This window comes from Panthera tigris, chromosome A3, assembly GCF_018350195.1.
Source record: "Panthera tigris isolate Pti1 chromosome A3, P.tigris_Pti1_mat1.1, whole genome shotgun sequence".
Lineage (NCBI taxonomy): Eukaryota > Metazoa > Chordata > Mammalia > Carnivora > Felidae > Panthera > Panthera tigris.
The window spans coordinates 101,767,172-101,839,260 of NC_056662.1; the positions used below are offsets into that span (position 1 = coordinate 101,767,172).

General features: G+C 45.3%; 1 protein-coding gene and 1 long non-coding RNA gene across 2 annotated transcripts; both read right to left on the reverse strand.

Moving 5' to 3' along the window:
* Window positions 1-9,082: 9,082 nt before the first annotated feature.
* Window positions 9,083-25,560, reverse strand: NT5DC4 (5'-nucleotidase domain containing 4). Its single transcript, XM_042981987.1, is given in 19 exon segments — window positions 9,083-9,300; window positions 9,732-9,825; window positions 10,787-10,939; window positions 16,780-16,857; window positions 19,394-19,454; window positions 19,810-19,861; window positions 20,816-20,986; window positions 21,113-21,179; window positions 21,406-21,531; window positions 22,263-22,295; window positions 22,887-22,970; window positions 23,209-23,262; window positions 23,561-23,654; window positions 23,989-24,046; window positions 24,156-24,262; window positions 24,484-24,583; window positions 24,668-24,781; window positions 24,866-24,939; window positions 25,466-25,560. Coding segments are annotated over 19 exon segments (1,704 nt in total). The 3' UTR covers window positions 9,083-9,211.
* Window positions 25,561-48,719: 23,159 nt separating this feature from the next.
* LOC122237051 lies at window positions 48,720-56,933 on the reverse strand. The gene is made up of 4 exons (XR_006215252.1): window positions 56,841-56,933; window positions 54,138-54,295; window positions 49,261-49,369; window positions 48,720-48,761 (listed from the first exon to the last, which is right to left on the reverse strand). It is a non-coding gene; the product is annotated as an uncharacterized LOC122237051 (long non-coding RNA).
* Window positions 56,934-72,089: the final 15,156 nt, after the last annotated feature.

The following is a 72,089-nucleotide window of genomic DNA, read 5'->3' on the forward strand; positions in this document are numbered from 1 at the left end:
TGGTAAGCAAAGGGTATGATCCTCAGGAGATGCCTTGAAGGAAAATTATATTAATAAAAAATAATTGGATAGACGTCTACACTAAGGTCCTTGCCTGAAGCAAACCCAATTCTGTGCTTTGGCTGGTGGTGTTGGACAGAAACATAAAAAGGAAACCTTCGGTTTAGGTCCACTCCAGGCAATTTTCTCACAAAATTCACTTAAACGTTAATTATTTCTCCTTTATGGAATTAAAGTTCCATTCTTTTGTTGTTGTTGTTGCTCTTTCTTGTATTTTCATTGTATTAAAGAAAATGCATGAATACATTCTTATTATTAAAAACATTACGGGACGCCTGGGTGGCTCAGTCAGTTAAACGCCTGACTTTGGCTCAGGTCATGATCTCATGGTTTGTGAGTTCAAGCCCCGCATCTGGCTCTGTGCTGACAGCTCGGAGCCTGGAGCCTGCTATGAATTTTGTGTCTCCCTCTCTCTCTGTTCCTCCCCCTCTCACACTCTGTGTGTGTCTCTCTCTCAAAAATAATTAAACATGTCTTAAAAAATTAAATTAAATTAAAAAATAAAAACCTTTCAAACACTGTAGAAAATGACCAGTGTTCCCCACTGACCATGCCCGCACACACACGCACAGGGACACACACACAGTTAGGCATCCCAGGCTTCTCCCAAAAGATGCCCACTATTGCCAGTTATCCATCCAGACAGCTTTTATGTATGTACATACCATGTAGATACATAGAGAAATGAAGTATATAGTTTTGTGAGTTGCAATTATTTTATTCCAGATTTTTATGTATGTTCTTTGGTTGTCTTTTCTTGTGTTTCCCTAATATTAGTATCATGTTGGCTTTGCCAAATAGTTGGGTATTTTCCTTTTTTCCTGTACTCTAAAAATAGTTTATACAACATGAGAGTTACTTTTTTCTTTGAAGGTGTGGTAAGGACTTGCCCATAAGGTTATCTGGACTATGGGATAATTTTAGGTATATCTTTTCCATTTTTTCTGTAATCATTGATCTATTTAGGTTTTGTATTTCTCAAGCTAATTCTAGTAATTTAATGCCTTTTATTTAAAGATTTCTTTATTAATCTTTTTAAAAGGCCGTCTTGGGGTTTTATTGATTTTTTTTTTCTCTTGCATCAATGTCTGCATCTATTTTTATGTGTACTGGTTTTTATTAGCCTTTTTAGTTGAAAGCTGAAATCATTTATGTCAGTCTTTCTTATTTTCTTAAAAATACATTTAATGCTATAAATTTGGGTCACCTGGGTGGCTCAGTCAGTTAAGCATCAGACTTTGCCTCAGGTCATGATCTCGTAGTCCATGAATTCGAGCCCCAAATTGGGCTCTGTGCTGACAGCTCAGAGCCTGGAGCCTACTTCAGATTCTGTGTCTCCATCTGACCCTCTCTCTGCCCCTCCCCACTCACATTCTATTTCTCTCTCTCAAAAATAAACATATAAAAAAAAAATTTTTTTTTAAGCTATAAATTTGCCTCTGAATTTAGCTTTGGTCATATCCTTTATGTTTGACTAGGTCATGTTCTGTATTAGAGTCAAGTCAGAAAAACAGAAACTGCACCAGGTATCTTAATAGAAAGAATGTAATGTAAAGGTTGGTTTCACAGTGTCTTATGTGAGTTCCCTCAAAGCAAATCTAAGAGGAGAATTTGTGTGAAAGTAATTTATTAGGAAGAGGATCCCAGGGAAAACTGGGAGGGGAGTGAGGATGTGGGGCCAGGAAGGGCAGGAGGCCAATTAGGATGTGGTATCAAGCAAAATCCAATGACTGTAACTGGCAAAATGCCACAGGGGAGCTCTGGAGACTATGGACCAGACCTCTCAGAGTCATCCTGATCAGGGGCAAAGAAGCTATAGTAGTAATACCTCCATGGTCATTGACTAATGGGGGGAGCAGGCGGGGAAGGGGTGGACAAAAATTCCCAGGCACTTTGACTCTCTGGACACATACAAAGAGGAGCAGATGCTGGCTGTTGGACTTGAAAGCACTTTCTGAGCCTGTGTGCACAAAAATGGTAAAGGGACCATCAGGAGAGGTATGGGTACTACACACAGGGCTGACTGCAAAAGAGAACCTGAGCTAACAGTGGCAATAACTTCAGGAAGCAACTAGCACCCACTGGGTCTAGGGGAACAAAGAGAGGTCGAGGGTGTCCAAACCTAGAAGTTAGGAGAGACAAACTCCAACTCTCAAGGAGGGCATACTACCCAGCAGATGTTGGGACCACAGGAACTGGAGGAGGCGCCCAGCAGGGCTGGATCTCAGACCTTGAGGAAAGGATGCTACCCAATTGGTGCTCTTGCCTCTGAAAGAGGGCAGTGAGGCAGGATCTGTAAATGCCAGAAAAAAATGGTTGAGGCTAGAACCAACTATTGCTGCCAGAGTGAAGGACCATTGCTGGAGTGACGAAAGCAAATGGGAAAGAGGAAGTCCCTCTCTTCTGCATCCCCACCATCTCCCTCTAGCCCCACATACTGGCAGAGCCCAGCATAGAGCTGCTGTGAAAACAGTGATTTACAGAATTCCAGCCCCAGTGTCACAGCAGAGGATACAAGGTGGGTTTGGAGCTAGGAGACCATAGCTTAATAATTGACATAAGTTCTCATTGTTGTTCATTTCTAAATAGTTTGAGGTTTCCATTTTGAGTTGTTTAACCCAAAAGTTATCTTAGAAGAACATCTTTTAACTTCCAGATAGAGTTTTGTTTTGTTTTGTTTTGTTTTGTTTTGTTTTTTCCTGTCTTTCTTCCAGCTTTTAATTATACTGCATTGTGAATGTAGCCTGTATGTGTTCTGCTTGATAGAATATGTTGAAATTAATGTCTAATCAGTCTTGGTGAACGTTCTATCTCTTAGATGGATATTGGAATTCCTGAGTAATAGATGTATCCTCCAGAACTCTTTTAAATTTTCTTTCGTACTCTTCATTTCTTTGTTCTGTCTTAATTGATTCTGGGAGAATTCCACAGCCAAATTTTCAGCTGATTGATTTCCTCGTCAACTCCTTTGAGGTTTATGCCTCTTTCGTGTAGTGTTGGTTTTCTCAAACACTGATGATTCTTGATTGTGAGGTTACCTTTGGGTCTCCCCCATCGCAGGAGGAGTTGGAGGTTCTGCTTGGCTGAGTGTGCCAAGACATGGTAGCTCCCCATATTCCTTCTGCTCTGGGTACAGGCCAGAAGGACACCAAATCAGTGAGGCAATTTTAAATTTACTTTTTGTGAGGGGCACCTGGGTGGCTCAGTCAGTTAAGCGTTCAACTTCAGCTCAGGTCATGATCTTGCACTCCGTGAGTTCGAGCCCCATGTTGGGCTCTGTGCTGACAGCTCAGAGCCTAGAGCCTGCTTCAGATTCTGTGTCTCCCTCTCTCTCTCTCTCTCTCTGCCTCTCTCCCACTTGTGCTCTGTCTCTCTCTCTCAAAAATAAATAAACATTAAAATATTTTTTTAAATATAAATAAATAGGGGCACCTGGGTGGCTCAGTCGGTTGAGCGTCCAACTTCGGCTCAGGTCATAGTCTCGCGGTTTGTAAGTTCGAGTCCCGCGTTGGGCTCTGTGCTGACAGCTCAGAGCCTGGAGCCTGCTTCAGATTCTGTGTCCCCCTCTGTCTCCACCCCACCCCTGCTTGTGCTGTCTCTCTCTGCTTTCCAAAATGATTAAACATTTTAAAAAATTTTTAATATAAATAAATAAATAAAGTTACTTTTTGTGAGATTTAGCCCTTTGTATATACACCTGCATGGGTCCTCAACACACACACATATACACACCCCTATGACCCTTGCTTACCTGTGCCATTCTTCATAGTTCCATTAGAGATATATGGAAATTATTATGCATATATGAGAAGTATATGAATGTTGATTACTCTAGGGTTTGGTTTGGTTTTGGGTTTGGTTTTGCATAAAAAGGTAAAGATATTCCTTACCTTCAGCTATGATAAACATTTTCCTATTTGGTCTCATGTAACTCTTAAAATTTAATGACTAGTGTCAAAATGCATTGAAATATACTGTTTAAATGGATGCCTCTTATTATATGTAAATTGTACCTCAGTAAAATTGAAATTTTTTTAAAATTAAGAAAAAATGATCAGACTGATTCCTGCCAAACTTCTCTGATAAATATTAGATGTGAGAATAACAGCAAGATGGTAATAATTACCTCTGGCTTTTTTTTTTTACAGGGTATACTTTCTAATGAAGTATTTACCATATTGTCCAGTATTCCTGAGGCCAAAAAATTTGCTAAATTCTGGATCTGCAAAGCAAAGTTATTGGCCAGTAAAGGTACCTTTGATGTCATTGGGCTGTATGAAGAGGCCATTCGAAATGGGGCAACAGTGAGTATCTGTCTCGGGTGGGTGATTTCCTGAAAATTCTCTCGTGTGAGTTCTCTGTTGCTTGCAATATGGCAGTTATACAACGCCATGTAAAACTTCTAATTCACATCATAAAGCTATGCACAGAATATGAAACACAGCATGTCCTTTATGTACATTTAATTAAAATTTTATTTGGTAGAAAATAGTGTTACATGTAAACCAACAGAATCACTGTTCTTGTCAAGTGATTGTGTCTCACTTTACACTCACTGTAGAAATATGCACTTATGGAAAGTTATAACATCGATATGCAGTACTTACAAAGTCACACCTCACCATGAAGAACCAAAAAATACCTTAAGCCCACTACATCAATATTCACATGGCAACAATTCAGAGCCAGTGCCTGAAAAATAAATTTAATTCTAAAACCTAGTAAAACCATCATTTCTCTATAACTTTTTTTTTTAATTTTTTTAACGTTTATTTATTTTTGAGACAGAGAGAGACAGAGCATGAACAGGGGAGGGGCAGAGAGAGAGGGAGACACAGAATCTGAAACGGGCTCCAGGCTCTGAGCTGTCAGCACAGAGCCCGATGTGGGGCTCAAACCCACGGACCGTGAGATCATGACCTGAGCCGAAGTCGGACGCTTAACCGACTGAGCCACCCAGGCGCCCCTCTATAACTTTTTTTTAACAAAGACTGCATCCAGCAGTTTTATAACTCTTTTCACTTAAATGTCACTTACCAGCGTCATTTTATATTTCTCCGTACCTCTTCCCATGAGAGTTCAAAGTCAGAGTTGTACATGCACATAAATAGTCAAAAGAGTTCAATAAGGTTCTTTCCCTGAGGACTCTGTGCCCCTCCTCTCCCATTTCCCACCTCCTGGAGCAAACTGGTTATTTTCATATTTACCTTGAATAGTTTCACATAGTGTGCTTGTTTTTCTGTTTCTTGATTTTTCAGTTTTAGACATGACTTGTAGACTTCCAGCTGTGCAGGATGAGGATTTCACCCCCTTTCTCACACACGCCTGCATGGATCCCCAAGAGACACATGCCTGCAGACTTTTGCCATCCTCCATATTTCCATTAGAGTCCTATGGAAATCCTGGTTACTAGTGTTATGAATAATCCTGTGTTTACACTGTTATGAATATATAAGAAATACATGACTGCTCTGAGCCATGTGGTGTATACTATGATTATTTTGCCTTTCATGCACAACTTTCTACTTTTCCTGAAGTTAATTATTTTTTTTAATGTTTATTTTTGAGAGAGAGAGAGAGACAGAGTATGAGTGGGAGAGGGGCAGGGAGAGAGAGAGGGAGACACAGAATCTGAAACAGGCTCCAGACTCTGAGCTGTCAGCACAGAGCCCGACACGGGGCTTGAACTCACAAACTGCAAATTCATGACCTGAGCCGAAGACAGACACTCAACCAACTAAGCCACCCAGGCGCTCATGGCCGTGAGATCGAGCCCTGAGTTAGGCTCTGCACTGAGCGTGGAGCTTGCTTAAGATTCTCTCTGTCCCTCTCTCTTTCTCTCTCTCTCTCTCTCTGTCCCTCCCCTGCTCACGCTTTTTTTTCCCCTCTCTCTCAAATAAATAAATAAACATTTTTTAAAAAGTTCTGAAAACATGGATGAGCTTTTACCATAGGGTGATCTGGCTGAGCAGATTGGTTGAAGAACCCTCAATATGAGTATCTTCAGGTCTTTCCTCTAAAATTGGTCATATTCTTGGGCACCTGGGTGGCTCAGTCAGTTAAGCATCTGACTCTTGATTTCAGCTCAAGTCATGATCTCAGGGTCATGAAATCGAGCCCCTCATCAGGCTCCACACTGGGCGTGGAGCCTACTTAAGATTCTCTCTCTTTCCCTTTCTCTCTTAAAAAATAGATGGATGGATAGATGATAGATAGATAGATAGATAGATAAAACTGATCATATTCTCTAAAGAAGGATCTTCCAATCTCTTCCTGGGAGCTGGAAACCAGGCTACCGGTGTTGTGAGGGAGAAGAGATCTGGGAGTCTCAACCTTCAGCATGGAAACTTTCATTTATCCCTTTTTTTCAGTCTCAGACATGCATGATATTCCCCAGAGACTTGGAAAATATATCCCCAGTTTTCTGTTAGGATAAAGAGTTGGAGGTCTGACTGCTGGACAGATGCTCAAGAGTCCTCTTGATTTGGACCTGACCATTCATTCCTGAGCCTTTAAAGGCCCTGGGGTTGAATCATGTTGTTTCTCAGCTACATTGCCAGTTTAGGATCTGGCTCTTCCAAGTTGGTTAAGTTGGTCATCTCTTCCTTCTACTTTCTAGCTTCCAAATCTTGTTGCCATTTCTATTCTTTGCCGTCATTGCCTCCTTTAATCCCATTACCATTCAGGGATTAGAAATATATATATATTCAGGGACACCTGGGTGACTGAGTCCCTTAAGTGTCGACTTTGGCTCAGGTCATGATCTCACAGTTTGTGAGTTGGAACCACTCGTCAGGCTCTCTGCTGTCAGCACAGAGCCTGCTTTGGATGCTCTGTCCCCCTCTGCCCCTCCCCGCCTCTCTCTCTCACATGCAGACTCTCTCTCTCTCAAAAATAAATAAACATTTAAGAAATAAATGTACATTCAGTCTATCATTTTTAACTAGAAGCCTGTAAAAATGTAAAATACGATTGATAAATTTTTTATATAATTCAGACGTTTTGCAATATGTTCTGTACATTTATTCCCATTCCCTTAAGCTTAAAGCACATTAGACTTTATGAAAATTGTATAAATAGCTTTGCTTTTATGCTCTATTGTTAGTTGATATCTATTATTTATTTGATACAGAATCCCAGATCAGAAAGACCAACGTCCAAATAGAATATTCCTATGAGAAACTACAGTTCATTTATGATGTTATGGCTCATGGCATGGTTTACATACTTTGAAAAAGGAAGGCTATCTCAGATAATGTTACCAGAAAATTACTTTTCTGTAATGGTTTTTCCTAATGTTGTGGGTTTTTTTCCTAATGTTATGTTTTTTATGCTATGTTTAATATTATGTTTTATATGTTATATTTAATGTTATGGTTTTTATGTTATGTTACTAAATAAGAGAAGAAAGAAAGGAAATGCTGGAGAAAATTTCCCAAAATGCTAACTAACGGCTATATTTGGGTGATGGGATTATGGGTGATTTCTCTTTTTAAGTTTGACTATTGTTCAATTTTTCTGTAATGAGGTATATGCCTTTTATGATTAAAAACAAAAATTCAGTTAAGAGAACACTAAAAACGCATGCTGCATTTTCTGTATAGCTAACTTTACATCTTTGGGCCAGAATCTTTATGTGGGAACACATCTTTAGTGGGATTATATGAGACAATAAGAAAATTAATTAATTTAGAGAAATGTCATTATAGACAACTTTCCATAAGCACATCTCTTCTTTAAAGTCAAGCATGCTAGCATTTAACCAACATTTTCTTTGTTCCTTCATTTTTCACCTAAAGTTATAAATCTGAAATTTTTTAAATATTATTTATTGTTCGACAAGAGATTAAAAAAGGAAACATTTTTATTATAAAAATAAGTTCATTTGATGTTAAGCAAAGTTGCTTGGATCATTTTCCCCATGCAAGTTTTTAATACTGTTTATGTATTTTCTTCCTTTCAGCCAATACAAGAGTTGCGTGAAGTTGTTCTTAATATTTTGCAAGACACAAACAGAACCACAGAAGGTATTGGCATTTTTTGCATTTAAATGCACTCCCTCCAGCCACTCACGTAAAAGTCATTGAGGAACACGTAGAGAAAAAAGAAATGAATTAAAAGTCCCCTGAAATGCCTCTCACTTCTTGGTTTCCATGGCCTAGTTTTTTCTGCCATCATCATCGGCTGATCTATTTCTATTATTACAAGTAAATGTACTGCTCAACACCAAACAAAGGTTGTTTTCACAAGAGCAGCCTAGAGGAGGGTGTCTTGCTTCCCTGGATTTCTAGGTGGGAGGAGACGAGCGGCTCTTTCTCAGATAAGACCGAGGCAAAAGGGAGAGATGCCTCGGAGTGAGTTCCATGTTCCGTCATAACAACCCCCCAGCACTTACACACCCAAATTCACATTATCACCTTTAACAATGGCCAGAGCAGGCATCTTTTCACTTAGTTAACCATTGGTCAGAACATTTAGAGAACTCTTCTATGAAAAACACTGTGCCAAATACAGTGAGTGGCCCACTATAATTGCTTACGTTTGTTATATGAGTAGCAAGAAAAAACAAGCTACCTTGAGAAAATAAAATAGATTATTTTTATGATCTTGGAAGGTGACCAAATATTTTCCTTTAAGACAGATTGAACTTTGAGAAACAATCAAGTCATGTGGAATGATAGCTAACTAACCCATTACTTTGGGGATTAAGGTCTGAGTAATAGTATCTCATCCCAGGGTAGGAGGGGATGTTAATCCTAGTGAGTCAAGAAAATTGACCCAAGATATGGTATAAGGGTAAAAGGCCAATGATTATCCCTAAGGAACTTCTCTCAAGAGAGAATAAGAGACGGGGGCGGGGGGAGGGCGGCGGTATGTGTTCAGAATGTTGAAAAGGTATCAAGGATCCATCTCAAGTGGCAAGAAGGGCCAAAGACTGCCTGGAGGGCAGGTTAGAAAGATGGCCTGATGTAGCAGGGCATTGCTAGAGGGCTGAGCAAGAAAAAATAGTTCTATGTCCCATTTCAAATCAGTTCCTCTTTATTTTAATTGAGAAATCATTGTATATATTGATTTGTCATTTTATTGACTTTTAGTTTCAGCATTAACTTGCTAAACCTCACTTTCCTTCTTGACCTTGCATACACAGGAGTTACCTCTGACTCTTCAGTTGCCGAGACGAATATAACGTCAATAGAAGAGCTGGCCAATAAAACGGAATCTGAAAAGTCTTGTCTTTCTCTAAAAGAGAGAGAACAGGTTACAGGAACACCCCAAATAACCAAGGCAGAGCAGGATAACCATCCTGGTATCAAATTACAGGTGGCCCCGATCCCTAGGTAAGCTGACTCTACAGCGGGCTTTGTGTCCACGGGCCTAGTTCAAGCCCTGTTCTCAGTTTGACTTGCACAGACCCAGAGTACCAGCCGTCTTTGGAGACCCTCTGCCTCATGTGAGGACCAGGCAGTCTAAGCCATCTTTGGCATTAAGGGAAGGAGCTGAGGAGGGGAGGGACCACTGACAGGAAGATCTGTGTGCTTTCTGTGCACACACACCATCCCCCTCACACACTCCCAGGGAGACCTGACCTGCCCTGAGGAAGGTGCTGCAGGAGTCTGGAGACTGTTGGAATGGATTCCCCCTCCCTCCTGGATCCCATCCTACCTCTTCACCTTCATCTGTCCTGCGCTTACAGATCCGATGTCCCTTTCCTCCCAGCCCCAGGGGGAGGGGACGCCGAGTGCCAAGCAGGGGCAACCTCCCTAGCTGTGGGAGAGAAGGGACAGCAAATCCCCTTGTAAGAACAGGGAGCGCAGTCGAGGATGTACTAGACAGAAGTTGCTCATTTTATTGAGAGTGTGTAAGTTTAAGTTTAAGGTAGAATCCATAGGAACTGTGTCAGGGTATGAATGTCATTTTCTAAAACATTAATATAACATCAGTCTCTGTTCATGATCTTAAAAGCGAATCCCAAACAAAAGTACCAGGACCACACAGTTCTGTGTTGTCGGTCCCTGGGAAGCACAGCCGGCCTCTCTGGGCCCCGGCATTACACTTGGCTCATGGACAGATGGAGGCAAGCAGTTGATCTGAAAACCACCTTTTGCTGAATCTGGAATTTATTAGGAGAGTTTTTAGCAGACTGATAGGCTAGTTTTGCTTAGCCTATCATCATCAGTGGGTCTGTGAGGTGTAGACCAGATTCACTGCACGGAAAGCTCTCTGCAACCTAGCCTCTGGGCTCCTTTTTATGGGAATACATTAAAGCTTACGAGGTAGGTGCCCAATTTGTTCCAGTTTCAAATTGTGGTTTCGTCCACCATCTTAAACGGCGTTTTTTGAATAATTTTCTGTCAGAGCTAGAAAGAATCTTAGAATTCATTAGTCCAACCCCATTTGGTATAAGGCCCAATTTCCTCAAAACCTGTCAACTCTGTGAAAGTTTATGGGATAAACAAACACCAACTGCCACGTATTTGACTTCAAGTAAAAACCACACTTAACAGTTCGTTCAGGAAATCCTTATGCTTCTACTATCCGGGAGCAGATGGACACCGCCCCGTTCATTCTGACAATCAGGGAAAAGCCATCTTGGTAGGAGAGCTGCGCTACACATCCTCTTACATCAGCTTTCATTGAAATGTCTACCGTGCCTTATCAGGGAATGAGAAAAAAATTAAGAATAATAAGTAGAACTTCAAAAGGCATAATAAGACTTGGAATGCACCTCTTTCTGTCTCACAGGATAAGTGGAATAGCAGAAGTGCACGACATGAAGCTGATCACTCCCGTGCGGCGGTCGGCGAGGATTGAGCGAGCGGTGTCCCGCTACCCGGAAATGCTGCAGGAACACGATTTGGTGGTGGCTTCTCTTAACGAGCTGTTAGAAGTGGAAGAAACAGAGTGTTTTATATTCCGTAAAAATGAGGCTTTGCCTGTCACATTAGGGTTTAAAATCCTTGAGTCATAATTTCTTAATGCCTTAAAAAAAAAAAAAAAAAAAAAAGATGTTTCAGATCCTCCATGAAAGAAGAAATAACCCTTGTCTGGGTGACCTGGAAAAAACTGTATAACATACAGGCAGATTATGGGCTCTCAGAATTTAATAACTCGCCGGGCTTACTCTCCAATTTAATATCCCCATGGGACTGTTTGGTTTACTGCTTTAAGACTATAGTTTGCCACAGTTTTCTAGCATAAACTTTAAACTATTTAATATTAATTTACCCCCCCCAAGTATGGTAAAATTTTTCACTTTTTTGAGCTACTTTACTCCCAACTTAGTTCTTTTGTATGTCAGAAGGTTGGTGCCACGGTATGATAGATTTTCCTTCCTGCAGCCGCCTTAGCAGAGAGGGAGAGACCTCCCAGGCCTGGTGAGCTGAGCTGAGATGCTCACCTTCCGACCGGAGGCCCTCATTCTGGAGCTGGTGCTTAGCTGTGCCTTTGCTCAGAGATCTTAAATGACTTTCATGTGCGACTTTGATTTTGGTCACATGGTCCCTGTAGATGAAGGGCAGTGCCTGAGCTTGCCAGGGCTCCTCCGGTGAAACACAACTCTGAACTGGTGGCGTTACCTAGCTGTTTGTATTCTAATCTCATTTTGCATTTGTTATTCAGAAATGCTTCAAATAAAGACAAGGAGGGGGGAGGGGGAGGGACACTTGTTTCTTCAATTCTTTGTTCTGCTAAGGGACACCTGGCCTGAGCAGACTGTACGAGCCCCAAGAGACTAGCCTAGGCTGCCTTTCCTTCCTCCTGGGCAACTGTTCTTGGGAAGGAAAAATCAGAATCATTATTTAAATATAATGTATAGAAAAACCTAGCCAACATATTTTGAATTTTTTAATTTTAGCTTTCTCAATATTTAAGTATTATCTAAAACAAAAAAAATAAATTTTGTTCATTCCTGCTTATTCATTTATTTTCTTTATTATAAAGAACAGCAATGATGGCTTGGCCTAGAGAATTAGGGCTTTGTCCAGGGAAACACTGATAGACTATCTCAAGAGGCTTCATAGGGAACATTCATTACCATGGAGAACTCACCTTGATCAAGAGTCTGACTGGGGCGCCTGGGTGGCTCAGTAGGTTGAGCGTCCGACTTCGGCTCAGGTCACGATCTCGCGGTCCGTGAGTTCGAGCCCCGCGTCGGGCTCTGGGCTGATGGCTCAGAGCCTGGAGCCTGCTTCCGATTCTGTGTCTCCCTCTCTCTCTGCCCCTCCCCCATTCATGCTTTGTCTCTCTCTGTCTCAAAAATAAATAAACGTTAAAAAAAAATTAAAAAAAAAAAAAAAGAGTCTGACCATCAGCCTCACCCAAGAACTAGATTTTATCACAATGAGGGAAGCACCATCTCTCTAGATCAGGTTTATAATAACAGGGTTTATAAAACCATAATGTTAATACACTAAGTTTCAATACGAATAGATGGTCACCACCACCACAATGCAGGAATCCAAACAGCCAGCCCTTTCCTTCCCTTTGGATGGACTCACTTTACCTGCAAAGCCCAATAATGCCCAGGATGCTGCTTAGAGATCACAAAATGTGAAAGCCAGCTTCAATTAGGTTTCTGTTGGTTGCTAGGGAAAAAGTCCTACACACAAACAATAGTGTAGGACTCTGATTTGGTGCTTCCTCTGGCCATGTTCTGTGCATCTTATCTCACTACATCTTCATAATGGCCTTATGACATAGGTATGGGGACAGTAGTCAGTCAGTGACGGGGCTGAAGTTTCAAACTCAAGGTTGTCTGGCACCAAGTCCAGAGCTTTTGATCCCTGCCTCTACTTGAAGTACGGAAATGAGGACTCGGATGGTGATGAGGAAAGAGCACTTCTTGAACTGTTCCCATTTACTAAACAGGAATCACTGTGACAGCCAAAGTACTGTCATTTGTTCTACAAATGTGACTCCGTCACATTTTCTACCACCAGGCCACTGACCCGGGGATGATGCTTCCAGCCCTTTCATTTCTGACTGCTCAGGGCTGGGTGTCGGAATTAGGGGATGGATTCAGAGTCTGTAACTAGTCCCAGAGGGAAACTTCTCTCTGACGTCGGCAGTCCAAGTGAAGCTGTCCAGTGTTTGGTGCCAGGCCCAGGCCACATCTGCCTCATGGCTCTGCCAGCCCCGGCCTGCAGCCTCATCCATATGGCCCAGGATAGCTCCCAGTGAATTTCACATTCCAGCCAGAGGGAATGGGGAAGAGAGGAGCTGGAAGACACGCCCCTCTCCTTTTAAGGTTACAACCTGGAAGCTGGACACGTTATTTCTACTTAGGATCGCAGAGCCATTGGGCACATGCACTTGTCTTCAAAGAAGGCTGGGAAATTTATTTTGGATGGCCACATGCCCAGCTAAAAATTCTTCCAGAAATGGGGTATGACTATCACTATCTATGATATTCTTAGGAATAATGGAGTACATCCCCAACTACAATGTAGGTAAATGATATAGAGGTAACATCAGACTTAACAGAACTTCAGGCGCCTGGGTGGCTCAGTCGGTTGAGCATCTGACTCTTGATTTCAGCTCAGGTCATGATCTCACAGTTCACGGGATCGAGTCCAACATCAGACTCTGCACTGACAGCACTGAATCTGCTTGGGATTCTCTCTCTCCCTTCCTCTTTGCCCCTCCCCTACTCACATTCTCTCTCCCTCTCTCTCTCTCTCTCCCTTTCTCTCTCTCAAATAAATAAACTTTAAAAAAAAAAAAAAAAACTTCATTAAATGAACAGCTCCCAGATAGAAGTACCCTACCATGCCCCAGCTGGGTTCCTAAGAGTTTAGAAGGGTTCTAATCCACAGTTTTCTAGCCTTTTCCCATGTCCTCTTATCTTACAATCCATCTTTTGCCCTGCCCTTTCCCCTGCAATGTAATAATAAAGCAGGTGATGTCATTCACTTGGTAAAACTACAGGACACTGTAGATGCCAGAGAAGCAGCAACGAGCCAAATGAGCTGACCATGGAGCCAAGAGTCCAGGAGGGACACAAGTGTGAAAAGGTCTGATCCAGTCAGAGAGGTGGGGAGACCCTTGGAGAGCTGACGGAAAGAGCAGGTTTAAGGAGAAGAGTCAGGGGATGCTTCAGGCAGAAGGAAAAGCATGGGAAAGGCCCTCTGGCCACCTCTTTCCCCTCCCCCTCCCTCACTCTCTTCCTCAGACCTTTCTCGTTCTTCTGCGGGCTGTTCATCCCCCAGCCCTCTCTGCGTTCTCGCTAACCTAGAAGGGAATTCCAAGGGCCAATTTTTGTAGTATTGGTTACCATGCCATATTTCAGCATCTTTCCAGAAAAGTATGGGCCTAGGGTCTGAGCAATTTTCCTGAAAAATGCTACCCTCTAGCCCTTGAATAAGAATCTAGTGAAGACACAAGGCCAAGGACACCTGGTCTTTGCCTGGAGAAGCTGCCTTGCAGACTCAGGCCCACAAGTCAGCCCAGGAAGAAAAACAAAGGCCATAGCAATGTCAGACCCGGAAGCTTCTGAAACTCTCTGAGCTCATGGCCTGTTGTCCCTTATTTATCCTCAGATATTCCAAATGTTTGCCTTGTTTCTCCACAGAAAGTGAAGCTAGTGAACTGTTTCACAGACCTGTTCCTTCAAGAGTTTATTTTGTCATTTCAGTTATGTAGATGTATATTCATTCTAAGCCTCTATATAATGCCAGATGATACCACTAACAGACAAAACACGAGCTGTAGGAGTGACATCAGAACAATGTAGGACCCAGGCTCAGTACCACAGGGCAGCTCTTACCAAAATAAAGTCCCAAGTTCTTAAATCATAAGTATGATTTCTTACATGTTTCAATACATGTACACATCAAGCTCAAAGATGTTGGTGCTATCACATTTACTCATCAATCTTTCATAGTGATCTGGAAAGAAAGAACAGTTAATGAAATCACCTATGGCCTATCAGGTATTGTTATTACTCGTAACAGAATCAAAAGTGCATGGAAATATTATTTTTCTTAAAAGAAATGTGTAGAAACAACATTGGATGTGAAGCATGATGCGGCTCAGGGGGACTGGGACTGGGTACAGCAATTCCACTTGTTCCATCCATTTCCAAATGGCCCAAAGGCCATAGGGAATGTCTTCTAGGATGACAATACTCCCTCCTCCCTAAAAGATGTGTTCTTGGGCTCCAAATCTGTTACATTTGGGAGATTTCAATATGGATTGCTTTTTCTCTCTTCCACACTTTTCCATTTATCTGAAAAATATCTCAAGTAGAAGATGACCATGAAGCCAGCACATGTCCAGGATTCATTCGGCCTCCATGCAGCCCTCTTGGTCCTCAACTCTCTCCTTGCCCTCAGCCTTATAAGAAACAAAGAAATCTGGTTACAGAACCCGTCCTCCCAAGCTCACACAAGAGCGCCCAACCATGGGTAGACCATGTGTCCGAATACCTTAGTCTGGTCTGGGATGGAGATGAGGGGTAGAGAAGCCAAACCACACACATCCCCAGAGAACCCACGATTCCTGATGGGAATGCGTCCAGCCCTCTGACGGGCTGGGATGGAAAAATAGTTGCAAGACCACTGATAAAAGATCGTCGGTGTACTTGAATTCTGAGCTGCTCCCAGGCAGGAATTAGGTAGCTTACGACTCCATTTCTAAATTATTGGGTGTGCAGGAGGCACCAGGTAAACACTGGTTGAAAAAATGCACCCTGAGCCTGGAACCACCCAGCAAAAGGAAATCTATGGTATGGACATTTTAAAAATCAAGCTCCAGGAAAGCCAGGGTAGAAACGGGAATCCTCATGCAGGGTTCAGGGATGAAAACTAGGGTGGGAGCCACGTTTGCCACTCATGAAAGCTGGAGTCTCAGCTCAGAGGGGGACCAGGCAGCACAAAGTGACAAAGGAGCTGAGGTGGAGTCCCTACTCACGGTGCTTATAAAGGCTGTCTGGAGAGGAATCCTACCCTGGAAGAGCACGTGCTCTGCAACCTTCCCCAGAGTGGGAATGGATTTGTCAGATGAATCAGCCAGAAGTGGTCTGGAGAGGTGCAAGGCACCAGTAAAGTCAGCGAGCCTCTGCTCAACAAAACCTGTGAAACTGGGCTTAGAGCCAGCGCTTCCCAGCCCTACGGGACCTGATGCCCATTTTAAAAACAAACATTGGGGCGCCTGGGTGGCTCAGTCAGTTGAGCTTCCGACTTCGGCTCAGGTCATGATCTCATGGTCTGTGAGTTTGAGCCCCGCATCGGGCTCTGTGCTGACAGCTCAGAGCCTGGAGCCTGTTTCAGATTCTGTGTCTCCCTCTCTCTCTGACCCTCCCCCGTTCATGCTCTGTCTCAAAAATAAATAAACATTAAAATAAATAAATAAATAAATAAATACACTTTAATTTCCCCTTTTCTATCCTGAATTGAAATTCATACATAGTATAATTATTGTCTCTACAATTTTCAAAATCAATGTACTACTGTAACATAGGAGAAAGAAAAAGGAAAGCAATTTGTGATAAAATAATATGTCTTTCTACACAAATACTCAGGAGTGATTACACTTGAAGACAAAAAAAGCTTCCACAAATCTTCAAAATGCCTCATTGGGTTGATACCATCCCATTGGGCCCTCCTGGTCTAGCCCATGGTAGCCCCAGGTTGCTAAGCCCCAGCCCCCCACCTTCCCCATCCTCCCCTACCTACCCCCCCCCCCCCACAGCCAGCAACCTGCCACCTCCTAGCAGCTCACCCTCAGGCTGTAGAAGACAGGGCAGGAGAGGGGATGCTGGTTAACCCGTTCCTGCTCCACAGCAGACTCATGCGGCATCTATAAGGGCAAAGGCAGGTGGAGATGTAGTAGTTCCTCCAGTGGTAAGGCTTCCCAGAAGCCCCCAGGTTTTACAGACAACAACCCCACACACACACACTCCACTCTGCCCACAGCTGCCAGCTCCCTGCCCAATGATGTCATAGAAGAGGAAGCCCAGGAGGGTGAGCCAGAGAAGGAAGGTTCTGGTAGATAGATATCATTTTGTCAAAAATTCCCGGCCAGCACGGTTGGGTAAAGGTCAAGAACTACTTTGGGGGTGCCTGGGTGGCTCAGTTGATTAAGCGTCCGACTTCGGCTCAGGTCATGATCTCGCGGTTCGTGCGTTGAGTTCGAGCTCCACAACAGGTTCTGTGCTGACAGCTCAGAGCCTGGAGCCTGCTTCGGATTCTGTGTCTCCCTCTCTCTCTTCTCCTCCTCTGCTCATGCTCTGTCTCTCTCACTCTCAAAAAATGAATGTTAAAAAAAAATTTTAAAGAACAACTTTGGTAGGTTATACTGAGCATTAAGCAGAATCAGTTAAAAAAAAAAAAAAGGTCACACAGCCCAATACAGGAAACACAGGAGACACTCCAAAGATGGTTTTCCCTCTCAAACATCTAGAAGGCAGCTAGCTGATCGTGGCAAGGAAAGCAGGAGGCAGGGAGCCCTGGAGAACTACTTTCAAGTCCCGATCCTTGACATGAGACTACATGTTATAAGATGGAAATAATGACATCCCGCTGGGAGAACCGACACGCGTGCTCAGGGAAGCACTGCGCTGGTCGGTCTCACGGCTCCACTAACCCCGGGGGGCGTCACGACCACTGCCACTTCCCTGCTCTTGACCCAGAAGCATGTCCAGGTGTTCCAGAGGAAAACCAGCTGGAGCATTTACCGCATCATCTGCGGCTTCGTCCATTCCTTCTGCAGTCACTGCGTGTTAACTGAGAGCAGAGGGACTATAGCTTTCCTCCTAGCAACTGGCATCCTTTCTATTAAGGAAATACTGAGTTAATGTGGCCTCCACTGAAAGCAGGTGTGAAGGTTGGGCATGAGGGAAGCTTCCCCAGCAGAGGCAACTTATATCTGTAACTGCTCCCATGCATGTTTTGTGTTGCCCACAGTTACCTGCAAGGCTTTGACCCACTTGTGTCTGGAGGTGGGAGATTGGGCCTGGTGACCTCAGAAGCTCTTGGCAGGGCTGGGGACCAGCGGCTCCTCCTGGGGCAGAGGGTCAGGGATAGCCAGAGAGGTTCTGCAGGGACCCACCAGCTCCGGGACCGCCGGATACAGCAAGCTGAGCGGGTGGTTCAGGAAGTTGAGGCAGGCAGCGGTGTAGAGGTCTGCATAGCGCCATCAGCTGGTTGGAGAAAAGCGTCTGGCAGAAACCTCAGTGGAATAGGCTGCCCATCGCGCTATAGCACAGGTCCAGCTCCCGGGTGACTCTCTGGCAGAGAAGAGATCCCCCCCATCGGGACCTGCATCACCCACAGACGAATCCCCTCCTGCTGGGGCCAGCTCTGCCCTCCCTGGGTCTGTCACCTGGAGACACCAGGGTGTCTGCCCCCAGTTGGGAAGGAGCTGTGTTCTTTAACCCCGGAGGTGGCACATGGAGCTTAGGGAGGTGGGGCAGCTCTCCACTTTGCCACAGACCCCCCTTCCTGCTTTCCTCAGTTACCTGCCTGACCACCCGGACTAAACCCTCAGCTTAACGTAGCTTCTGATGCCCCGACAGAGGGCTTTGCAGAGGCCCACACACCTGGCCTCACCCACTCCTGCCCACCTAGCAGGTCTCCACCTCCTCACCAGGCCTTGCTTTTAGCGTCTAGAGAACTGATCTGGACATTTACTCCAAAAGTGACCAAAAGCATGCAATTTCCTCTCTCCGAACCTGTTTCCCATCTGTCAGACAAAGGTAGCTGTCCCTGCCCAGCCCACCTCTCAGGGCTATGGAAGGATCAAATAGCAGGCAAGGGCTTTATACCCTCCAAAAGGCTCAGCAGGGATCCTTCATCATTGGTCCCAACTGGCTCTGTGAATGCCAATTGGCCTGAATCTGTTGACATGGGCTATGGGACTCTCCCAGCTTTGGTGGCTGGTCGGTAGTGCCACAGGGTGTGTTTTCCTTCCTTCTTTTCCCAGGACCCGTCAGCTCACTGGCCCTAACCCCCATCTTCTGGGACCACTCATCTAGCTGCCCCCAGACGCTGATCACAGCTGGCTAGTCCGGCACGTTGGGGACCCGACCCAACAGGCAGGCACGTCTCAAGGAGGGTTCATGGAGATTAGGTTAACGGAGATTGAGGGTCTAGCCACGCTCCACAAATCACCCTGAACTCAGTCCTCCTGCAGCCGCACTCTGCTGTCATTCGGAGCATAGGCCAGCAGAGGGCGCTGGCAGACAAGGACAAGTGGAGCTCTGCAGGGGTTGTGGAAAATCCTGTAACTGGGCTCAGGAACCTGGGACAGAGCAGATCAGGGCAGGCAGCCTGGAGGCACACCTCTGGACCCCCAACCCTCACTAGGGGTCTCCTCACTCAGCTCCCACTCTTACCTGAATCTCCCTCTTGGTGAAGTTGATAACTTGCAGCCCATAACTGCTCCCATCCATGTGCCTGGTGCAAAAACAGCCACATGATCCAGGAGAAAAGGAACGGTGCCTCCAAGCTCCAGGCACAACCTCCCTAGACCCCATGGAGGTCAGAGGACACTCCACAGGCACCCGGTGGAGTTGCCGGGCTGGGTGTGCACACCTGTGTGAGAGGGCAGGCATCCTGAGTTCGTGCTGAGCGGGTAAGGAGGAAGGATCTAGAGGTCACAATGCAACCCAAGGGAGTCAGAGGGATCCCCAAATCCAGTTTCCTAGGGAAGCCCAGCCTGGAACAGATCTTGATTTCCTGACTACCCTGGCCAGGACCCTCCACCCCTCTCCCCTCTGCTAGCAGGGAGCATAGGCCAGGGCTCTCTCACTGGTACAGGTCTGCCAAGTGCATGTTCAGCCTCTTCAGCTCCTCCATCCACTCTGAAAAGTAGACAGAGGACAGCAGGGGTGAGGGACAGCCCTGCCTACCTTTGTCTGACCCAGGCCCAGTTCCACTGGTGAGGGTGGACAGGTCACCAGGGGTCTACACACCCCCAGCTGTGTACATAACATCCCTCGCCCCTTCCTTACATCGATTGAGACTCAGCTCAGAGCAAAGCAGAGACAGCAAAGGTCCTGCGGGACAGGTGACGAAGCTAGTCAGGCAGTCAGGTGACTCACCCACGGTCACATGGTAATGAGTCAAACCCAGCTTTTAGAACAAACCCAAATTGTTTAGGCTCACAGCTACTCCTGACCCAGAGGATACTTCGAGTCATTCCCAGGTGTGGAACTGTACCTTCCACTCTCGGAGAGTCCTCAGGTGAGTGGGGAGGGTACAGTCAGGTGAGGAAGGAACTCTCAGACTACAGAACCACAACAACACCCTGGAGTCAGGACACAGGTATTTGAGTCAGTTTGCCCTTTTCTGCCTGTGTGAATTTGGGCAAGTTTCCTTTTTTTTTTTTTTTTTTTTTTTTTTTTTTTTTAGTGTTTTTTAATTTATTTTTGAGACAGAGACAGAGCAGGGGAGGGGCAGAAAGAGAGGGAGATACAGATCTGAAACAGACTCCAGGCTCTGAGCTGTCAGCACAGAGCCCAACGCAGGGCTCGAACTCACAGACTGTGAGATCATGACCCGCGCCAAAGTCAGACACTTCACCAACTGAGCCACCCAGGCGCCCCGAATTTGGGCAAGTTTCTTAACCTCTCTGCATCTCTGTTTCCTCTGGGTAAAGTAGATCCACTCTCATAAACCACAGAGTGGACAATATTATCACAGTTACTACTAACCCCCAACAGGGAAGAGGACAAGATGATGAAGGGGCAGGCCTCTGCATGGTGGCCGGTGCCCCCCCCCCACCTGGTCCTGAAGCCCCCACACACACAGCTCACCCTTCTCTTGGTCCCAGATCCCAAGCTCCCGGAACAGCTCAGGAACCACCAGGCAAGTTCGCCAGTCCTGCCACTTCTTGGACTTGAGGATGTCTCCAAAGATGTGACCCCCAATGTACAGGATATCCTTCCCCCGTACCCCGAGCAGCTGACACACCGTGTCCAAAGAGCCTGCCCCACGATGGGAGGACAGGCTTGCTCAGAGCCCCTCCTGTCCTGGTGGGCAGGTTGGGGACATGGGTTCCTAGTCTAGGGAGGGTGTCTGTGGAGGCACGGGGACAAGGCGGGAGCTGGTACCTCCAGAGTAAACTACACAGTGCTGGTGGGGCCCCATGTAGGTGCCCACGCAGAGCTTGCCTGAATCCTAGAAGAGGAGAAGGGCACCCTGGTCAGAGAGAGCAAAGCACTGGGAGTGGCCAGGATTACTATGGGGGCATGAGAGGAAGGAGGTAACAGAGAGTCCCAAAGGAGTCCCCTGGTTCCCGGCCTCCAGGGACAGAGTAGCAGAGAGGCAACTCCCAAGGGCAGGTCAAGCGTGAGGAGCAGGGTCCCTCCCCACCTTGTGGCCCATGGGTCAAGGTAGATGCGGCCTCAGCCCCTGCCATTACCCTGTTGACCTGTCTCAGCACCGTCCCCTCAGCAAAGAAGCAGGGCTTCTGTGTGTCCACCACAATCAGGTTGAAGTAGGACCTCCAGGGCCTGGCTGAGCCTTCAGCCTGTGGGGTTGTGAAGGGATGGGAGCGTGTGCAGACACACACATACACACACAGTCTGGAACATTGGACCCTGACACACCTCACAGCTCTTCCCTGGCCACCCACCAAGCTCTGGACTGGTGAAAGCTTGCCAGCCCTCAAGTCACATGCCCATCCGTGCATCCTGGTCCTGACTCCTAGCCCTGTACACCCCTGGATTCGAGAACCACATGGTCTGCCTCCCCAGCATCCTTGACCATGACCACTCTGGCACAAGGAAGTGCTCAAAAGGTATTTATGGAAGCTGGTGTTGGACACTGTGCAGGCTCTCCTGTCAGCGTCAGGATATGAGCACAGTTGCTGAGTTAGAGCCCTGCTCACCCGTTTGCCTGCCAGTGACACCTGGTCACACATGGTGCCACAGGGTATGTCACACACACCCCTCCCCTGGGCCTGCCACAACCTGATCTCACCCCCTTGCACCTCATTAGGCCCTTCCCCAAACAACCGACTGCCTCTTCATGGCTGTCTCCAAGGCCATCAGTGGCTTCCCTGACCCCTTGGCCTGGCTGAGGTCACTGCCTCCCACCCACTGCAGAGGCTCCAGCAAAGCCCATGCATGTGAAATGCCCCCTCCCACGCTTGGTTCTTCCTCAGGGGGAGGGCCAGACATGGGAGAGGCCCTCAGCACCGTGGCCTGGCCTGGTCCTCCTCCTGGTACAGCCCACCCCAGCCCGGCACGTGGCACTCACCTCACTAATGCCAAACAGGTAGGTCATGATGGCCTGGCAGAGACAGGGCAAGGGGCAGAGCACCCAGGTGGGCTGGGCCAGGGGCTGCTGCCTGCCTGTGCCCTCACCCCACAGGATACACCGGGGACCACAGGAGCAAGATGGGGAGAAATTTCTTAATCCACTGAGACCTTAAAAAAGGCCAAGAAATAGAGCCCCTGGGTGGCTCAGTCCATTGAGCATCCGACTTCAGCTCAGGTCATGATCTCACAGCTCGTGAGTTTGAGCCCCGTGTCAGGCTCTGTGCTGACAGCTCAGAGCCTGGAGCCTGCCTTGGATTCTGTGTCCTCCTCTCTCTGCCCCTCCTTTGCTTGTCCTCTGTCTCTGTCTCTGTCTCTCTCTGTCTGTCTGTCTGTCTGTCTCTCTCTCTCAAAAATAAATAAATATTAAAAAAAATTTGTTTCAAGGCGAAGAAACGGAACCCAAAACGCCAACCAGACCATGGGGGTACCACGGCCTTTGCTCTTTCCTACTCCTCACTATTCCTACAGGGCCTCAGTTTCCTTCAGGGGCCAAGAAAGGCAGATTCCAATGTCCTCTGGGCTCTAATGGCTGAGAGTCCCACCCCTCCATCCACACACTCACATCTGTGTAGTTGTAGCTGCTGTTTGTAGCCAGAAATACTTTCCCAACTTCCTTCATCTTACCCAGCAGGATGGGGATTCGCACCTGGAGCAGAGGCAGAGGTCAGTCACTTCCAGGGATGGGGTCTCCCCCAGCTGCCCTGGGATCCCTTTCTCAGCTCTCAGCCTCCCAGGCACGGGGCTCCAGGCCAAGCAGGAAAGTTTGTGAGCAAGATGAGGCCACAGAGCTCTGCCCACATCTTGAGCGGGGGAGACAGGGACACAGTTCCACAGCCCTGGGGAGGAGGGGGACAAAGGGACAGGCCTGGTCATGACCCATTCACATCCTTCTCCATGTATTTGTCCAAGTCTTCCAGGGTCTTCTCCTTCAGACAGCCCTGCAGGGGGGGAGCAGAGCTCTGTGTGTGTGTGTGTGTGTGTGTGTGTGTGTGTGTGTGTGCAGGTGTGCATGTGCATGCATGTGTGCGTGTGTACGGGTGTGCACACATGCATGTGCATGCAGGTGTGCGTGTGCATGCATGCCCACCTGCATGCATGCGTCCAAGGTGCAGGAGCCCAGACCATAGTCCCCAGAGGGAAGGAAAGAGGAAATTCTGTGGAGGCTGGAGCCATTGGGCCACACCCAGCAGAGCCAAAGGCAGACAGGTCAAGGGTCCTGGGGTCCTGGGCACTCACCGACTGGTGGACATTATCCATGGCATCACTCACATCCTGGAAGAGGCTTCGGAAGGACATGAAGAGGTTCCCATGCTGATAGCCAGTGTCACAGCTGGGGCAGGCCGAGAGAACAGGACAGGCTGATAAGGGGGCCTGAGGTGACCACTCAGCCCAGATCCTATACCAGAGTCACCCCTCAAACCACACTGAACTTATGTCCCAACCATGCTGGAAGGGGTATCACCCTGTGCTGAGCGTCATCCCTTGGGAGGGCACCAGTTACAAGGTGTGGGGGGAAGCCTGCAGTGAAAGCCTTCCCACTGAGTTCCTAGAGCCCCTCAGGAAGGGTCTCTGCTCCTTGGCAGGGACCCCACTTCAGCGCTTGGGCCCTGGGCAGTGGCAGCATCCTGTTGGTGACCCAGGGCTGGACAGTGCACAGGACTCACTTGGTGTAGCGGGAGCAGCCAGAGAAGAAGTCCACTAGGCAGGCACACAGGTAGATTTCTGGGGTGGAGAGGCCAGCCAGTCACTGGCCCAGGGATCCAGAGCAACCCACCCAGGCCAGAGCTGGGTCCCCGAGGACCACCTCCCACACCCGCTATCCAGCCCTCACCAGACAGGTTGAAGAGCGTGTTGAGGATGTGGAACCTCTGCAGGTTGTCCCTCTGAACAAACTTGCTGGGGTAGAAGCTCCAGATCTCTGCCCTGGGGAGGGAGCAGGCTGGGTGAGGTCAATGCCCCCTCCCTAGTTCCTCCTAGCTGTGCACTCAAGCCCTGCACTCAAGCTGGTGCCTACCCCCTGCTCCTTCCCACCTCCGCCCACCCCTGCTGTCCCTCTGTTATCCAGCTGGCATTACTGAGCCTCTGCTGTGTCCTGAGTCTCTCCTCCCCCACCTTCTTCTTTCCTCCATCATCCTTTCCCCCTTCCCCGGGTCCCTTACTCCGAGAGGAAGGTGAAGCCATGGGTGCCCAGCCGCACGTTCCCATGGGTGTCCACCTTCAGCAGGTTCCCATAGAGCACATCAAACACCAGCCCCCGAGGGAGAGAGCGCAGAGGCTGTGGATGGGGGTTCCAGAGCTGACTACCGGCCACAGCCTCCCACCCCAGCAAGCTCCCGCACCTGGTGGGGAAGGCGGGGTCATAGGTGTAGCGCAGGATATCTCGCGGGTACCCAATGCACACCGGACGCTCCAGTAGTAACTCAAAGACCAGTGCCTCATAGGCTGGGGACTTGTAGGCTGTGGGAACCAAGCAGAACCAGGCCAGCTGGTGCCTACCCCCTGCTCCCCGAGCCCCAAATACCCTGCTCCCTCCCTCCCTACCAGCCAGGGTGTAGTCCATGTCAAAGCCAAAGCAGCGAATCTTCCCCAGCACCAACCTGCAATTGACAAAAATCCTGGGGAGGGGAAGAAGAATGTTGGAATCAGCCCCTCAGCTCCCCAAGCTCCGTTGGGTCTGAGTGGGTCTGAGCGTGTCTGAGCACACGCGTGTGAGCATGTGTAAGTGTGGACAGGGAGCTTCTGAAGAGGAGCAGCTCACCATGCGGGAGTGTGCTGTGGGCATCCCTGTGGGTGTGCAATTATCATCTGGGGTGTCACTTTTTTGAGTGGGGTCACTGTGTCCAAGTTCAGAGATGTGTTTGTCACAAATGGGCAGCCCTGGTCACCATACGGGAGGGAAGTGGAGGGCACGCCTTCCCTGCCTGAGTGTATATTGTTGCTGTTTCCAGGTAACAGGTCACTGCCCACTTAGAGAGAAGGGGGTCCCCATGCAAGCACAGGTGCTTGTCAGCGTTTTGAGTGTCACCATATCTGTGTATATAAAGGAGTCACCCGTGCTGTGTAATGAGGAGTATGTCAGGAAATGGGGTGTTTACAGGCTGAGATGCCCCCGAGCCCCACCCCAAGTGCCCATCTAGACACCGCTGGTGCCAGTCCTACTTCAGGACTTGAGAGGAGACCAGGCGTTGTGGCTCCCCTTGGGGCTCTCTTTGCTCTCCCCCATCCACGCTGGCCATCACCATGAAGAGTGAGCAGGAGGCAATGGTTCCTTCCCCAGCCATCTGCTCACTATCAGTGGGAGCCAGCAGCTTCCTTATCCCTCAAACACTTCGGACACCACTGACCCAGCTGGCCCCACCCTGGGCCCCCATCTCCTCTTTTGGGGGAGGAGTAATCCATGTTAGCCTCTGGTATCCCCTCCTTTCTTCAAAAAGGAAAGCAGTTATGATCAAGGAAGAACAATCCATCAATATTATACCACCTCCATTTCTAGGGCTTATGCCTCCAAGGACTTCAACCACCTAGAGCCCTTCAACCCAGGATGAACCAAACATAGGGGTTACAAAGGCAGGAGACTCATGTACTTCAAAAAATAAAAGAGTCTTGGGGCACCTGGGTGGCTCAGTCGGTTAATCGCTGACTCTTGGTTTGGGCTCCGGATGTGATCTTATGGTTTGCAAGCTCAAGCTTGACTCAAGCTCTTCATTGACAGTGTGGAGCCTGCTTGGGATTCTCTCTCTCTCCCCCTCTCTCTCTGCCACTTCCCTGTTCATTCTCTCTCTCTCTCTCTCTCTCTCTCTCTCTCTCTCTCTCAAAATAAATGAATAAACTTTCAAAATAATAATAAAAGAGACTTTAATAAATACATAAAGAACTCAGGACTCTTGCTCTATGCACAACTCTCACACACTTGGCAATCAATTTCCCAGCCAAGGCCACTTGAAGGAATAATTGCTTAAAAGCATGCCACGAGCTATAGGAAGTGGCAGATGACAAGAATCTCAGAAAAGGGGCGCCTGGGTGGCGCAGTCGGTTAAGCGTCCGACCTCAGCCAGGTCACGATCTCGCGGTCCGTGAGTTCGAGCCCCGCGTCAGGCTCTGGGCTGATGGCTCGGAGCCTGGAGCCTGTTTCCGATTCTGTGTCTCCCTCTCTCTCTGCCCCTCCCCTGTTCATGCTCTGTCTCACTCTGTCCCAAAAATAAATAAAAAACGTTGAAAAAAAAAATTAAAAAAAAAAAAAAAGAAAAAATTACAAAAGTGAGAGCAGAGCAATTGAGACCATTTAGTGTGGAGTTGTAAACAGCTCTGAGGGCCCACAATGGTGATTTTACAAGAAAGCACTGAGGCCTCCATTTAGAACTTTCGTCTGGATTATCTAAAAAGACATATGATGTAGCATGTCCTCTTTTATTTATTTTTTTTAGTTTTACAGGTTTATTTTTTTTTAATATATGAAATTTATTGTCAAATTGGTTTCCATACAACACCCAGTGCTCATCCCAAAAGGTGCCCTCCTCAATACCCATCTCCCACCCCCCATCAACCCTCAGTTTGTTCTCAGTTTTTAACAGTCTCTTATGCTTTGGCTCTCTCCCACTCTAACCTCTTTTTTTTTTTTTTCCTTCCCCTCCCCCATGGGTTTCTGTTAAGTTTCTCAGGATCCACATAAGAGTGAAACCATATGGTATCTGTCTTTCTCTGTATGGCTTATTTCACTTAGCATCACACTCTCCAGTTCCATCCACGTTGCTACAAAGGCCATATTTCATTCTTTCTCATTGCCACGTAGTACTCCATTGTGTATATAAACCACAATTTCTTTATCCATTCATCAGTTGATGGACATTTAGGCTCTTTCCATAATTTGGCTATTGTTGAGAGTGCTGCTATAAACATTGGGGTACAAATGTCCCTATGCATCAGTACTCCTGTATCCCTTGGATAAATTCCTAGCAGTGCTATTGCTGGGTCATAGGGTAGGTCTATTTTTAATTTTCTGAGGAACCTCCACAAAGCTGTAATCATCAAGACAGCATGGTATTGGCACAAAAACAGACACATAGACCAATGGAATAGAATAGAAACCCCAGAACTAGACCCACAAACGTATGGCCAACTCATCTTTGACAAAGCAGGAAAGAACATCCAATGGAAAAAAGACAGTCTCTTTCACAAATAGTGCTGGGAGAACTGGACAGCAACATGCAGAAGGTTGAAACTAGACCACTTTCTCACACCATTCACAAAAATAAACTCAAAATGGATAAAGGACCTGAATGTGAGACAGGAAACCATCAAAACCTTAGAGGAGAAAGCAGGAAAAGACCTCTCTGACCTCAGCCGTAGCAATCTCTTACTCGACACATCCCCAAAGGCAAGGGAATTAAAAGCAAAAGTGAATTACTGGGACCTTATGAAGACAAAAAGCTTCTGCACAGCAAAGGAAACAACCAACAAAACTAAAAGGCAACCAACGGAATGGGAAAAGATATTTGCAAATGACATATCGGACAAAGGGCTAGTATCCAAAATCTATAAAGAGCTCACCAAACTCCACACCCGAAAAACAAATAACCCAGTGAAGAAATGGGCAGAAACCATGAATAGACATTTCTCTAAAGAAGACATCCGGATGGCCAACAGGCACATGAAAAGATGTTCAACGTCGCTCCTTATCAGGGAAATACAAATCAAAACCGCATGTCCTCTTTTAAAAAAGAAGACAAGAGGTGCCTGTGTGGCTCAGTTGGTTAGGCATCCAACTTTGACTCAGGTCATGATCTCACAGTTCATGGGTTTGAGCCCCACATCAGGCTCTGTGCTAATAGCTCAGAGCCTGGAGCCTGCTTCAGATTCTGTGTCTCCCTCTCTCTCTGCCCCTTCCCCGCTTGCGCTCTCTCTCTCTCTCTCTCTCTCTCTCTCTCTCTCTCAAACATAAATAAACATTTACAATTTTAAAAATATATAAAAATAAAAAGGAAGACAAGGGACACCTGGGTGGCTTAGTCAGTTGAACATCTGTCTGACTCTTGATTTCAGCTCAGGTCATGATCTCATGGTTTGTGAGATCAAGCCTTGAGTTGGACTCCAGACTGAGCATGGAGCCCACTTGGGATTCTCTCTCTCTCCCCTCTCTTTCTGCCCCTCCTTCGCTCACTCTCTCTCTCTCTCTCTCTCTCTCAAAATAAATAAACTTTTAAAAATAAAAATAAATAAAAAGGAAGGGAAGTTTATGATGCACTTAAAATTCTCTCTAAAATGACTACACTTGGGGGGGCTGGGTGGTTCAATCGATTAAGCATCTGACTATTGATTTCAGCTCAGGTCATGATCTCACCATTCATGAGTTTAAGCCTGTTTGGGATTCTCTCTCTCTCTCTCTCTCTCTCACTCTCTCTCTCTCTCTCTCCCTCTACCCCCCTTATGTACTCTCTCTCTCAAAATAAATAAATAAATTTTTAAAAATAAATAAATAAAATGACTAAACGAAATAAGACACTCTTAAAGGGATAAAAATTATCTGGAAAAAACATGTTTCAAAGGAGTACTTCTTTCCTTTACAATGCCAGATGAACAACTATTAGAATGATAAAGCAAAAATATGGAGGTACAGGAGTTACATTCCTTCACTGGATGGATGGATGGGGTGGATGGATGGATGGGGTGGATGGATGGATGGATGGATGGATGATGGATGGAAGGAGCGAGGGAGGGAGGGAGGGAGGGAGGGATGGACAATTAGATGAGCAGACAGATGGACAGAAAGTGGGCCATAAATGGCAGGCTTTATTGAGAGTGTCGGAGGAAAATCAAGCTTTAGAAATCAGGAGGACTTCCAGAGTCCCCTTCACTCATAACCTTGTGCTTTCTGCTCGTCTTAGGGGAACCTTTTAAAAAGTGCCCTGTCCCATATTGCATGGTTCCTGTCTAGTCAGAAACAAAGGGAGGGCTACCCGGTTATAGGAAATCACCGGGAAGTTCCTAGCCCTCCCACTGGGAGTTAAGTTAACATGGCAAAACTCTTTTTTTTCCTATAGCTGAACTTAGGGTTCCATCCCAAGCTTCCCTTTTACCTGAGGATAGGAAGGTCATCCAGTGATGTTTAGGTACACTCTGTCACCTCAGCACTTTCTTGGGCCACTTCTCCAAGTGCACTCTCAGCCATCTCCTAGGGCCGACTGAACATTGTGGGGTTTACGCCTGGCCGTGCTGCTAGTTGGTAGCTGGTGCTGTCCATCACTTCTCGGTGGGGCCTGGTGGCACCTGCAGTGGCACAGGTGGGGGCCTGCACCTCCTTGTGTTGCTCTCTGCTGAGGTGGTGAGTCTCTGCTCCCATCCCAGGACATGCAGAGCCCCTCGGCTAACTGTAGGTCCAGCTGGGGAGGGACGTTGGGGCTGTCACAGAGCCCTCTTGGCCATGATCCCTGTGCCACTGTCACACTTGTGACGTCTGCCGCATTTCAGAGCCCCTTCAGGAAGAGATTTGTCAGAATAACCGTAAAGAATCCCTGTGAGCCAGGCCTCATAATGACCCCATAAAACGGGCCTACTGCTATTCTGAATTTACAAGTGACCAAACCAAGGCACCAAGGAGTTTAGCATCTTGCCCAGGGTCACAAAACTAACAAGCAGCAGAGCAAGGACTGAACCCAGAGGCGAGGCACCAACATCTGTGCTCTGGTCCCCACAAATGTTCTTCCGACAGTGTGCTAGTCAGTGCTTCTCAAGCTGTGATGTGCATGGGAACCATCTGGGGTCTGGTTAAATGCAGCTTCTGATTCAGCAGGTCTGGGGTGGTACCTGAGATTTTGCGTTTCCAACAAGTGCTCAGATCATCACCAGCATGATGCTGGCCTGCACCACATTTGAGTGGCAAGAGTGGAGTATTAGCCTGCACGTGCAAATCCCCTGGGGAGCTATAAACTTTCTCATGAGTGAGAATCAGCCAGGCAAATGCAGGTAGAGGGGCATTCGAGTCCAGGGTCACCACGGCTAGTGCTGAGTGACAGTGTGGCAGGTGGACCCCCTCCCTCTCTGAGATTTACATATAACTGGTCCAGAGATGGACCTAAGCACTGGGCATACTTTACCCCCTGGGTGAGTCTAATGTACAACAAAGTTTCAGGATCTTGCTTTAAAAAGACATTTAACAGGGGCACCTGGGTGGCTCAGTCGGCTAAGCGTCCGACTTCAGCTCAGGTCATGCTCTCACACTCTGAGTTCGAGCCCTGCATCAAGCTCTGTGCTTACAGCTCGGAGCCTGGAGCCTGTTTCAGATTCTGTGTCTCCCTCTCTCTCTGACCCTCCGCCATTCATGCTCTGTCTCTCTCTGTCTCAAAAATAAATAAAAACATTAAAAAATGTTTAAAAAAAAGACATTTAACAAATCAAGCCAACACTAGATATATGGGTACACATAGAGGCTGAAGCCACCTTATCCTTGGGCCTTGGGAATCTTGTTCTTCATGGAAACACCCAGTATTTATTGAAAACTCTGTCTTTACACATGAAACGATGCTCAACATCACTCGTCATCAGGGAAATCCAAATCAAAGCCTCACTGGGATACCAACTCACACCGGTCAGAGTGGCTAAAATGACAGATCCCGGAAACTATAGATGCGGGCAAGGATGTGGAGAAATGGGAACCCTCTTGCACTGCTGGTGGGAATGCAAACTGGTGCAGCCGCTCTGGAAACAGTGTGGAGGTTCCTCAAAAAATTAAAAATAGAACTACCCTCTGACCCAGCAATAGCGCTGCTAGGAATTTACCCAAGGGATACAGGAGTGCTGATGCATAGGGACACTTGTACCCCTATGTTTATAGCAGCACTTTCAACAATAGCCAAATTATGGAAAGAGCCTAAATGTCCATCAACTGATGAGTGGATAAAGAAGATGTGGTTTATATATACAATGGAATACTACTTGGCAATGAGAAAGAATGAAATCCTGCCATTTGCAGCAACGTGGATGGAACTGGAGGGTATTATGCTGAGTGAAATAAGTCAGTCAGAGGAAGACAGATACCGTATGTTTTCACTCATCTGTGGATCCTGAGAAACTTAATAGAAGACCATGGGGGAAGGGAAGGAGGAAAAAGTAGTTACAAACAGAGAGGGAGGGAGGCAAACCATAAGAGACTCTTAAATACAGAGAACAAACTGAGAGTTTGAGGGGGTGGGGGAGAGGGGAAAGTGGGTGCTGGGCATTGAAGAAGGCAATGTTGGGATGGGCACTGGGTGTTGTACGGAAGCCAATTTGACAATAAATTATATTTAAAAAATAAAAATAAAAGCCTGACATTAAAAAAAGAAGAAGAAAGAAAGAAAACTGTGTCTTTAGTTCCTTTTCTCATTTGATTCTCACCTCAGCGCTGTGCTGTGGATATTATTATGATTACCATCCTCTTCCCTTTCTAGAGATGGAAACTGGCCACACCAGGTTAGGGACGTGCTCTAGAAACCTCTGTCATTCCCTGAGCCTTCACTTTTCCCTTCACTGATCCTCCTCTTAAAGCCCTGCTGCCACCACAGACAATACTACCACCATCTTTGTGGAAGTTTCCAGGGGAAACATCCCCTTCCTGCCACTTTCCCTGCACTCTGCCCTTGAGTCTCAGTCACCACCCCATCCCAGTTGGTGGGGACTATGGAGGGAGACAGCCACTTCCCTTCTGGGGTCATTGGTCCCTCTTCCACTTGGCCTAGTGGTGTGCAGGGGTGAGAATAGAAATCCCTACAGTTGCACTGGGCCAGGAGCAGCTCCAGGTAGAAAGCAGTGGAGGGCAGGAAGGGAGGGGTCAGCAGCCAGATGTTTTTGTTGGGCTCTTAAATCCTCTGCAAGCCTGGCCGTTATCTCCTGTTGCATCAGGTAGGACATGTATACAGCATGGGACCTGGGCTTGTCCCATGGTCCCATGGGACATTCCTAGAATGACAACCCCCTCTCCACACAGTGTTTGCAGTAAGCAATCACTGCCCCAAGGGACACCGGGCTTCATGCAGATCCAGTCACGAAAATGTCCATTTCCTTTGAATCCTCCAGTTCTGAGAAGCCATCCTTTACAAAGTCATATAGAAAAGAGAAAAGCCTAAATGTGAAAAGATGACTCATGAAGAGGCACAGGCCACTTCAGTGTGCAGCTCAAGAGCAAATCTGTTATTTTTAAATTGTTGAAGAAACTTTACTAACTGTGGTTAAGAAGATGAACTCAAAAACTGCTGAAGACATAGCACCATCCGAGGAGAGAAAAAACAGAACACAAAACTGCATTTGCACTGGTGTGCCCACCATTTACACAATGCACGCACAAAAGCACTGGAGAAAATAACCCAAAACAAACAACGGCTTAATGTGCATATGAATCATCTAGGGCCTGGTTAAAATGTAGGATTATATTTATTTTTCTTAATGTTTATTTATTATTTTTGAGAGAGAGAGAAAGACAGACAGAGCGTGAGCAGGGAGGGGCAGAGAGAGGGGGAGACACAGAAACCAAAGCAGGCTCCAGGCTCGGAACTGTCAGCACAGAGCCTGACACGGGGCTCAAACTCACAAACCACGAGATCATGACCCGAGCCGAAGTTGGATGCTCAACCAACTGAGCCACCAAGACACCCCAAAATGCAGGATTATATTTAATTTCTTGTCTTTAGTATCTAAATTTTCTGATATGTGACTCGATAATACAAAATAAACTGCATAAAATGACATGGAAACTCAAGAAATACTTAACGCCAAATGAAACCAGAATACAAATGTTATGTAATTACTATTTAATACTTTAAGTAATTTTTTTTTTTAATTTTTTTTTTCAACGTTTTTTATTTTATTTTTGGGACAGAGAGAGACAGAGCATGAACTGGGGAGGGGCAGAGAGAGAGGGAGACACAGAATCGGAAACAGGCTCCAGGCTCTGAGCCATCAGCCCAGAGCCTGACGCGGGGCTCGAACTCACGGACCGCGAGATCGTGACCTGGCTGAAGTCGGACGCTTAACCGACTGCGCCACCCAGGCGCCCCAATACTTTAAGTAATTTTTGTTTTTGTTTTTGTTTTTTGTTTTTTGTTTTTGCATTCCATGAGCACCTGTCCTGAGCCAGGCACTGAGCACTGAGGGATAAGCAACCAAACAGTACTGCCCACCGTATAAGCCAATATCTAGCACCCATATCCTGAGCACAACATGATGCTGCCCATGAGGTCCAGAGGCAGCCAGCCAGAGGGACAGGGGAACACCTCTGTTAGCAGGGAGGGCAGTTCCAAGAGAAGGTGACCCCCACCTCTTGAAAAGAACAAGAGCTCCCCAGGCAGACCATGTGAAGAATTCCCAGCAGAGCAACTACAGGAATGAAAGGAAGAAGGGGTGCAATGAGCCCACAACTGTTTCTGGGGGACCCAAAGACGTAGGACAGGGGAACAAGGCCAGATCAGGAAAGGTCCTATGTCCTACTAAAGAACTTGACCTTGACCCTGTAGGTGGTGGGAAACCCTGGCAGCATTTTGAGCAGAATGAGGATATGATCCCCCATAGTTTAAAGCTGCCTCTGGTGGCAGTGCCAGCTAGGACAAGGGACAGCTACTGGCAAGTTACTGCAGTAGCCCAGGCAGGAGCTGTGGCATGCCTGAATTAATTGAGAGGGGAAGGCTGGCCAGAGAGTCACTGGGTTAGTCAGGGCCTGGGGACCGATTAACTGAGGGTGATCCTAAGGAAGGAAGAAGCTAGGATACTCAAGAGGCATCACAGTAGGGGCCACCAACCCAGAGACAGCAGCAGGAAATGAAGGGGCTTGTTGGGAGAGCATGAGGCAGGGAGAGAGCTCTGGGTCTACAAACCCTCACCTGAAGCCCATGGGGCCAGATACATTTCAGAATTCAGTATTTCCTGAGTTTAAGAAGGTAACACATGATTTACCGTATATATGCATGATCACACCCTTGATGGGTCTGAGACAACAGCCCACAATCAAACGCATTGACATTCCTGCAGCCAACATATAAATATTCATTCACATGAAGTGGGCATAAAAAGACAACAAACAAGTTCGTGGCAGGGCCCAATCAAGGCTTACCACCGAATGAGTTTGGGAAACCCTTTCATGTTGGGGTCTAGGGATTGAAGAGGAAGGATGCTGCATCCGTATCTGTGGTCGCTAATGATCCAGGAGGGCCCTTCAGGAGAGACGAGAGCTGAGGACGGAGCCCCAGTAACAACCACACTGAGATGGAGACGAGAGAGGAGACAGCAAAGGAGGCTGAGAGGGAGCAGCCAGGTTTGTAGGACGGAAGTAGGAAGGGCTGTCCCAGAAACCACAAGAGGAAAGAGGGAGCCGGGAGCAGGGACAGTGACACAGAAAGGCCAAGTCAGAGAAGCCCCAAATGTCCCCGTACATAAGGCAAAGGTAGGTCATAGGAGACCTGGACCAGTGAGCCATGAGTGGCAAGATGACAGCAGCTAAGCGGGAGCAGAGGGCAGGGAAGCAGGAGCAGCGCGGGAGAGGCTCCCCTTTGCAGGAGTCTTTGCCACAGAAGAAATGAGCTTGGGCGCAGTGGCCAAACTGCCAAAGCCAGAAAACATGGCGGGGGTGCCAGACTGGGGTGTCAATGAGCAAAAAGAGGGCGAACGAAGGAAAGCGGGTTACGGAGACGATGTGTGTCCACCAACGGACGTGGATGAGAATGTTCATGGCATCTTTATCCATAATAATCCCAATCTGGAAACAACCCAAACGCCCGTCAGCACCAGAACGGACACGTCCACCTGTTGGAACTAGCAGTGAAGAGTAAACTGTGCCATCCACACTAACAGGGCTGAATCTTACAGACACACGAAGCAGAAGAATTCACGTACTTTACTCTATGTACGCTGTACCTCAATTAAAAAAATTAGGGTTGATGGAATTTAAGGTTTCAGGGGTGGAGCAGTCTGGGAGATGAGAAGGCCAAGTGTTGTCTTGCAGGCTGGAGCCAAAGTAGGTCCAAGGAAGCCTGACAGAGTTTGGGAGGGGAGGGAGCTCTGTGCTCCGAGGACACAGAAATCACTCGCTAGTTTACACAGATGATTGTAAAACAGGTCGGAGAACTATTCTTGCAAGTGGATTGGGCAGCAGTGGTTAACTCAAGGGCTCCGCTCTGCTGAGGCTGCCCGGCGTCCCTACCCGGACTGTGCACAGGCCTGACTCCCCACCTCCACCGCAGCGTTCGCTGGGCAGTACTGTGGACACCGCAGCCACCACCACTTGCTCACTGCCCCCCACCCGCATACCCTCTCAAGGGCCAAACCTGGATACAGATGTGTTCGGGACACCATATGAGGGGAGCGGCCCTTGCCGACCCTGTTTACAGTCAGGCTGGTTGCAGGCTCCTTTTACCCTTGGCTTGAGCTCCCAAGGAGATTTCTGAGAATTCTCCCTCTTCCATCCACCCACCAGCCAGCCGCTCCAGGGCCTGCATGCGGATGACACAGGACTCACCGAGAAGGCCTCAGGGAGCCACGAACCATAGGTGCCCAGCATAGCAGCCATTTTCATTCCAAATAACTATCAACCAAAAATGCTTCCAGTGTTTCCTTCCTGAGTCTTACTTTTCTCTTCCACAAAATAGCGAGGTCTACGTTACTTTTTAGAGGGACACGTTGGAGAGACATGAGGGTGGTCGCTCCGTCAGGGCAGGGTGACAGTTCACAAATTTGTCACATCCAGACTAAGCGAGGCTCAGCAGCGCCCCACGAGGCCCAGGGCGGCAGCCCAGGTGCGTCTCTGGGGTTCTGGGCAGCACAAGCTAAGCTCTGTGCAAAGATTCTAGGTCGGCAGGAGACCGACCTAATTAAACACACGGGCTTATTCTTAGACAAGGAGCCCCAGTTAAGGCCCCAGGGCAGCCACAGCGCGCAGGCACAGCCCTAGAGGTGACCGGAATAATTATTTTTTTTAAAGAGCTGTTACTTACTTCTGACATTAAAAGTCATACATATTCATCATAGGACATGTGGAAAATACAGAAAGTGCAGAAAAGAAAACGCTATCCAGAGAAAACCACTATTTTCGCTCATTTCCTCACAGTCTTGTCCTATACACATTTACATGCTTGACACTTGGCGGAAATGCTTACTCATGTAATGTAAGTGAAAAAATATGCCAAATTATCAAGAGCATGATCTCATATTTGTTACATAAATCAGGAATGTCACATGGATATAGTCTGTATCCTGTTGATTTCACTCCGTATCAAAATGCAGACATCTCCCCCATTCATTCAACATTCAGCTACTTGAGTTTTATGGCTGCAGAGTATCCATCATATAGAATAAAGTATAAACTATCGCCCTGTGATGGGGCACTTAGGTGGTTTCCAACTTTTCAAATAACTCTATTATGAACCTCCCTGCACATCTCCGATTATTTTCTTGACCTAGATTTCCAGAAGACAAAGTATTTTAGGACTCTCATTATACCTTGCCAAACAGCTTTCTCAACATTTGAAGGAACCGGTACGGCCACTAGCACAGTGGGGGATATCGTACTGCTCTTGGCATATCTTGACTCCTGTAGTAACACCAGAACTTCTTTATCACTTGGTGGGAAATCCAGATCAAACACAGGGGGCACTGTTAGCAGGCAACCAGCTCCTCAGAACCATCTTGGACTCTGACTAAGCACAGCCCTGCACTGTTTCCCCGCATAAGTCGGTTTTCACAAGGTGAGGCTGCTGTAACAAACAATCCTAGAGTTTTAGGGGCTTACGACAAGGAAGGCTTATTTCCCACCCACATGACTCGTAAGATGTGGTTCGACTGCAGCTTTTTTCCAAATGTCTTCTTGTTCTGGGACCCAGGCTGACCGAACAACCCCCGTCTCCATTCTCATGTCCAAAGACAAAGAGACTGAGCAGAAGTCCACCCTGGCTCTGATGGCTTTGACTTGGACATGGCAGGCATCAACCCCACTCACTTCCGTTGGCCCAGGGAGGTAATGTGATCGAGCCTGATGCCAATGAAGTGAAGTGTCTACTCTTCCCACGGGGACGCACTGAAGGTCACATTGGGGAGTACAGAATCCCCTACAGAGTGGACAGAAAATACCTGGGAACAAAATTACAATTGACCACAGCCATGAGCCCTCAGAAACAATGCTTAGTATGCGTCATCACCTCCTGGTACTGAAGCTGACATCAAGAACGTTCGGCAATCAGAGTCCTTCGTCATACTGGAAATCCCCATACCCTAAAAGTTTCCCTGGAGGCTGATGGAGGGAGTTACCTAGGTTTGCCTTCTGTGCAAATACAAGAAAAAATACATATGTTTGTGTGTATTTGGGTCTATATATTTATAGGTAACTCCACTGGAAATAGTAAAGATACATTGTTAAATTTTTAAAAGGCAAAAGTGGGGTGCCTGAGTGGGTCAGCCTGTTAAGTGAATGACTCTTGATTTTGGCTCAGGTCATGATCTTGCAGTTCGGGAGATTGAGCCCTATGTCTGGCTCTGTGCTACAGCCTGCTTGGGATTCTCTCCCTCCCCCGCTCTCTCTCTGCCCCTACCCCACTCCACTCTCTCTCTCTCTCTGTCTCAAAAATAAATAAATAAACATTGAAAAAAAATATAAAAAAATAAAAGGTAAACAGAAGCCTTATGTAAAGAGGGCTACCATTTATTTTTAAAAGAGACAGAATACATAATACATATAATCTATGCTTATACATGCATTAGATATCTTTAAAACATTAATAAGAAGCTGGTAACAGTGGTTATTTTAGGAAAGAGAAACCAAGGGACTGATGGGGGAGGGGAAAGACTTGCTTTTCACTCTATATTCGTTTCTTTACCATTTGAATTGTTTTCCTTGCATCTGTATTGCCTTTAATTGCCCTTTTCCAATCCTTTCTCCTTCTCCCAGCACAGTGTCACTCCTCTTCCTCCAATTGCTCCCACGTTAGGATGCCCTGACTCCCACACCTAGGGCCTCAGAAAGCAGAATTTCCAGAAAGCACTGGAAACCCCAAGAAAAACAAATAGCAACAGTTACAAAGAAAAAAAAAAAAAAAAAAGTTCAAGCTCCAACAGGCCAGGCCACCTCACATGGTTGTGCAGATCACGCTCGTGACTGCCTACCAGAGAAACCCCTTCCAGTAAGGTGAGATCAAAAGATAGAGCTGAACTGCTCTTGCATGAGTCAGGAGTCTTGCTCCCGAGAGACTTGGAGAGCAAAGGAGACAGAGGGAAAGCAGCAACATATGCAGAGGAAGCCAGTAGTGCCCCCAAGATAGGGCAGTTTAAAGACGGGGCTGCCTAATCACAATCTCAGACTTTAGCCTCTACTACAAAGCTGTAATCATCAAGACAGCATGGTATTGGCACAAAAACAGACACATAGACCAATGGAATAGAATAGAAACCCCAGAACTAGACCCACAAACGTATGGCCAACTCATCTTTGACAAAGCAGGAAAGAACATCCAATGGAAAAAAGACAGTCTCTTTCACAAATGGTGCTGGGAGAACTGGACAGCAACATGCAGAAGGTTGAAACTAGACCACTTTCTCACACCATTCACAAAAATAAACTCAAAATGGATAAAGGACCTGAATGTGAGACAGGAAACCATCAAAACCTTAGAGGAGAAAGCAGGAAAAGACCTCTCTGACCTCAGCCGTAGCAATCTCTTACTCGACACATCCCCAAAGGCAAGGGAATTAAAAGCAAAAGTGAATTACTGGGACCTTATGAAGATAAAAAGCTTCTGCACAGCAAAGGAAACAACCAACAAAACTAAAAGGCAACCAACGGAATGGGAAAAGATATTTGCAAATGACATATCGGACAAAGGGCTAGTATCCAAAATCTATAAAGAGCTCACCAAACTCCACACCCAAAAAACAAATAACCCAGTGCAGAAATGGGCAGAAAACATGAATAGACACTTCTCTAAAGAAGACATCCGGATGGCCAACAGGCACATGAAAAGATGTTCAACGTCGTTCCTTATCAGGGAAATACAAATCAAAACCACACTCAGATATCACCTCACGCCAGTCAGAGTGGCCAAAATGAAGAAATCAGGAGACTATAGATGCTGGAGAGGATGTGGAGAAACGGGAACCCTCTTGCACTGTTGGTGGGAATGCAAATTGGTGCAGCCGCTCTGGAAAGCAGTGTGGAGGTTCCTCAGAAAATTAAAAATAGACCTACCCTATGACCCAGCAATAGCACTGCTAGGAATTTATCCAAGGGATACAGGAGTACTGATGCATAGGGGCACTTGTACCCCAATGTTTATAGCAGCACTCTCAACAATAGCCAAATTATGGAAAGAGCCTAAATGTCCATCAACTGATGAATGGATAAAGAAATTGTGGTTTATATACACAATGGAATACTATGTGGCAATGAGAAAGAATGAAATATGGCCTTTTGTAGCAAGGTGGATGGAACTGGAGAGTGTGATGCTAAGTGAAATAAGCCATACAGAGAAAGACAGATACCATATGGTTTCACTCTTATGTGGATCCTGAGAAACTTAACAGAAACCCATGGGGGAGGGGAAGGAAAAAAAAAAAAAAGAGGTTAGAGTGGGAGAGAGCCAAAGCATATGAGACTGTTAAAAACTGAGAACAAACTGAGGGTTGATGGGGGGTGGGAGGGAGGGGAGGGTGGGTGATGGGTATTGAGGAGGGCACCTTTTGGGATGAGCACTGGGTGTTGTATGGAAACCAATTTGACAATAAATTTCATATATTGAAAAAAAGATAAATAAATAAAATAAAGACGGGGCTGCCTAATGTGCCCCTGGCTGCCAAGACCCCTCCTCTGTCTTCCTCACATCCCCAGGTGTGCTCCAAATCTTCAGAAAAGCCTCCTGGACCCGACATGCTTGGTGTGAGCAGACCCCTTTGTAGAAATATAAAAGGCTAAAAAAAAAATAAAAAATAAAAAATAAAATAAAGGGCTGACATTTACCATCTGGATGCGTGGAACAGGGACAGAACCCATGGGGGCGGGAGCTGAAGTCAGAGATAACAGGAGAACATAATCCCCAGGGAAATGGTGAGGAGTCTGGAGAGTGTTTTGGATTTCTAGAGGGCATGGGATGTGGAGTTCAAATCAAGCTGCCATCTAGACAAGCCTGGAGCCCACAGCAGTCGCTGGGTTTCACAAGCAAAGGTGCTTGGAATATCCTGCATTGAGTGGCTGTGGTGAGGGTGCTCTACACACCATCAGGAACCCATGACTGGGATTATCAGGGGAGGCTCACATTCTCGGAGGCCTTTTCCACACCCTGGAAAACCCCAAAGGCCAACAGTGCTGTATTCACAGCACATTTGCATAGGACACTGTGTCGCTGATCTGGGACACTTTGCTTGATTACTTGCACGAGCTCTTGGTGCAGGGGCCACCTCCAGGTGGACTGGCACAAGCTCCTGGGCCCCCTGGTGTGTCCCACAGAACCAGAGACCAACCGCATGTTATTAGGGCTCCATGAAGCAAAGGTGATATAACTGAATAAATTTGGGAACCCCTGGAATAAACAGGATTTGTAATTGCAGGACCTGGAGGGAAGTTTGCTAATGAGAGAAGTCAGACAGAGAAAGAAAAATACCATATAATTTCACTTATATGTGGAATCTAAATATATATATATATTACAGGGCACCTGAGTGGCTCAGTTGGTTAAGCATCCGACTCTTTGATTTCAGCTCAGGTCATGATCTCATGGGTTCGTGAGATCAAGCCCCACATCAGGCTCTGCACTGACAGCGTGGAGCCTGCTTGGGATTCTCTCTCCTTCTCTCTCTGCTCCTCCCCTGCTTGTACACACTCTCTCTCTCTCAAAACAAGTAAACATTAAATACACACACACACACACAAACACACACACACACACACACACACACACACACACACACACACATATTAAGAAAAGAAACTAAGCTCAGATACAGAGAACAAATTGGTGGTTGCCAGAGGTGGGGGGTAGGGATGGGAGAAACGGGCGAACTGTTTTTGTGGTTTTAATTTAAATAAATTAAATTTCTTAAAAAGTAGGCAAAAACTGCAGAAGGATATACTGTAAAAATTAAAAGTTCTCTCCCCATTCTCACTGGCCAGGGGTAAGCGCTGTTAAGTTCCATCTATCCTTCCAGACATTTTCCTATGTACAACTACATAAACACATGTATGCATATTATATTCACAGAATTATGGTATGTGTATCACTATTCAGTAACTTAAATCATTTGTTAACTTGGACATTCTTCTACATAAATACATAGAAATCCACCTCATTCTTCTTAGGCCCATGATTTTTTTTTTTTTAATTTTTTTTTTAACATTTTATTTATTTTTGAGACAGGGAGAGACAGAGCACGAACAGGGGAGGGTCAGAGAGAGGGAGACACAGAATCTGAAACAGGCTCCAGGCTCTGAGCCATCAGCACAGAGCCCGACGCGGGGCTCGAACTCACGGACCGCAAGATCATGACCTGAGCCGAAGTCAGCCGCTTAACTGACTGAGCCACCCAGGCACCCCTTTAGGCCCATGATTTTTAAAACCACATTAGAAATGCTTGTCATTTGTGGCTCAGTTGGTTAAGCATATGACTCTTGATTTTGACTCAGATCATGATCCCAGGGTCATGAGATCAAGCCCCGCAAGGAGCTCTGCACTGAGCATGGAGCCTGCTTAAGATTTTCTCTCTCCCTCGCTCTCTGTCTCTCCCCCTTGTCTGCACGCGCGGTCTCTCTCTCAAAAAAAAAAAAACAAAAACAAAAAGAAATACTTATCATTTGTTATAAAATTAATATATGCATATGGTACTAAAGACATTTTTTAAATAAAACTGCAGATACCAGTTGTCACCTATCAGGTCAGCAAAAATCCAACACGTTGACAACCCAACCCATTGGTGAGGCTGTGGGAAAAGAGGAACTTACGTACATTCTTTGTGATAGGACGAAGCGGTACAGCCGTTTGGGAAGGCCATTTGGCAGCGTCTGTCAAAATTAAGAGAAACCCTTCCACCCAGCAGCTCCGCTGTTACGCTGCAGATTGACTTGCACACATCCAAAGTGATCACGTGTACAGGGATGCTCACTACAACGCTGTCTGTAATAATGAAATAAATAGTCTTTACTCGCCGACAGAGGGCTGGTTAAATAAATAAGGTCTCTCCCATAATGGAATACTTTATATACGTGGAATTATGGAAAAGAATAATGAAGCTCTCCGTCTCCTAATAAGGAAAGATCTCCAAGGTATACCAATAACTAGGGAGGAAACAGAGGTTGCAGAACAATTAGTGCACCATATTCTGTAAAAAAAAAAAAAAAGAAAGAAAGAAAGAAAGAAAAAGAGGGAGATAAGAATCTATATTCGTATTTGCTTGTATTTTACAAAGAAACTCTGGAATAATATATGAGAAACTGAAAATAGGATTTTAGAGGAGAGAGAAGGTGGGAGGAATTAGAGATGGGGAATAAGAGAAAAAAAACTTTTCACAGTACATTGGCTCATATTTTTGGATGGTGAGCCATGTAAATTTCTTACTTGTTCAAAAGATGAAATTAAAAACTACAGGGAAATGATCATAGAAAGAAAGTGTAATTACAACCAGATATAAAATTATACCCTGAGCACAAGTCATTATTAGAAGGAAAGATGTATTTTTAACTTAGTGGGGAGAAGACAAATGCATAAGACCCACACTTTGCAAGATAATTTAAGCTGTATAAACATGCCAAACGTTAATGGAGTGTGGTAATATGACAAAGTAAAGTGATGAACACACCCAGCAGTTAGATGCCAGAGAGCCAGCTGAACCACCAAACTATGAGAAATTGTGATGTACATTTCATTTCTATTCCTGTTGTTACTATGGAAAAAGCAAAGTATTTGCTTGTCTCATAGGTATAAAGAAGAAGGAAGGAAGGAAGGGAAGAAGGGAAGAAGCAAAGGAAGGGAGGAAGGAAGACTGAAAAGAAGAAAAGCAGGCAGGAAGGATGTCAGTCAGGAGGCAGGGAGGGAAGGAAGGAAGGAAGGAAGGAAGGAAGGAAGGAAGGAAGGAAGGAAGGAAGGAAGGAAGGAAGGAGGGAGGGAGGAAGGGGGAAGGACCAATGAGCTCATTGGTAATGTAAACTGGAACACCCTTTTCACAGGGCAATTTTACACTTAACACACATGTCCTTGACCTGGGAGTCCCTTTTCTGGGAATGTAACCAACAGATATATTCCCATGGCTATGTAAAAGGTAATTAATGTGGCATATAAAGATATGTAGTGTAGCACAGTTTATAGAGCAAAAAGCTGGAAGCTACCAAAATCAGCAGAAAAGTGGTTAAATTATGGAGTACAGTAAAATTTTGGATTGCAAGTAACTTGTTCTGCAAGTGTCCCACAAGACGAGCAAAATTTCTAATAAATTTTAACTTGATCAACGAGCATTGTCTTGCAAAATGAGTAGTACATGATGCTGAACGTCACACGATCACAACTGAGCCAATGGTTCTTTCTTCCCTCTCTCTCTCTCTCTCTGCAGGATTGTGGGTGATCATCTCCCATGCTCTGATGCTCCATCTCAGGCCACAGTGTTTGGCAGAAACCAGTGATTTTTCAGAACATTGCAAGGTGCCCACAACTGGCACTAGTGTATTTTTTGTCATTTCAAAGCACCTATGGACAGTCCTTTGCTTTTCCATCCAAGAGTGAGCTTAGGAATGCTTTGCTTCATTCTAGGTCATTGGATAGGTTCCTTGTTTAACAAAACAAGAAAAGAAAAAGATTCCATTGAGCCAATAGATAGCAGGGATTCCATTACTGACAGTGAAAGTCATCCTACACAATAACCCTCCTCTCTCTTGTCTCCTTCACACCAGCCACAAAGGTTTTCAAAGGTGCGTGCAGGTTAATTTATTTTGCTTTATATTTTGTATTTTCTTTATTATTTTGTATTATACTACAGTGTTGTAATAATTTTTATATGAACATTTTGGAGTTGTGGAACGAATTATCTGAGTTTCCATTATTTCTTACAGGGAAATTTGCTTTGATATACAAGTGCTTTGGATTACAAGCATATTTCTGGAGCAAATTATGCTCGCAAAGCAAGGCTTTACTGTATTCTCAAATACGACCCTCCACAGAATGATGGAGGTATGTCTATAGTGAAACCGAAACACAGCTGTGATCTTAGCAAGTGAAGAAACAGGTTGTGGTATAGTGAACAGCATGATTCTATGTCTATAAAGATAAAACGTATGAAGGACAAGCATGTCTACAGAAAACGTCTGGAAGGATCCACTGGCATCTGCTAACACCAGGTAACTCTGAGGAGTGAGACCAGGATTGGGGACTGGGGTGAGGGGATGGGGAAAACCAATACGAAAATATTTACTTTTTTGAATAAATTATGCTTACCGTGTGCATATTTATTTTTATTTTACCTTGTTTATTTTTACTGTGGGCAAATACACATAATGTAAAATGTTTTGCTTTAACCATGTTTAAGTGTACAGTTCAGCAGCATCAAGGACATTCACATTGCTGTGCAATTATCCTCACCATCCATCTCCAGAATGTTTCATCTTCCCAAATTGAAACTCTGCACCCACTCAAAAATAATCCTCATTTCCTCCATCTCCCAGCCCCTGGGATCTTCTTTTTTCTGGCTTTATAAATTCGCCTATTCTAGGGGCTCCTGACTGGCTCAGTCAGTTGAGCACTGTACTCTTGATTTTGGCTCCGGTCATGATCTCACGGTTTGTGAGTTCAGGCCCCACGTCGGGCTCCTTGCTGACAGTGCGGAGCCTGCTTGGGATCCTTTCTCTCCCAGTCTCTCTACTCCTCCCCTGCTTCAGCTCACACTCTCTGGAAATAAATAAATTGGGGGCCCCTGGGTGGCTCCGTTGGTTAAGCATGCGACTTCAGCTCAGGTCATGATCTCACAGTCCGTGAGCTCGAGCCCCGCATTGGGCTCTGTGCTGACAGCTCACAGCCTGGAGTCTGCCTCAGATTCTGTGTCCTCCTCTCTCTCTGCCCCTCCCCTGCTTGCGTTCTGTTTCTCACTCAAAAATAAATAAACATTAACATAAATACATAAGTAAATAAACAAACTAAAAATAATTATTAAAAAAAAAGAATTTCATTCCTTTCTACTGCTGAATAGTCTCCCCTTGTGTGACTATATCACATTTTATCTATTCATCTGTTCATGGACATTTGGATGTTTCCACCTTTTGGCTACTGTGAGCAATGCTGCTCTCGTCATGAATATACGCTTATCTGTCCAAGTGAGTCCTGCTTTCAATTCTTTTAACTGCATACTTCTTAGTGGAATTGCTGGATCATATGGTAATTTTACGTGTAATTTTTTGAGGAACCGCCATACTATCTTCCACAGCAGCTGAGCCATTTTACATTCCCACCGGCGATACACAGGGTTCCAATTTCTCTGCCTTGCGTGTGTTACTTTTATAACTAAAAAGGTATTGAATTTTTTATTTATTTTTTTTTTTAAGTTTATTTATTTTTGAGACAGGGAGAGACAGAGCATGAACAGGGGAGGGTCAGAGAGAGGGAGACACAGAATCTGAAGCGGGCTCCAGGCTCTGAGCTGTCAGCACAGAGCCCGACGCGGGGCTCAAACTCACGGACTACGAGATCATGACCTGAGCTGAAGTCAGCTGCTTAACAGACTGAGCCACCCAGGCACCCCGGTATTGAATTTTTTAAATCTCACTCTTTTGTTTTAATAAGGAAGTCTAGTATTTTTCTCTTCTTAAAACTATTGTTAGATTACAGATTCCTGGAGGACAGGGATCAATTTTTTAAATGTTTATTTATTTTTGAGAGAGAGAGAGAGAGAGAGCAGAGGAGAGGCAGAGAGAGGCAACAGAGGATCTGAAGTGAGCTCTTCACTGACAGCAGCCAGCTCAGTGCGTGGCTCGAACTCACAAACTGGTAGATCATGACCTGAGCCAAAGTCGGACACTTAACCTACTGAGTCACCCAGGCACCCCAGGGATCATTTTTTTTTTTTTAAGTATATGTGCTGCCTAATCAAACTCATGAACTGGTAGATCATGACCTGAGCCAAAGTTGGACACTTAACCAACTGAGCCACCCAGGCACCCCAGGGATCATTTTTTTTTTTTAAGTATATGTGCTGCCTAATCGAGCACAAGATCAATTTTTTTTTTTTTAATGCATTAACTGTTAAAAAACTATGCCATCAGTGGAGGCCTTCCTGGAGACGGAGGAAAGAAAGTTGCAGAGAGCCTGGGAAGCACGGACTCCTGATCGAACAGCCTGGTGGCCACAGTCCCCACGCCAACCACAGTCAACACCCCAGGCGCCCAGGCCCCATGGGCATTCCAGAACCCAAGACACCCCCTGGCTTGACAACTGCGGGGGACCCAAGGCCCAGCTGGCTCCCGGCACAGCACTCGGATCTGCCACAGCAGCTCAGAGTGGGGCTCTGCTTGGGGCCCACCAGCAGCCCAGAGGATTTCCAAAGCCAACAACCGGATTTCTTATTAAATAGGACATCTTCTCAGCCCTTTTCGGTCACGTGAGTGTCCCAGAGGATGAGCAGATCTCTCCGGAGCCTGCCTCATTTCACCTGTTCACCTGCTGCCTACTTTACTGCCAGGCTGGATATTCCGGGGAGGCGAGTGCTTTGCGAATTTACTGGGTCTCTGTTTAAACCATAACCACAAATACGTGGGAGTAAAAACCTAAAGCACCTGTGTTCAGGCCCAACACCTAATTTCCATGGAGACACAAGTGGGGGCTTTGAGGAGGGGCTTTTTGGGGACGGGGAGGTGAGTGAGGGGCTGCCTCCCCTCCCAGCTTCGTTTCTAGGTCACCAGGCACAACCGGTGTTTCTTTTACCTGCTTCCACCCATTCTCCGGGCACAGCTGGAGAGACCTCAGAGCCCAGGGAAAAGCTTGTGGCTGCCGGCGTGCATCAAAGCCTCATCCCACAAGCAGGCTTCAAGTCCTCCATCTCGGGGACCTGCTGGCCTCTCCCACCTTGTCACCCCTTCTGCTCTGGCTCACGTTCCTCTAGCCACACCAGCCTCCTATTCCTTGAAACCACCAACTATTTCCTGTTTCAGGCCCAGGCTCTCCCTGACCCCTCCCAGATCTTGCATGGGCACTCTGCCACCACCTTGTCCCAAAAGAGATAGAGGCTTCCTCTCAGATAGCAGGCAGGCAAGGGTTTGTCTGGGGTGCAGATAAAATGGGAACAGAAGGGGCCTTTCTAGGTGCTTCTAATGTCAACATTGTGGACATCCCTCCCACCTTTTTTTTTAACGTTTATTTACTTATGAGAGAGCAGGGGAGGGGCAGAGAAAGAGGGAGACACGGAATCTGAAGCAGGCTCCAGGCTCTGAGCCGTCAGCACAGAGCCCGACGCGGGGCTCGAACCCACGAACTGCAAGACCATGACCCGAGCCGAAGCCAGACGCTTAACCGACTGAGCCACCCAGGCGCCCCTATCCACCTCCCCTTTTTTAATGTTTATTTACTTTGAGAGAGAGAGAGAGCCTGAGCAGGGGAGGGACAGAGAGAAAGGAGAGAGTTGAGAGAGACAGAGACAGAGAGAGAGACAGAGAGAGAGACAGAGAGAATCCCAAGCAGCATCCATATTACCAGCACAGAGCCCAACTTGGGGCTTGAACACATGAACTGTGAGATCATGACCTGAGGTGAAATCGAGTCAGACACTTAACCGACTGAGCCACCCAGGTGCCCCTGGGCATTCCCCTTTTGGATCTCAGGGTCCATTCACAGGTTTTAAGCTTCAGAATGAACTTAAACTTAGAAACAGAGAAAACCAGAGAATCTGGAGAGCATCAAACAGACCCCCCACCCACCCTGCCCGGCTTCCGTGGCTTTGATCCTGGGATCACAGGAGTCACAGACTCCTGGTCTGAATCCAAACCCCAACTCTTTCTCAACCCTGTCTGAACAAGCCCACCCAGAAAAAGCCTTCCTCCACCTTTCTGCTCCCCCTACCAACCCAGCTATAAGCCCAAAGACCAGGACAATAGGGGGTGAGAGTCTACCCCCACCTGCCTGGTAGCAGAGAGCTTGTGTCTCTTCCCAGGAGGAAAGTAGCAGCAATGACAAACCTCCATCCACTGCTTTACTACTCAAAGCTCCTATAGCATTTGATTCCCTGCCCCTTCCCCCCACAAGCATCCTGTAAGATAGAGATCATAAGTAATTAGCACACCCCTGTTATGGATGAGAAGATTCATGTCCAGAAAGTTCAAATACCTTGTGTAGGTTGCTCAGTCATAAGTGGGGAGCTGGGTCTCAAATCCAGACTTTCTGATCTTTTCTTTCTTTCTTTCTTTCTTTCTTTCTTTCTTTCTTTCTTTCTTTCTTTCTTTCTTCTCTTTTTCTCATTCTCTTGTGCTTGCTCTTTGCTAGGACTTAGTGATAAACAAGTTCAAATGTCCAGATTTTTTTAACGTTTATTTATTTTGAGAGAGAGAATGAGTGTAAGCAGGGGAGGGGCAGAAAGAGGGAGAGAGAATCCCAACCCCAACATGGGGCTCAATCCCCCAAACCGTGAGATCATGACGAGCTGAAATCAAGAGTCAGATGCTTAACTGACTGGGCCACCCAGGAGCCCCTGTCCAGATTGTAATGGGTTCATGATTTCACTATTTTCATTTCACAAGGAATCCAGAGATCCTTTATTAACCCAGGCTGATAAAACAGTTAGTGCTAAGTAGGGAGTACTTTCTAGGACCTCAAATCACAGGAGTTCGGAAGTCACCAGCTGAGCCTTCAGACCCACGTTTATGATTCATTTCCTTCTTTAGGGGCTCCTGCTCTCTCTCCCAGTGACTCACCCTCCCTCCACTTGCCCGCTTCTTAGCTGTGCCCGTCCACTGCCTCCCCACAGCCTCACCAGAATCATCCTACCTGTCCTCAGGGTGACCAGAGAGGAAAGCCACAGCACTGGGGAGAAATGAAGCTCAATCTCTTGGGGTTAGATGGTTCCAGCATCCAATCTGGGTGGGGCACTGGAGCTCTGGAGGGAGAGCAAAGTTGGGTTCAAGCAGGAGAAGATGCACCAGAAAGGCCAAGGCTGGCTCTGGCCACAGTTCCCAAGTTGGGTGCAGGAGTGAGGGAGGTATGGGAGGGTCAAGCAGGGCTCACGGCAGGGAGGAAAAGCCACATTGGTGACGGGCCTGGGCAGACTGCAGACACAGAGCACAGACCCTGCTGGACCAAAGCAGGGGACGCTGGGCAATCACAGACCCTGAAGAGCTGGGTTCAGGGGTTCCTGTGATTACTGTCACAGCCTCAGTACAGAAGCCAGACGTCAAGTTCAAGCTTGCTGGTTTCTGGCAATGCAACCAACAAGGGCAAGTAGAAAAAGGCATTGATGAGAAGTTGGGATCACAGAATGAAACAGCAGAAACCAAAGTCAGAAAGGTGGGACAAAGGGCAGCTGAGGGGACCAGGAGAGCAAGCAGTGACCCAGCATCTGCCAGGTGGCAGCATGACTCTGGCACGAGTCAGCACCAGCCACGCTTCTTTGGCTCTCGCCTCAGTCCACGCAGAAGCCAAAGTCCGGATGAAGTCACTTGCCCTCACACCTGGCTAGTGAGGGCTGCTTCCCCTAGAACACACATGACCTCAGACACGTGGAAGGAAATGGGGCTGCTGCATCCAGAAAAAAAGAGTGAACACTGAGAGGACAGGGAACTGAAAAATCTGAGGGACCAGTCTACAGATCTCTCCTCAAAATGAGGATTTGAGTTCCTCGGTGGCTAAGTGTCCAAAAGATACTGTGCCGAATTGCCAAACGAGTCCCGGCCACTTCCTGTAATGTAGAACTTCTGGGACTTTCTTTCAGCCAACACCCCTGGTCATAGTGGAACAAGAAATGTAGCACTCTGGATATGGTTACTGTTTGGGTAGTGACATTCTCACTGTAGACTTCCTGCCAAGCCTCACTCAAGTGTCTACACCCACCCACACGCATATAGAGACCCCGCTGGCAGCAGTCCCCCGGGGGCCCACCTAGCCCACCATAACTTCATACCCAGGAGTGAGAAGGGTTAGCCAAGGGCTAGCATTCCTCCCCAACTGGACCAACCAATGTCCCTCCTCACAGGGCAGTAATACGTGAGCGTGGGACGCAGCACCGAATTCTTAAAGACTGACAACAACTCAATGTTCATCAAGAGATGATATCTTATGGGTGCCTGGGTGGCTCAGTTGGTTGAGTATCTGACTCTTGATTTTGGCTCAGGTCATGATCTCACGGGTTCATGAGACTGAGCCCCGCATCAGTCTCTGTGCTGACAACGCAGAGCCTGCTTGGGATCCTCTCTCTCCATCACTCTCTCCTCTCTCTCTTGTCTTTTCCCTGCTCGTGCTCTCTCTCTCTCTCTCTCTCTCAAAATAAATAAACTTTTTTAAAAAAAGGAAGATGAGGAGCACCGGGTGACTCAGTCAGTTGAGCATCTGACTCTTGATTTCAGCTTAGGTCATGATCTCATGGTTTCATGGGTTCAAGCCCTGTGTAGGGCTCTGCACTGACAGCACAGAACCTGCTTGAGATTCTCCCTCTCTCAATGCCCCTCCCCTGCTCGCACTCTCTCTGTCTCTCTCAAAATAAGTAACTTAAAAAAAATAAAGAGATGATATCTTAAATCATGGTTCATTCACCAGTCAGCCATCAAAACACATAAGGCAGCTCTCTGTTTGTATTATAACGAAATGATCTCTAATCTATGCGGCAAAAAGTCATGCATCAAACATTGCACAGTGAATGACATCGTTTGTATAAAAAATGCACACATATTTTGGTCCCTCTCGCATGTAAATGTGGCCAGGATAAAATTATTGAAGTATAAGCGTTCAGAGTTTCCCATCGCCCCCTCAGAAAAAGGGAGCTCCACAGGCAGTGGGAGAAGAGGGAGGAGCAAGATGGAGTTAAGGAGACAGAGTCTGGAAGAAAGATAGAGAGGGGTGCCTGGGTGGCTCAGGCAGTTAAGCATCCGACTCTTGATTTCTGCTCAGGTCATGATCTCACAGTTCGTGGGTTTGAGCCCCACATCAGGTGCTGCACATCAGGAGCCCTGCATCAGGAGACTGCTTGGGATTCTCTCTCTGCCCCTCCCCTGCTCACATGTGTACACACAAACTCTCTTTCTCTCTCTCTCTTTCAAAGACAATAAATAAATATTAGGGTGCCTGGGTGGCTCAGTTGGTTGGGTGACCGACTTCGGCTCAGGTCATGATCTCACGGTTTGTGAGTTCGAGCCCCGCGTCGGGCTCTGTGCTGACAGCTTGGAGCCTGGAGCCTGCTTCGGATTCTACCTCTCTCTACCCCTTCCCTGCTCACGATCTATGTCTCTCTATCTCTCAATAATAAACATTAAAAAAAAAATTTTTTTTAAAGAAAGATAGAGACTTTGGGGTACAGATGAAAGAAGACTTTTTTTATGAGACAGAGAGAGAAAGAGACAGAGTATGAGTGGGGGAGGGGCAGAGAGAGAGGAAGACACAGAATCTGAAGCAGCTCCAGGCTCCAAGCTGTCAGCACAGAGCCCGATGCGGGGCTTGAACTCACGAACTATGAGATCATGATCTGAGCCAAAGTGTGATTCTGGGTGTTCGTCCGGCCTGCAGAGGCTCCCAGCTGTGAGCTCTCCAGAGGCGATGTGAGCACCTAAGATTGTCTGACAGAAAACAGCAATTTCCCTTGCTTACAACCAAGAATCCTGACTGAGACGTGTGTGTGCTGTGTATCTCTCTCCTCAGCGCTCGCAAGAGACCTTCAGTAAAGCCCTACACTATTTTCACATGCAAGGCCACGTTTGTGTTTCTTACAGACATACCTCTGTGGTGAGGCAAGAAGGTGGGGGCTGGTGTTATTTGGGTTACAGACAACATGCATACTGGACATTGCAAATGCGGGGCAAGAGTCTCCCCACCCTTCCCAGCGGCTGCCCTGAGGAATGAGGACAATGTGGGGAAGAAGACTTCTTCTCATTTGACATTTCTTCTGTACTGTTTGAATCTGGTTTTGCCATATTCGTGTATTATTTTTAAATGTTTTTACAGTCTAAAATAAGCACTTAAAAAAGAAATGTGATGCATCCACAAATACATCAGAGTGCCTACATGAGAAAAAAGATAAAGTAAAATATGCATTCTGGCAAAAAGTGTGGCCTTTGGAAGATGCAAATGGGGAGGAATTGGTAGCCTGCTAAAATCAGGCGAAAATCTTAATTTAGTGGGCTGTCAGGACTGCACAGTTTTTTAAGTTTTTTATTTGGCGTCTCTGGTTGTTACTTTATATTACTTATGCAATAAATAATTATTTTTAACATCACCTTAAACAACCAGCAGAAGCATGGTTTGCTCTATAACAGACCTAAGGCAAAGGAGGGGGCAGGGAAAAGGGAAAAAGGGCCCGGGCTAGCAGGAAGGGGTGGGAAATGAGGATCTAGAACCTACAGAGAAAGCCTCCACAGGCCCGGAAGGGGGAATGGAAAAGGCCATCTCTGGCCCAGTTAAAAATAAGAGAGTGATTCTAAAAAGTGTGGCATACCCACACATGGAATATTATTCAGCAACAAAAAGAAAAATACTACTGATTCTCATGGCAACACAGAGGAACCTCACAAACATATTGAATGACAGACACAAAAGAATACACACTGCCTGATGTAATGTATGTGAAATTCTAGAAAAGGCAAAACTGTCACAGAAAGCAGGAATGAAAGAAACTGACCTCAAAGGTGGAAGAGGGGGGTGCCTGGGTGGCTCAGTCGGTTAAGCATCTGACTTCAGCTCAGGTCATGATCTTACAGTTCATGAGTTCGAGCCCCACGTCAGGCTCTGTGCTGACAGCCCAGAGCCTGGAACCTGCTTCAAATTCTGTGTCTCCCCCTCTCTCTGCCCCTCCCCTGCTCATGCTCTGTCTCTCTCTGTCTCAAAAATAAATTTAAAAAAAATTTTTTTTTAATTTTAAAAAAAAAAAAGGTGGAAGAGGGAGGTGGTGTGATGGGAATTTGCTCTCCCACAATTCAGCTGATATTTACACTGACATATACATTTGTCAAAACTCATCATACTGCATACTTAAAACAGGGGCCTTTTATAGTATGCAAAGTATACTTCCATAAAAGTGATTTTTTAAAACAGAGGAGGGGATTTTGAATGAGAAACTGATATGCTGGGGTACATTTCCTCTTGTGTTTGTGCTTGGTGGTATTTATGAATGAATGATAGAAGCGTATGACTCCCATGGTTGCCCATTTGGATTCAGGGCATGACCAGATGGATGCAAAGTTTTCAAGCATCAGAGAGAAGAGCAAACAGAGCCTCTATCCACCTCTCTACATCCCTGGCCCAGGCACCAAAGGATACCAGGCAAACGTGAGCAGGCAAAATAACTCTCCTCTCCCTACCCACCCTTCAGGAAAGGAGGGGAGACAGTTCTTGATTATTGCCCTTAGCAGGGCCCACTGCCTGGCCCTGAATTCGGGAAAAGTATCATCAGGAAAGCATCAGGTGTGTGGGCTGGCCAGAGCTTCCATTTTATTTTCGATATTTGCTGTTCATCCCTACTGGGAAATCGGTGAGCAACATCATGAAAAGCAGACCCAAGAAAGTAATGATCGTGACGGCTGCCGTCAGCTGCACGTTCCATTCCATCTCCCAGGGCAACCCACCCAGTGAACACCTCCGCCCAGTACAGTCAGTGGCCTGACCCCACTCTCGGGGTGGGGAGAGAAACCAAGGAGGCCACAGACCCTTGCCCTTAACTCACTCACTCACTCATTCTTCGCTCGAGGTCCAGAGTCCTGCACCCAGGTCCTACCCATCATCCTTGATCTGCAGGTCCTGGGGCGAGAGGCAGGGCGGCCCAGCAGGAACTGTCCTTAACACCTGACTTCAAAACGGTGTGCAGGCACTCATTTGGGCAGTGCATCTAGAGAGGCGGAGCAGTACAGAAAAGATAGGTACGAACTTCCAGTTATAAAATAAATAAATCATGGAGATAGAGAGTACTACATAGGGAATATGGTCAGTAAGATTATAACAACTTCGCATGGCAACAGATGGTAGCGACACTAATCGCGGTGAGCATAGTATAATGTGTATAATTGTCAAATTATACTGCACACCTGAAACTAATATAATATTTCAACTATTCTTCAATTTAAAAAAATGTTTAGGGGCACCTGAGTGGCTCAGTTTGTTGAGCGTCTGACTTCACCGCAGGTCACGATCTCACAGTTAGTGGGTTCGTGCCCCACATTGGGCTCACTGCTATGGGCGCAGAGCCTGCTTGGGATCCTTTGTCCCCCTCTCCCTGCCCCTCCCCCACTTGTGCTCACTCGCTCTCTCTCTTCCTCTCTCTCAAAAATAAACATTAAAAAAAATAAAAATAAAAAAAATTTTTTTTTAATTTTTTTTTAATGTTTTATTTATTTTTGAGACAGAGAGAGACAGAGCATGAATGGGGGAGGGGCAGAGAGAGAGGGAGACACAGAATCGGAAGCAGGCTCCAGGCTCTGAGCCATCAGCCCAGAGCCCGACGCGGGGCTCGAACTCACGGACCACAAGATCGTGACCTGAGCTGAAGTCGGCCGCTCAACCGACTGAGCCACCCAGGCGCCCCAAAACAAAAATTTTTTAAAAAGGATGTGAGGAACACCTTTCTTACCCTGATGGTAAAAGAGGAGCAGTCAAGAAGGAGAGGTTACCATGAGTTCCAGCTCCAGCCAGCTCCTGGCAGTTCCACATGGATATATATATATGTCCATATATATATATATATATATATATATATATATATATATATATATATATATATGTTAGAACAAGAAGATAGGCTTTGGGCCAAGGGCAGATTCATATTTTTATCCAGGGAATTTAAGATTGCAAGGGCTTTTTGATGAGAATATTCTCAGAAGCTCCAAAGATTAACGGCAGTTGCAGCTAAGTGAAAAGAAAATTAATAATGCTCATTAAGCACATTGACAACCTACGTGTATTTGTAGCCTTAAGATTCACAGCACTTTCACTTAAATCATCACACTTGATCTTCACAGCAACTTTCAAGACAGGGAACATATTATTTTCCAGGCTCAAGGTCATGCTGTAAAATTTTATACCAATTCAGAAAAGCACTTTGAAGATCTAATTCACAGACAAAACTCTTTGGACAGAGAGAGGGGTGTCTCTGTCATAGAATTGGCTATGATATCTTTGTGGCACTTGTGGAGACATCGTGGAAGGTCTCTATGGTGAGCGGAGGGCTGGTTTCACACATGATGTTTCCATTCTTGGTCTCCTGCTCTGCTCAGCAGCACTATCTCTGCCTGGGTAACCTGCACCTTGCTCTATCTCCTGGCTTACATGCTTGAGCTATGAGTTCATGTTTGGTAGGTAGTTGCTTTTATTGTAATACAGTGTTCATTAGAGGGGCGTCTGGGTGGCTCAGTCGGTTAATCGTTGGACTCTTGATTTCAGCTCAGGTCATGATCTCACAGTTCGTGTGTTGGAGCCCCACCTTGGACTCTGTGCTGACAGTGTGGAGCCTGCTTGGGATTCTCTCTCTCCCTCTCTCTTTGCCCCTCCCGCCCTGTGCTCACTCTCTCTCTAAATTTTAAAAATAGTTTAAAAAAATCACCAAAATTCATAGATCATACCAAATAATCTCTGGGTTGGCCACGTCCAGGGAAAACCAGCCTGTAGACCCCAGCCAGAGAGCAGGACCCTGGCATGGGGACAGGCCCCTAAAGATCCCACTGGCCTGGGAACAGTAGGGGAAGTCCTTCAATACAGGGAAAAATGTGTATCCAACCTGCCTCCCAAGAATGCTGGGGAAATAGTACTCTGGTAGATACATACTGTCATCATATGATAAGATATACATGTTATCATATCATAAATGCACACACATTATCATCCTATAATATTAATACTATCATTATTTTTATGGATGCCTTTTCTTCTTTCTACGGGGCATTTTAAGTCTCTCTAGAGGGGCCAAGCCTCACAGAAACACAAAATGCTGTGCACAGATGAACACCAAGGTTTAGGAAGATTGGCAGGTGGGTCCTCAAGAAGGTCTCCAGGAATCTGTTATCTGAGCGGCTTCTCAGGGAGACCTACTCACCCGAGACCCACAGCCCAGGCTGTCCTGCTGCTGAGAGATAACTTGACCTGTCTACTCTAGCCTCCAGGGTCCCCTCCCTACTCTGAACCCTGCTGCACTAGCCAGCTTGTCACTGCACTAGAACTGAATTGGTTTTGTCTCCCCTGCTTGCCTGTGAGCTCCAAAGAGGCCGGGACTGTGCCTCGGGCTGTGGAGGACAGCAGGTATCATGGGAGGAGCAGCTAAGGAGGAGAGGGAAGGCTGGGTCTGTCCTCGTTCTGCCAGGCACACCTGTGGGTCCTCTGCGCCTCTATTTTTTCTGCTTTAAGGGGATGGGGGGGGTGGAGGGGTGGGGATAAGTCCTGCCTACCTCGTAGAGCTTGGAACTGCACTGCCCGGGATGGCAGCCACCAGCCAGGTGGGGCTATGGAGAACTTGAGGTGTGGCTGGTGTGATCTGAGGAGTGGTCTAAGTATAAAATATACACCAGATATCAAAGACTCAGCACCAAAAAACAAATATAAATCTCTCAATAATTTCGTATTGATTACATGGTAAAATAATATTTTTGATATTTGCTTAAATCCACTATGTCATTAAAACTCGTTTCACCTGTTTCTTTTTACTCTGCAAAATGCGGCTGCGAGACCTGTCGCAATTATGTGCAGTTCCCATTATACTTCTATCAGGGCTAATTTAGAAATCCAAGAAGGTGCAGTAAAGAGCTATTCAGATGGTCAGTTATCATAACCTTATTTCTTCTGTTTCCTTCTCCTACACCTCACAGCCTGTAGGCACACCCAGGCAGGCTCAGAAAATCCCTGTCAGACAAAACATGGGCATTTTTCAGCTGAATGTGTCAGGTAGTCCAAATCCACCTTCCCTCCCACAGCGAGGAGAACAAAGAATCTGAAACCTGAAGCAAATTAAATGATATCCCCTGATGATCCACCAGCAGGACAAGATAATCCTTTCCCCAGGAGTTTTGGGACTTTTTGGTTGCAGCAGCATCTTCTGAATATCTTTTTTAAATTAGCTTTTCCATTGATAAAACTTTTGTTCCATCATTCACAGATTCCTTCTCCCCTTCACACTCTGTCCAGTTTTCCTCAGCAGTGACTTAATTAATAAAGGAGCTCTGGGTTCCCTGTACACACAAAGGCCCAGGGGTTAGCAGAGTCCAGTTAAAGCGGCCCTGGACAGGAAAGCATCAAACCTAAATGATGTCCCTCTCACTGGACTTCAGCTTGCTAAGCTCTAAAATGGGCCCTGACACCTCTTTACCTTGTATTTGGCCAAAACCCGAGTGATGGAAGAAACATTTGTAAATATTTTATAAATTATCTGTCATAAACTTTTAAGGCCCACACTGCTCTTTTTTTTTTCTTAAGATTTTATTTATTTATTTATTTATTTATTTTAACGTTTATTTATTTTTGAGACAGAGAGAGACAGAGCATGAATGGGGGAGGGTCAGAGAGAGGGAGACACAGAATCTGAAACAGGCTCCAGGCTCTGAGCTGTCAGCACAGAGCCCGACGCGGGGCTCGAACTCACGGACCGCGAGATCATGACCTGAGCCGAAGTCGGCCGCTTAACCGCCTGAGCCACCCAGGCGCCCCTCTTAAGATTTTATTTTTAAGTAATCTCTACACCCAACCTGGGGCTTGAACTCACAACCCCAAGATCAAGGGTTGCATGTTCTACTGACTGAGCCAGCCAGGCGCCCCCCACACTGCTAACTCTTAATGGATAAGAATGAGGGAATGTTCTGGCACAAAATCTTCACAGGATTCATCAGCCTTTGACAGCAGCAGCAGATACTGTAGGCATCTGAGAGCCTACCTCATCCAATCCACATTTTATAGATGAGAAGACCAAGGCCACAGAGGAGGAAGAATGGGAGCTGGTCCAAAGACCAGAAGCCAAGACTGCAAACCCCTGGCAGAGCACCTGGCTAGTACTCTACAACCATTTTGCTTAATATTTTTAAGATAACAGGGGCACCTGGGTGACTCAGTCAGTTAAGCAAGTCTGACTCTCAGTTTTGGCTCAGATAATGATCTCACTGTGGGTTTGAGTCCCGCATCAGGCTCTCTGCTGACAATATGGACACCTGCTTGGGATTCTCTCTCTCTCTCTCTCCCTCTTTATACCCCTCCCCCGCTCATGCTGTCTCTGTCTCTCTCAAAATAAATAAACTTAAAATTTTTTTAAGATAACATTCATTTCTTATCGCAAAGTAGCACCTTTTAGAAATATCTGAAAATACACACACAAAAAATAACCCATAATCCAGTTCCCCCCAACCAGAGATAATCCCATCAACTGCTTGCTGTCTTTACTTGGTCTTTTTTCTATTTTCAAATAAATACATGATTTTTTTCTTTTACTATAAATTTTGTGATTTTTTCCCCTTCTGAATAAATAGTAAATATTCATCCCAGTGAACTATCCTTTCTGCAATTGCTACATTATCATTGATGACTCCATGGTATTCCACTGAGTGGATGTTTAACTGTCTCTTGATTATTGGGCATTGACATTTTTCTTCAGTTTATATCTATTACAGTAGTGCTACAATGAGAGGTTTTGTAGGTTTTTCTTTTCTTTCTTGAATACTTTGGTGATAGTTTTTCTTATAATATTGACAACTGCCCCCCAAAATGATGTAACTTTACATTCCTTCCACAACACATGAGAGTACCCATTTCTCCAACTCTCCTAACATGGATGGAGTTTTATCATCTTTTCATTTTTTCCAGTTTCATGGGTAAACAAAGTACCTACCCTTACATTTGTATTTCTCTGCTTATTGCTAAAATTAAACATTGTTCAGGGGGTTATTGACCACTTATATTTCTTTTCTTAATAACCTTCCTATTCATACATTTTCACTGTTCATTTTTCTACTGTAGTCTATTATCTTTTTTTTCATTATTTCTAATAGCTCTTTATATATTAAGAATAATACAAAAGCCAGACAAGGACACTACTGGAAAAAAAAAGTTACAGACCAGTATCCAGTATTATTCAGCCATAAAAAAGAATGAAATTTTACCATTTGTGACAACATGGATGAAACTTGAGGGTATTATGCTAAATGAAATAAGTCAGACAGAGAAAGACAAAATATATGATCTCATTCATTTATATGTGAAATCTAAAAAAAAAAAAAAAAAATCCAAGCTCATAGATACACAGAACAAATTAGTGGTTGCCAGAGGTGGCCTGGGAGTGGGCGAAGTAGGTGAAGACAGTCAAAAAGTACAAACTTCCAGGGGTGCCTGGGTAGCTCAGTCAGTTGAGCATCCAACTCCTGATTTCAGTTCAAGTCAGGATCTCACGGTTCGTGGGAATGAGCCCTGTGTCAGCCTCTGCACTGAAAGCACAGAACCTGCTTGGGATTCTCTCTCTCCCTCTCTCTCTGCCCTTCCCCTGCTTGTTCTCTCTCTCTCTCTTTCTCTCTATCTCTCGGTCTCTCTCTCAATAAATAAATAAGCATTAAAAAAAAAAGACTTCACTTTAAAAAAGTATAAACTTCTAGGTATAAAATAAATAAGTCATGGGGAGGTAATGTATTGCATGGCAACTACAGTTAATAATACTGTAGTGCATATATGAAAGTTGCTAAGAGAGTAAATCTTAAAAGTTCTCATCACAAGAAAAAAAATACTAGCAAACCAAATTCCACAGAGCCTAAAGATCATACATATATGTCAACTGTACCCCAATAAAGTTGGGGGGGCAGATTGTACACCATGATCAAGTGGGATTTATCCCTAGGATGCAAAAATGGTTCAACATATGCAAATCAATAAACATGATACACCACATTAACAAAATGAAGGATAAAAACAATCATCTCAGTAGATGCAGAAAAAGCACTTGACAAAATTGAATGTACTGTCATGATAAAAACTCTCAAATTGGGTATAGAAGGAATGCACCGCAACACAATAAAGGCCTTATATGACAAGCCACAGCTAACATCATACCCAATGGTGAAAAGCTGAAAACTGTTCCTCAGGAACAAAACAAGAATGCTCACTTGTATTCGACATGGTCCTGGAGGTGCTAGCCGGCAATTGAGCAAGGAAAGGAAACAAAAAGCATCCAAATCAGAAAAGAAGAAGTAAAATTATCTGTTGGTAGATCACATGATATTATATATAAAAAATCCAAGAGGCACCTGGGTGGCTCAGTCGATTAAGCGTCTGACTCTCGATTTCGGCTCAGAACATGATCTCACAGTTTGTGAGTTTTTAAGCCCTGCATCGGGATCTCTGCTGTCAGCGTGGAGCCCACTTCAAATCCTCTGTCTCCCTCTCTCTCTGTCCCTCCCATGCGAGCTCTCTCTCTCTCTCTCTCAAAAATATATAAACATCAATTTTTTTAAAAAATCCTAAAAATCCCAACAAAATATTTAGAATAAAAAAATGACTTCAGTAAAGTTGTGGGACACAAAATCAGCATACAAAACTCAGTTGTGTTTCTATACACTAACAATGAACTATCTGAAAAAGCAATTAAGAAAACAATCCCATTTACAATAGCATCAAAAAGAATAAAATACTTAGTAATAAATTTCACCAAGAAAGTGAAAGATCTGTACACCAAAAACTATAAAACACTGATGAAAGAAATTAAAGAAGACACAAATAAATGGAAAAATAGCCTGTGTTTATAGATCAGAAGAATTAATGTTGTTAAAACGTCCATACTACTCAAAATAATCTACAGGTTCAATGCAATCCCTATCAACATTCCAATAGAAGTTTTTACAAAAATATAAAAAACAATCCTAAAATCTGTACAGGACCAGAAAACATCCCAAATAGGCAAAGCAATCTTGAGAAAGAAGAACAAAGCTAGAGGCATCACACTTCCTGATTTCACACTATATTACAAAGCTATAGTAATCAAAACAGTATGAGATTGGCATAAAAATAAACTCATAGGCCAATGGTACAGAATGCAAAGCCCAGATATAAACCCAATATATGATCAATTAATGGCCAATTAATTTTTGGTCAATTTATTTTTAACAGAGGTGCCAAAAATACACAATACGGAAAGGATAGTCTCTTCAACAAATGATATTAGGAAAACTGGATATTCACATAAAGAGGAATGAAATTAGGCCCTTGTATTATAGTATATATATAACTCAACCCAAAGTGGGTTAAAGACTTAAATATAAGACCTAAGACTGTAAAACTTCTAGAAGAAAATATAGAGAGCAAGCTCTTCAACACTGGTTTTGGAAATGATTCTTCTGATGACTCTAAAAGCACAGGCAACAAAATTAAAAATAAACAAGTAGGAGTACACAAACCTCCAGAACCAGAGAATAGCTCTACAAACCATATATCTGATAAGGGGTTAATATCCAAAATATATAAGAAGTCATACGCTCAATAGTAATAATAATAGTCCAGTTTTAAAATGGTCAAAGAAATTGAATAGGCATACAAATGGCCAACAGATATATGAAAAGGAACTCAACATTACTAACCATCAAGGGAAATGTGAATCAAAACCACAATGAGATATCACCTCATTCCTCTTAGGTTGGCTATCATCAAAAGACAAGAGGGGCACCTGGGTGGCTCAGTCAGTAAGTGTCTGACCATGGCTCAGGTCATGATCTCACAGTTCATGAGTTTGAGCCCCACAATGGGCTCTGTGCTGACAGCTCAGAGCTTAGAGCCTGCTACAGATTCTGCATCTCCCTCTCTCTCTGTCCCTCTCCTGCTCATGCTCTGTCTTCTCTCTCTCTCCCAAAAATAAACAAACATTAAAAAAAAAAATCTTTAATAAAAAAAAAAAGACAAGAGATAAGTGTTGACGAGGGTGTAGAGAAAAGTGAACTCTTGGGCACTGCTATGGTAAATGTAAATACGTACAGCCATTATGGGAAACAGTATGGAGATTCCTCAAAAAATTAAAAATAGAACTACCCTATGATCCAGCAATTCCACGTCTTTTTTTTTCTTTTCTTTTCTTTTCCTTTTCTTTTCTTTTCTTTTTAGACAGAGAGAGAGAGAGAGAGAAAGCAAGTGAGGGAGAGGTAAGGGGTAAGGGTAAGAGGAGAGAGAGGAGAGAGAGAGAATCTCAAGCAGGATCCATGCTCCATGCAGAGCCCATCATGGAGCTTTATCCCATGACCCTGGGATCAAGACCTGAGCTGAAATCAAGAGTTGGTCACTCAACTGACAGAGCCACCGAGGCGCCCCCAGCAATCCCACTTCCATGTATATATCCAAAGGAAATAAAATCAGCATCTCAAAAAGATATCTGTACTGCCGAGTTCGTGCAGTACTATTCACAACAGCCAAGATATGGAAACAACCAGTGTCAGCTGATAGATGACTAGATAAAGAACTGTGATACATATCTTATGATATATATATTATTCCATTATTATAATATATTCACATAATATATAAAATATATAATGGAATACTGTATTACTTAGCCTTAAAAAAGGAAATCCATGGGTGCCTGGGTAGCTCAGTAGGTTGAACGACTGACTTTTTTTTTTTTAATACTTTTATTTATTTTTCAGAGCAAGAGAGCACAAGCTAGGGAGGGGCAGAGAGAGGGGGGAACAAAGGATCCGAAGCAGGCTCTGCACTGACAACAGCGAGCCCAATGCAGAGCTGGAACTCACAAACTGTGAGATCATGACCTGAGCCAAAGTCAGACACTTAACTGACTGAGCCACCCAGGCGCCCCAGGGACCAATTCTCGATTTTGGGTCAGGTTACAATCTCACAGTTTGTGGGATCAGACCTCATATCGGACTCCACACTGACAATGCAGGGCGCCTGCTTAGGATTCTCTCATTCACTCAAAATAAATAAATAAACTTAAAAAAAAAAAAAAAGGAAATTCTGCCATTTGCAATAACATGGATGAACTTGGAGAACTAAGTGAAATAAGCCAGGCATAGAAAGACAAATATTGCATGACATCATTTATATGTAGAATCTAAAATAATCAAATTTAGAGAAACACTTAAGAAATGGTGTTTTCCAAATAATCCAATTAAAAAATGGGCAAAAGACATGAACAGACATTTCTCCAAAGAAGACATACAGATGGCCAAGAGACACATGAAAAGATGTTCATCATCACTTACCATCAGAGAAATGCAAATCAAAACTACGATGAGATATCACTTCACACCTGTCAGAATAGCTAATATTAACAACGCAAGAAACAACAGGTGTTGACAAGGATGTGGAGAAAGAAGAACCCCCTTACACTGTTGGTGGGAATACAGACTGGTGCAGCCACTGTGGAAAACAGTACAGAGGTTCCTCAGAAAGTTAAGAATAGAAATACCCTATGCCCCAGCAATCACACTACAGAGTATTTACTCAAAGAATATAGAAACACTAATTCAAAGGGATACATGTACCCCTATGTTTATAGCAGCATTATTTATAATAGCCAAATTATGGAAACAGCCCAAGTATCAGCTGATGAATGGATAAAAAAAGATGTAAGATATATACGTATGTGTGCGTATATACACATACACACACACACATATACACACACATATATATATACACACATATATAATGGAATATAATGTGTATATATGTACATGTATGTATAGATGTGGTGTATACATACATATAATGGAATATATTGGAAAATATTATTCAGCCATAAAAAAGAAAGAAATACTGCTATTTGCAATGACTTGGGTGGATAGAAAGTATAATGCTAAGCGAAATAAGTCAGTCAGAGAAAGACAAATACCATATGATCTCACTCTTGTGTGGAATTTAAGAAACAAAACAAGCAAAGGGGAAAAAGAGAGAAAGAGAGGCAAATCAATAAACAGACTCTTAAGTATAGAGAACAAACTGATGGTTACCAGAGGGGAGGTGGATGGGGGAAAGGGTAAAATAGATGATGGGGATATCAAGTGCACTTATCATGATGAGCACTGAGTAACATATAGAATTGTTCAATCACTATATTGTATACCTGAAACTAACAGAACACTGTATGTTAACTGGAATTAAAATTTAAACTTAAAAAAAAAAAAAAGAAATGCATTTGTCAAAAGTTTGTCTTTCACAGAGGATACTTAATCTTAACTAATCTTAACTGATCGACTAGGTGGGAAAGGAACAAAAGGGACCTAAGCAGAATCTGGCGCAAAGGAAGCCTTACCTTCTGGTCAAGGAGTCCCAGACTGGGTGGGGCAGGCAGGCACACGACTGCCTGAGGCTGATAGGAGAAAAGGCCTCTGATAGCACCTGGAAGCCATATCCCCAGGATCATCTGGTGAGACCCAAAGGGAAGGAATGATGGAAAACACAAATTGGAGAGGGGGCAGTGTTTTGAGCTGCTGGTATTAAGGGCAGAGGAAGGATGGAGGGACACTTGTAATTATTTACAGGGTATCTAGACTTCCCTTGATCTTGAGTAATTCAATATAGCCCTATAGGGAATTAGTCCTTTAAGCCCAGTGGGCAAATCATATCCACATGGCATAACTTGCTTGATGACAGGTCACTTAGGCCCTCCTCACCTCTGGGAAGAAGGGGTCCACCTCTGCTAGGACTATTGGAATGAACAAGTCAGGGCTGCCTTCTCCCATAGTCCTGCAGCCCAGGGGTTCTAGAATTCTCAGAAGCACTTAGGCCATGATTCCCAAGTTGTCCCTCCTCTACATCAGGGACAACAGCTCAAAGTAGTGACTGGCATTTCACAGGTACCAGTTAGGATGGTTTCAGTTTGCAAGAAACAAAATCTGACTCAAACTGGCTTAAACAATACAAGAAATGTATAGACCCACATAATGGAAAAGTCCGCAGGGAGGCCTTCCTTCAGTTGTTCAGCAATGTTACAAGGATCTATTTCTATTCTTGGTTCTGCACTTTCTTGTTGCTAGCAGCATCTTGGTTGGATACCTGGGGCTGCTGCGTGCTTCCCTTTGCATTGTGGTGATAATCACACAGCAGAAATCCCCCCAAAAAGTCCTGAGATCCACTCTGATTAGGCCACACTTGTTCACATGACCATCCTAGAAGACAGAATTGGCTTATCTTCATTGGCCTAGAGCTGGAACCACTTATGTCCCCCGCCAGAGATCTGGGGCTGCTGGGAAGGGGGAAAGGGAGGAGGGAATGGCTACAGAGATGTCCTAAAGTATCCACTGCACCTCTTCCTGAAGGAACTGGAAGGGAAGCAGCCTGGAGCCTAGATCTTGAAATCTGGTGATAAATCTTTGTGTCATTGGAGGAAATTTGCCTCCTAAATCTTAGATGGACCCATAACATCACTTGTCTTTATAACATCCTTATAATTATTTCCCAAGCTCACGATTCAAAAGCCCTTTGTCCACCCCAGTGTAAGGCTAAAGAAAGGCCCAGGAAATACATGTGACCTAATCAGGAACTAGAACCCCAACAGCAGGCAAAGCCAGGTTCTCTCTCACTGCCTATTCCAGCCAGTCCCTCAATAAAGGGCACATACAAGCTCTAAGTGATGGGGACTGTGTGCAGTGTTTTGTGTCTTGGGACACAAGTTACAGAATGCATAAAGGGCCCTGGTGATGCAGGCTTGCCTGTTAATGGCCACTGTCCATCCCGAGGTACTTGGCTATTCTGTGGTGCCAGGAGGGCTGCTCGGGAGAACCAAGCAGGAAGCAAGCCCCTAGTATTAGCCCAGCAGCCTCACAAAGGCAATTCCAGAAACAGCCTCTCTCTCTCTCTCGTTCCAAAGCAGATTTCTCATCTGCTTGTACCAGAAATTTTATATCAAGTAGGCCAGTGAACTGTGCCATTTGACAGAAAGTTCTGCAAGGTGGGAGTGGGGAGTCCCCTCTTTCATGCAGGGTGTGGGCAAACTCAGGCTTGTCATGACACCATCACAGTTTCCTCCTGCGGTCAGGGGAGACCAAGCTGCCACAGACCATGGGTTTGTAACAGGAAGGCCAGAGCTGCAGGCACCGCACCGCGTGCAGGAAATGGCAGCATTGTCTAGATGATTGTAACTATTCTTACAAATCAGACTGTTTTAGTCCAACACTCCACCTTGGTTCATATGGTTGATATGGAAGACCTCATTAAGGGTACAAGACTCCAGGGGCACCTAGGTGGCTCAGTCAGTTGGGTGTGACTTTGGCTCAGGTCATGATCTCACGCTTTGGGCCCCACATGGGGCTCTGTGCTGACAGCTCAGAGCCTGGAGCCTGCTTTGGATTGTGTCTCCCTCTCTGCCCTCCCCTGCTCACGCTCTTTCTTGCTTTCAAAAATGAACGGACATTAGAGAGAGAGAGAAAAAAAAAATAGGGTACAAGACTCTAGCAATAAAACCCCAGAAGTGGGGAAGAGGCATCTCCATCTACGAAGCCAACAACAACCTCACTGTTCTTCAGTTTTCTTTCACTTATTTGTACGGGCTTGAGGACCCCGAAAGCACAGGTCACAGGTTTTAGTAAGGACTCTTTTCTCCAAGCACATGCAGAAGTCTCAGTGGCATTGCCTTTATGGTATCCAGATCTTCTGCTGGCTGCAATTTTCTGAAGGAGCTATCGCCAAAGCACACAGCCAACGTTTCCACACTCCTTCACTCATTTTCTTAGCACTCCTCCACTGTAGGAGCAGTCCAACTGGCATCTAGTGGTCCATTGAGCTCAGATTTGGGAAGGCTCCCGCCTCACATGTTGAATCTATTCTTTGCGGGCCCCAGATAAAATGTCCCTTTTAACTTTCTCCATCACCATAGTGTCATATTCCCTAGTGTACTGTGACCTTGGATTGTTTTCCTAACCCTTAGAATGTCTTAGTCTTCTCATCTGTAATATGTAACTTCCTGAATTATTGTAATGAGTGAAAGCAAAATGAGTGCTAAATCAATGTGAGGTAGGACTAATTTTGTACTACCCTAATATTGATTTCCCCTTGAAAAAAATCTTCTAAAGATTATGACACAGAAAATCTAAATTGCATCTATTTCATAATTACATATTTAATTAGAAATTAAATATTCCAGGGGTGCCTGGGTGGCTGTTCAGTTAAGCGTCTGACTTCGGCTCAGGTCATGATTTGCAGTTTGTGGGTTCGAGCCCCGCATCAGGCTCTGTGCTGACAGCTCGGAGCCTGGAGCCTGCTTCAGATTCTGTGCCTTCCTCTCTCTGCCCCTCCCCTGCTTGTGCTGTCTCAAAAATAAATAAACATTAAAAATTAAAAAAAAAAATTAAATATTTGGGGGCGCCTGGGTGGCTCAGTTGGTTAAGTGTCCGACTTCAGCTCAGGTCATGATCTTGTGGTTCGTGAGTTCAAACTCCGCATCAGGCTCTGTGCTGACAGCTTGGAGCCTGGAACCTGCTTCGGATTCTGTGTCTCCCACTCTCTCTCTGCCCCTCCCCTGCTCGCATTCTGTCTGTCTCTCAAAACTAAACAAAACATTGTAAAAAATATTGTTATAGCAAGGACTAGAACAGAAATGGAAAAATGAAAATAGTAGATTGGAAGTCATGGGTAGTTGATTTTATAAATGTACTATTCGTAGAACATGAGAAAAGTGAACTCCAAACAGCAGTATTTAGTGGATTTAAAATTTTGAAATTCATTAAATATACATATTTGTCAATATCCACGTAGGGTAAGAAATGTCTTCCCTTCAGTTTCTATCTTAGCTGTAGCTCTGGGTATCTATTATTATGTAATAATGAACACAAGTAGTTAGTGGCTCTAAGTGGAACAAAGGGAAAACAATCCAGACCCTAGAACCTTTTTTTAATTTTATTTATTTTTGACAGAGAGAGAGGCAGAGAGAGAGGGACGCAGATAATCCCAAGCAGGCTCTGAGGTGTCTGCACAGACCCCAATGTGGGGCTTGACCTCACAAACCATGAGATCATGACTTGAGCCAAAATCAAGAGTCAGATGCTTAACTGACTGAGCCACCCAGGCGCCTAAGGACCTGAACCTTAAGCTACGCTGTGGGTAAAAAGTATTCATTATTTCCTTCTTTACAGAACCTTTTCCATGTCTTAAATATTTCACATCAAACCTTAAAAGTTTTAAAGACCTACTTTATATTGAATATGTAGCACGTTGCTGGGGATGTGGCAAAGGCTCCATACACAGTAGCAACTTCTGTCATTTTTCCTCAGACATTCCACCCCTTATATGTACTCACCTTTGGGAGTCTCTCCTTCCCTCCGTGCATAAGATACAAAAAAGGTGTTTCCGCTTTTATAGATGCTCAAATGAATTTGTGACTAAAGTCCTAAGAATCACTCTAAATCTGGTTGCCTGGATCTGGACTAGCCGTGTCAGGTTGGATTTTGACAACTTTAAAAAAAAAAAATTTTTTTTAACGTTTATTTATTTTTGAGACAGAGACAGAGCATGAGCAGGGGAGGGTCAGAGAAACAGGGAGACACAGCATCTGAAACAGGCTCCAGGCTCTGCGCTGTCAGCACAGAGCCTGACACGGGGCTCGAACTCACCGACCGCATGACCTGAGAAGTCAAACTCTTAACCGACTGAGCCACCCAGGCAGCAACCCCCCACCCCGTTTTTTTGTTTTTTTTTTTTTTTTAAGGGGAAAAGTCAAATTACAAATATACCACGTGGTCAAATGAGAACAGTGGGCAGATTTTTGAAAGTGCTGATTTGAAAGCAAGGCATGCCAATACCTAGTTCAGTTCCTTCATTCTTGTCCAATGGAATGGAACAGAGAATACAAATTTATCCCATGTGACCAATTTAGGCTGCCTGTTTCAGAGCCCTCAACTCTAGAAGCACTTTGGAACCAATAGAGATTCTGATGCCCAGGTCACACCTATACCTATGAAATCCCAAAATGCCCCTGGCTGGAACCCAGGCCTCATCTCTCCAGGCGAGTCCAAGGTACAGCTGTGGCTATGAACCACTGACCCATTTAGTCCTCTCAGGAGAATGAGGAATGACCCTGAAAACACCAGAGACTATGGGTGAATTCAGGCTGTTTCCCTCATCCTTCCATATGTAAAACACTAATTCCTTCTTATTTTTTCTGAAGCTTTTACAACTCAAGTCAATTACAGATTCAACTGCAGTATTAAGGCTGCTTAGGCCAGGAACTGTGACAGAGTGCTAGCTGCCTACACCGGTGTCTGTTCTATCCCAGCTCTTACTTAGTATTACAACTCCAGCTCTTAGCAGGGTATGTGGCCACCCAAATGAAAACCACATTTCCCAGGGAAAGTGATGAGGGAGAAGAGAAAGCTCTCCTTTACCAAAGAACACCAACTAACAAACATACAAGGAATGAGAAAAATAGAAAAATCACCATTTTACAACCATCTTAGTGATAACTGATGCCAAGATTCACCAAGGAATACTAAGGCAACTGGGTGAAAGACTGCTAGGGCACAAGACAGTCACACAATCTCACTTTCACTCCAGCGATCAGGTATTAATTCCAAAGATTCTTTTAAAATGGAGAAATCTGGGGTGCCTGGCTGGCTCAGTTGGTGAAGCATGCGACTCCTGATCTTGGGGTTGGAAGTTGGAGCCCCACGCTGGGTGTAGAAATTACTTGAAAATAAAATCTAGAAAAAAATATTTTTAATAAAATCAAGTCAAATGGAGATAACTGGCAGACACCCCTATGTTGGTTAAGCTCTCACACCTCAGAGCCTATAAGCTTTGTGGCGACACCAGGGCTGGGACTGGCCGGAAGGCATTTGTTTGCAGCTGCTTGCCTGTTGCAGTCTGTCACTAGCGCGGGCTGAGGAGACCACAGGTGAAGGAACCTACTTCTTGCTGGCTTCCTATTCCTGTGAAGGTCACCCTCACGTTTCTTGACTACAACAGCAGCAGTTCCCTTCTGTACAGCAGCTGAATACTGTCTGCAGCTTTTCAGCCCTCACAGAATGCGCCTTTTCACATACCTTAGTCACTAAGCATGCCCTCCTCACTGGTGCAGACCTGCCACCAGCCAATAGCAACCCTTTCTCGGAGGTCGGAGTTTCAGCTTCACAAGGTCTCTTCTCCAAGCTTCTAAAAGTTTTAATAATTCCACCATCTTATCTTTATTTCCCCAGCCTCTGTAGCTGCTGCTTCTACGATACCATAGTTGTTTTTTTGCCATTTCAGTTGCAGGTTAACACTCTACACCTAGTTAACTCTTTTATTAAATTCTCTGTTAAAGCACCCATGACTTCTTTCTTCTGACTGGATTCAGATGCAGAAACTAGAACCAAGAGGGGGGCTTACAGCCCACCCTCCAGGATGTGCACATATCTTCCCTAAGGCATCTAAACTACTTGCTATTTCCTGCTCATCGGGACTGAGTGATCAAAATATTACCAATAATGAGAAAACTGATATGTTTGGGTCTTCAATTCCTGAGGTAGTAATCACATGCTGAAGATGGGGCAAGACAGAAAGAGTCTGTCTTCCTACCCTGATGACCATGATGCCACTGTAACAGTCCTTGGGCCTCTTTCACCTGGGAAAAAAATATACTTTCTTCTCTGTTCTTAGGATTTCCTTTCATTCAGTTTAACCTATTCCCTTTTATACAGAGTCCTATATACTTTTCTTCAAAGACACTCCACCAGAATTAAATCCTTTATTTCAGACTTAAGAAATAAAGGGATAGTCAAGGAATATTGTCACACCAGTCAAGGAAAGGTATCTATAGAATTAATATCAAGTTGAAAATTACCGTGTCAAGAAAATTACATATGTTTATTTGGAGGATGAGATCAGTTAATAAACCGTATTTACAAAGTGCTTATGAAGTGCCAGGCATTGCACACTTCACATTGCATTATTTCATATAAATCTCATGAAAATCCTGTGACATAAGTACCATTATTATCACCATCTTTAGACAAGGGAACTGAGGCTTAGAAACAGCCTCCAGGATACACACAACTAGCAAGTGCTAGAGCTGGGACTAGAACCCAGATAAATCTGGCTCAAATCTTATGTTCCTAACCACTATTCTATACTGTACACATGAGGCAATCAACTGTCTTTAAGATCTCTGATTCCAATGGAAACTTTGAATTTAAAGCCCTTCTCTATACTAGAGAGTGACTCTATACTAGAGAGTGAACTCTGCGAAAAACCAAAGATTCTACACAGAAGTATCACATCAACTCTATACACACAAGCTGACAGTACTTCCAAAAAGCTGGCAAGGCCAACCATATTTGATGTCGACGGAGAGCCTGCCAGAGGCCGAGACCTTAGCTAAAAGAAAATTATCTCCCTTCCAAATCAATAAGGCACACACAAGGCCCATCATAGGACCACTCAACTAATGGAAAATATTGACTAACACTTCCAGAACCTGCCCCCCCAAAAAAATTTTAATTGAAATTAAATTAAATTTAATAAAGGTTCCTAGATAAAGATACCATTAGGCACTGAGCTCTTATGGGCCGAAGTTTGATCTCTAATGGTACTTGTATGCAGCATAAGCTCTTCCTGGAATTTCCAAAGGTCCATTATCCTTACAGCTAACATAAAAGTACCACTTCACTTTAGGAACCAAACTGGCAACTTGGCTGCCAACTATTATTTTGCAAAGCAGGGCACAGTTAGTTGAGAATTATATTTTTCCAATTAACACAGTG